The sequence below is a fragment of the Mus musculus genome, chromosome 13 (genome assembly GCF_000001635.26).
Source record: "Mus musculus strain C57BL/6J chromosome 13, GRCm38.p6 C57BL/6J".
NCBI lineage: Eukaryota > Metazoa > Chordata > Mammalia > Rodentia > Muridae > Mus > Mus musculus.
Genome location: NC_000079.6, coordinates 60826375 through 60898257, shown reverse-complemented (window position 1 = coordinate 60898257; position 71883 = coordinate 60826375). Strand labels below are relative to the sequence as shown.

The 71883-nt window shown below is 40.7% G+C and overlaps 2 protein-coding genes across 5 annotated transcripts; both read left to right on the top strand.

Annotated features, from left to right (window-relative positions):
* Positions 1–323: 323 nt before the first annotated feature.
* Positions 324–2907, top strand: Ctla2b (cytotoxic T lymphocyte-associated protein 2 beta). 4 transcript variants are annotated; one of them, XR_382421.3, is made up of 5 exons: positions 324–923; positions 1513–1630; positions 1898–2020; positions 2115–2313; positions 2539–2898. XR_382421.3 is itself a non-coding variant. In NM_007797.1 (5 exons), exons 2-5 carry the CDS (start codon positions 1544–1546, stop codon positions 2545–2547), a joined length of 342 nt encoding a protein of 113 aa, NP_031823.1. In that variant the 5' UTR covers positions 811–923; positions 1513–1543; the 3' UTR covers positions 2548–2907. The 4 variants fall into 4 exon arrangements, 3 of the variants coding, with proteins under 3 accessions (NP_031823.1, NP_001139273.1, XP_011242774.1); NM_007797.1 differs by having other exon boundaries at positions 811–923; positions 2115–2237; positions 2539–2907; XM_011244472.1 differs by having other exon boundaries at positions 860–944; positions 2115–2237.
* Positions 2908–33841: 30934 nt separating this feature from the next.
* Positions 33842–55646, top strand: 4930486L24Rik (RIKEN cDNA 4930486L24 gene). Its single transcript, NM_178098.2, has 8 exons — positions 33842–33936; positions 43309–43445; positions 44380–44502; positions 44596–44742; positions 44934–45158; positions 53016–53178; positions 53832–53949; positions 55282–55646. Exons 2-8 carry the CDS (start codon positions 43320–43322, stop codon positions 55379–55381), a joined length of 1002 nt encoding a protein of 333 aa, NP_835199.1. The 5' UTR covers positions 33842–33936; positions 43309–43319; the 3' UTR covers positions 55382–55646.
* The last annotated feature ends 16237 nt before the right edge of the window (positions 55647–71883 follow it).

The window sequence follows — 71883 nt, the reverse complement described above, 5'->3', positions numbered from 1 at the left end:
TACAACTCTGGAGAACATCAGAGGAAAATGGCCATGCATCTACTGATTTACCTTTTATATGTTATAGCAAAATGGAAACAAACTTCTGATCACATGTAGAAATTTGTATCCTCTGTATTTGCGCAGCCCAAGGCCACTGTAGTCTTTTCTGACTTTTGTTAAGTCTGCTTTTTAATCATAGGCCCAACTATGCTTGTGAGAGTAATAGAGAAATCCACACAGCAATTAACTCATGTTCAGTCAAACCCTGCAGTTGTCCCATCAAACCCTGCAGGCCATAGAGCTTTGTATGCATCAGGCATTTGTTGTTGCGTTCAGACAACTCTAGCATTTTTCACAAACACTGTGAATTCCTGAGTTGAGACACTGACATTCCAGGTAAGTGATGAGTGTTTCAGACTACTCTGTCTATGAGTGGTTGTTTCACCTTCTCTGAAAGTGCTTCTGTCTGTCTTGGGCTGCGTTTCTAACAAGACAGACACAGACAGGTACGCACTGCTTGATGCTCTCTCTACAGATGCAGAATCTGATGTAGGACTGTGAGACACTGTAGCTCTCCCCACTGACTTCATCTTGCCATAATTGTGTTCTCTAACAATTGTTAACTCTAGAGAACCAGACATCCTGTGAGTCTTGGCATTGTCAGAGAAGTCTCATGCTTCCTGTATGACTCAGCCTAGTCCTTGCGTCTGGTCAGTCTCTAGATGTTTTCCTGTCTGTAGTTGTGAAGCTGGCTTGTGACGTCTGCTCTGTGGGCCAGGCCGAGGCTTCAGGAAAGAACTAGCAGTGCTCCAGGAAGGAAAAGGTGGAGCCACAGGCTGCTCTCCTCATGCACCACTAGCCTCCTCTGTCAGTTGCTCTTCAGAGGCCCTGGACAACAAAGTTCTGGTTTCTATCTGTGAACAGAAGCTGCAGCACTTCAGGTGAGAGCAGAGAAAAGCAAGGTACACAGGCCCCCTACCTGCTAACTCATTTTCAACAAACTTCCTCACAGCTCTACTCTGGTTACCTGAGACATCTCCTATTTCGTAGGTTTTATTCACTGTTTTGTTTTTGCTTTGTTTTCTTGTTTGTCTGTCTCTTAATTTTTTTTTTTTTTTTTTTTTGGTTTTTTTCGAGACAGGGTTTCTCTGTGTAGCCCTGGCTGTCCTGGCACTCACTTTGTAGACCAGGCTGGCCTCGAACTCAGAAATCCGCCTGCCTCTGCCTCCCGAGTGCTGGGATTAAAGGCGTGCGCCACCACGCCCGGCTTCTTAATTTTTTATGATGATAATAGGATTACATTTTTTTCTCCTCCTTTTTCTGCCTCACATTCTCAGACATGCCTTTTCTGATACTTTTTAAATTCTGTTCTCTTTTTTTACTCATTGTTATTACATACATACATGCACATACATATATATTGCTAAATAGAGCTTAGACAGTATGTATAACATTACTTGCATTTACCTTTTGGGTCTGACCATAGTATTGGACAACAACTCATTGTCTATGTTTTGGGAACCCAAATAGTGCTGTCTTCCTGCTCATCCTCTGCTTGGGAATGATGTCAGCTGCTCCATCCCCTGATCCAAGTTTGGATAATGAGTGGAAAGAATGGAAGACAACATTTGCAAAAGCCTACAGTCTGGTTGGTAAAATGGGCACAGTCTAGAGGGATCTCAGAAAGAAGGACTCTTGCTGTTGGGAGTCTGTGGGCATAAATATGGCCATAAAGACAAGCCATCACTAAGGACTTGCCTAAAGACATGCATTATGAACCCATACTGGGTAAGGAGAATGGCTGACAACAGTGTCATGAGACCACATGCTTTGGCTCTTCTTTCTCTACATACCATTTCCTCAGCTTGTGTGTGGTGTTAAGATGAGAAATGCTATCTGTTGTACTCATTTTCAGGATGAAGAAAGACACAGAAGACTCATGTGGGAGGAGAATAAGAAGAAAATTGAGGCACACAATGCAGACTATGAGCGGGGCAAGACCAGCTTCTACATGGGCCTGAATCAATTTAGTGACTTGGTGAGTGAGACACTGATTGTTAATTCTGTTTCTTCACTCCGTTTCCTTACAGTTAGTCTCTTGGTTTTAATGTATTGTTTGCTTATATATGAAGACTCCAGAAGAATTCAGGACAAATTGCTGTGGAAGCTCAATGTGTAGAGGAGAAATGGCTCCTGATTTGCCTGAATATGAAGATTTGGGAAAGAACAGCTATCTGACACCTGGAAGGGCTCAGGTATAACAGAGTCACACTCCCACCCTCAGCTGCCCACAGAAAGCTGAGAAGGAACTGAAGTCCTCACTTGCTTCAGGTGTGAAACAACATGCAGTTCACTGTTTGACTAAGTGTTCAGCTCTTTGAAATGTGGGGAGAGTTTTTACTGTGTTGTGGCTGACAACCTTTTCTTCCTGATTGATATACTGTATTTTGGCATTGAACATTGTGAACATGAAGGCAATATATGTCAGAGTAGTATTGTGACAAAGCCACTGTACTGCAGCCATTCTAATTAATGTGATGTGTGCTTTTATTCCAGCCAGAGTAACAGTTGTGGCTTGACTGGTAACAATATCATAGTCTAGGAGTGAAGCAAGCACTCTGCATTGTCTTGGGAGTCTTCTGTCTCCTGGTATGGGAGGAATGATGCTGTAGAGGCTCAACAGCAGGAAGCAGCCCATCACAGTGTCCAGCATGTGCTGTGTGATATGCAAAACTGAACTCATATAAGATCAACACTGTGGTGTGAACTCTGAGGCACAGTCATACTGAGAAATCATTGCCAATTTTTAGCTCTGAAGTTCCTTAAATGATTCTCACAAGGATCTTTAGTTTTCACTTTAATAAGATGAATATATGCCATGATGTCTTCAAATTAAAGCTAGATATTAAATTAGTACTCTGCTTCTTTCTGGTTTGGTTTATGTGTACAGACACACAGTTCTGCTTGAAGGTATAACTGCCTGTTGCATGGTGTTCTAAAAGAGAGAGTGCATGGCTCTCTCATTACGAAGGCAGGTTTGTCTCCTGGGTTGAGCTTGTTTCAAGGGTTTTGGAGCCTACTTTTGATAATCATTTGAAAACCTATATTTAATTTTCTGTGAATCCCAATCATTAATTCCCATGAATTCACAAAGTATCACTGGCAACCGGAAAGTAGCTTAGTACAGTGGTGTCACCTCTGTATTATTTATGAAGACTCCAGAAGAATACAGGACAAATTGCTGTGGAAGCTCAATGTGTGTCCCTCTACTCTGATCCTCAGCCATGAATCTCATTTTATATGGACATACCATACCAGTGCTTTGTACTGTGTACTATGACTACATAGAACCCATCTACAGGGTGAGATTTGTGATCACTGAAGTGTAGTCTATGCTCCAGTGACCCACAACCCAACAGAGCCCTGTCATGCAAAATAGTACACAGCCATCTCTTGCTGCATAGTGTTTCAGTACAAACCTCAAAAGTCATCATATTTCCAGAAGTGTTCAAACCTCCTAAGCTTAATCTTTTTCTTAGACCATTAACTGTGACTACCTGCAAAATTAAACAAATAATACCACATTGTAGACTTCCAACAAACAAATGCATGGAGTATGAATTTCCATTCCAAAGTGGAATTATGGGGACATAGGAAGGAATGGCAAGTCCAAAACAAGACAAGTACACATAGGGAAAAGGATCATATACTAAATATCATTGCTGACTCAGACAGCTACGTGTCTAAGCTATGATCCCTGTTGACCATGCAGACTCTCTCTTTGGCTGACTCTTTCCATATGTTTAGATTTCTTTGGTGGATATCCACAGTTCAGGCCTTAACAGCTCCTGTGAACTCCATTGCAAGTTAGAGTTCATCTTCCAACTTCAATGAGGGGCCCGTCAAAGCTGGCTTAAAGGTGCTGTGACCTGAGAACAAGTGACCAACCTCAGTGTCTCTCTGAATCCATACCTCACCAAATTTGGATTCTTCATTTCTATAGCATCAGTTTATCACAAATGCACTGCTTGATTTTCAGCCACCATAGGGTAAAGCTTAGCACTTTTGGATCTTAAATCCATCACCTTCTGTGTGCTGATATTAAGGACTCAATTCCCTCAAGTGTAGTTTTCACAGATCGATGTAAAAGTGCCACAACCAACCCACCCAAATTCTCAACATGACCTTTGCAAAGACACATGGATAGTTACAAGAAAATAGAATATTTATTAAATGAGAAATAGCCAAGTTCTTGTAGGTGCATTAGAATGTAGACTAGAAGTATCCAGTCACGCCTCTCCACTGCAGCCATATTGGTGATGATTTTCCACACAGAACACCCAAAGCATTTTAATTGCTGTAAACATGCTTTGCTGACCAAAACATTGAACAATAATGCACATAAAAAGGTAAGGATTCAAAGCCTTTGTGATTTAAATCTCAAATGCATGTTATTTAATGGAATCACTAGAAGTTATTAGCAAATTAGAGTTTTTAATTCTTCTTGTAACCAAAACAATCTTAGTGCAATTCTGTACTACGTGTTTTTAGGGAGAAGAGTGAGGCAAGCATCTCAGGTGGAGGTCAGCACAGTAAGTTTTAAAGGTTATTGTAGGACCTTATTCCTGATATCCTGACATTACAAATAGCCAGCTGTGATGGTACCTTCCACACAATGTCCTAATTGACATATCCTAAAGTGGGGATTTAAGGAGCCTGTCCTCCCTCTCTACTTCCATGTCCTCAGTACTTCACAGAACCTCCTAGTGGATCCAGCTTTCTTCCCTCAGCCCATCTCTTTGTGTCAGCCTCCCATATCAGGTAGCTTCCCTGCCCAGGAACTCACTAGCCTCCCTGGCCTGGGAATCAGTAGCCACATCAAACCTGGACCTAAATGTGTAGAAGGCAACACAAATCAAAGAACAGAACACCCACTCAACAGATATAAGACCAGATATCAACACCTAGAGTCGCAGTCATCCCAAACCCAGATGCCTAGACACCAGCACAAAAACATAATCATCAACATTAGAATAGAACCCAGCAACCCTACTACAGTAGGCACTAAAGAAATACAATAAAGCTAAACTACAATATAAAACTTAAAATAGCTATTATAAATATGTTCAAAGACCTTAAAGAGAATGTGAATACGTGTGGTAGTGATGTCTGTAAAACCACACGCATAGACACGCACATGCATGCATGCACACACATACAATCAGTGAAATGAAACAATAAAAACAGTGTAACACAGGAAAGTAAAAGTCAAATCACAAGGGGAAACCTAAACCAATATAAAACTGGAAATGAAAAATTTAGGAAGTGAAACAAAAACCTTGGAGTGAAGAGAGAACAACACATGGAAGGGAAAATCTCAGACAGCGAAGACAAGGTAGAAGAAATGGACACCTCAGTCAAAGAAAATGTTAACTCTAAAAACATCCAGGCAAAACACATTCAGAAAATGTGGGTGTACTGGCTGGTTTTGTGTGTCAACTTGACACAGGCTAGAATTCTCACAGAGAAAGGAGCCTACCATGATGAAATGCCTCCTTGAGATCCAGCTGTAAGGCATGTTCTCAATTAGTGATCAAGGGGGAGGACCCAGCCCATTGTGGGTGATACCATCCCTGGGCTGTTAATCCTGGGTTCTATAAGAAAGCAAGCTGAGCAAACCAAGGTAAAAAAAAAAATCCAGCAATCAACACCACTCCATGACCTCTGCATCAGCTCCTTCCTCCAAGTTTCTGCCTTGTATAAGTTCCTGTCCTGACTTCCTTTAGTGATAAACAGAAATGTGGAAGTGTAAGCTGAATAAACCCTTTCCTCCCCAACTTGCTTAGTGGTCATGATGTGCAGGAATACAAACCCTGACTAAGACAGTCAGTAACTATGAAAAACCAAATACGTGAGTAATAGGAACAGAGCAAAGAGGAGAAACCCAAGCCATAAGCACAGAAATTGATTTCAACAACATCATGGAAGAAAATGTCCCTAACCTAAAGAAGAAGTTGCCTATCAAGGTGCAAGAAGCAGATTAAACACTAAGACAGGACCAAAAAATAAATCCTCCTACAACACATATTAATCAAAACAGTAAACATACCAACAAAGGAAGATGTTAAAAGATGCAAAGGGCCGGGCGTAGTGGCACACGCCTTTAATCCCAGCACTTGGGAGGCAGAGGCAGGCGGATTTCTGAGTTTGAGGCCAACCTGGTCTACAGAGTGAGTTCCAGGACAGCCAGGGCTATACAGAGAAACCCTGTCTTAAAAAGACAAAACAAAACAAAACAAAACAAAACAAAACAAAACAAAGACACAAAGGAAACCGACCAAGCAACATTTGAAGGCTGAGCCCTTGGAGTAAGTCCTCTCTTTAGAGTCTCAGTGGACACAAAAGCCATTTTGCAATTAAGGTCTGTTTGGATTTTGAAAGTAGCGCATTCCTCACCGGAATGTGTCACTCTAACCTCCATATCGCATGACCCTGAAAGCTGCTAGTTATATGTGCAGCCAGGACACAGCAAGCCTTTTCAATAAGTCTAGGCTTCTGTGTAGACTCTTCTATCACTTGATTCATGCAATGCAAAATACTTGATTAGACTTCAGGTTTCAGTGAAAAAGAAAAAAAAAAAAAAAAAAGAATGTGGACTGGAGTCTATGAGTCTATGGCAGGCCCCATAAGTGATTTTCAGGAGAGAACCTTAAGAGTTTGGAGAAAGGTCCTGGGATCATTTGTAGGCAATTTCTCTCCTCTGAAAAACAACTATGTGCTTGCTATTTAGCCTTAATGGAAACAGAGTATTAGGCAACAGAACACCAAGTTACCATGTGATCTGAGCATCACTTTATGAATTGACATTTATTTGATTCACTAAGTAGAGAAATTAGACATTCATAGATCTAATTTTTTTTTCATAGAACTGTGGTATATATGGTTAGGTTTGAGCAGGTCCTGCAGGAACAAACAGCTTATATAAAGAAATGGTCCAAATGCTACGGTTTCTAGATCTGTGAGAATGCTTTTCTATCTCAAATATGCCTCTCTAGCCTCATAAATATGCTTTAGGAATGACTGAGTGAGAAAAAGAAGGTCAGGGTACGGCACGGATGGTTCTTCTCACTAAGCAGGAATCACCCAGAAGGATACATCTAGAGTATTAGAGCCTTTGCTGGGACAATGCTGAAAGTACTGGTGAAGGGACATCTTCACAATGGGCAGAATCTGGACAAGGTACATAGTCATACATTTTGCTTGGAAGAAAATACCATTTGTGCAACTCTATGCTACCTTGTGGACCAGATCCAATGGAATAGCTATACATCAAAAATGTAGGAAGAAAAGTGAATAGAAAATTTGGTGAGAAAGATACTCAGAGAATAGCTATTGTTACTGGAGTAGTCAAAACACACTAAAGGAAAATTATTTCCTTCAGTTCCAACTTAGAGGACCGCTTGTGTGGTTGGACCCTAATATTCAATTTGGACAGGTCAATTACCTATCTAAGGGGCCATCCCTCTGGGAGGCAGGACTACATCTCTGGACAGCAGATCCTTCTTAAGCCATGCTAAGAGACAGGAAGAGTAATTTTCCCTTTAATGAGATGAGGACTCTGCTTTCGAGAATCCCCTCCCCACATCACAGTAGCTCACAGACCTGCAGCTCACAAGTGGCTTTTCATTTCTGATTTACACAAAGAAGTGTGACTTGTTCTTTTCATTTTTGGTTTTTTTTTTTTTTGCCCGTGTTTCAAGCCTATTAAATCTGAAATAAAAGCATTGGCATGATCTGATGCCACCTGAGGTCATAGGTCTTTGCCGCCACCTTGGTGGTGGACATGGAATCCTATTCTCCCTAATGGAGTACCCACTTTTATTCTTCACATCACCCAGAGGTTCAAGGTGTGCAGATCTTGCAGTTCAATTGCAGTCACAAGACTAAATGAAATTGAGACCAGACCATTTTATTTGATCTTATAGCTTTTATGACTTTGAAGAGTGGGAAGGATAAGTGACTTTTACACGTTTGGGAATTACATAGTCTTGCAAATTTTTTATACCCTAAGTAATCCAAAAGTCTCTAGAGAAGTGCCATGAGTCACCCCCCCCCCATGCTAGGGTGGTCTTGGCAGTGATGGATCTGCCTTTGAATTACCCATGCTTCTATAACTAACTCCTCTGCCTTGATTCTCTACAACTCATCAGTAAATCAGCCAGACTTGGGTGCAATCTGGTCTTTAGTCTGTTTATGACCCATCACGTACAACAGACATTCCTTCATCCTCCTCATGACAAGTCACACATCACTCTGCAAATCTCAGACATGGAAGGTAAATTTTAGAAACTCTCCACCTCATCATCTCATCTAATCCTTATTATTTGCTTTACACATACTATCCTTAGGTCACCAAAACCAGGAGATCAAAATTTCTTTTTTTTCCATTTTTATTAGGTATTTAACTCATTTACATTTCCACTGCTATACCAAAAGTCCCCCATATCCACCCACCTCCACTCCCCTGCCCACCCACTCCCCCTTTTTGGCCCTGGTGTTCCCCTGTACTGGGGCATATAAAGTTTGCAAGTCCAATGGGCCTCTCTTTCCAGTGATGGCCGACTAGGCCATCTTTTGATATATATGCAGCTAGAGTCAAGAGCTCCGGGGTACTGGTTAGTTCATAATGTTGTTCCACCTATAGGGTTGCAGATCCCTTTAGCTCCTTGGCTACTTTCTCTAGCTCCTCCATTGGGAGCCCTATGATCCATCCATTAGCTGACTGTGAGCATCCACTTCTGTGTTTGCTAGGCCCCGGCATAGTCTCACAAGAGACAGCTACATCTGGGTCCTTTCAATAAAATCTTGCTAGTGTATGCAATGGTGTCAGCGTTTGGATGCTGATTATGGGGTGGATCCCTGGATATGGCAGTCTCTACATGGTCCATCCTTTCATCTCAGCTCCAAACTTTGTCTCTGTAACTCCTTCCATGGGTGTTTTGTTCCCAAATCTAAGGAGGGGCATAGTGTCCACACTTCAGTCTTCATTCTTCTTGAGTTTCATGTGTTTAACAAATTGTATCTTATATCTTGGGTATCCTAGGTTTGGGGCTAATATCCACTTATCAGTGAGTACATATTGTGTGAGTTTCTTTGTGAATGTGTTACCTCACTCAGGATGATGCCCTCCAGGTCCATCCATTTGGCTAGGAATTTCATAAATTCATTCTTTTTAATAGCTGAGTAGTACTCCATTGTGTAGATGTACCACATGTTCTGTATCCATTCCTCTGTTGAGGGGCATCTGGGTTCTTTCCAGCTTCTGGCTATTATAAATAATCCTGCTATGAACATAGTGGAGCATGTGTCCTTCTTACCAGTTGGGGCATCTTCTGGATATATGCCCAGGAGAGGTATTGCTGGATCCTGCGGTAGTACTATGTCCGATTTTCTGAGGAACCGCCAGACTGATTTCCAGAGTGGTTGTACAAGCCTGCAATCCCACCAACAATGGAGGAGTGTTCCTCTTTCTCCACATCCACGCCAACATCTGCTGTCACCTGAATTTTTGATCTTAGCCATTCTGACTGGTGTGAGGTGGAATCTCAGGGTTGTTTTGATTTGCATTTCCCTGATGATTAAGGATGTTGAACATTTTTTCAGGTGCTTCTCTGCCATTCGGTATTCCTCAGGTGAGAATTCTTTGTTCAGTTCTGAGCCCCATTTTTTAATGGGGTTATTTGATTTTCTGAAGTCCACCTTCTTGAGTTCTTTATATATGTTGGATATTAGTCCCCTATCTGATTTAGGATAGGTAAAGATCCTTTCCCAATCTGTTGGTGGTCTTTTTGTCTTATTGACGGTGTCTTTTGCCTTGCAGAAACTTTGGAGTTTCATTAGGTCCCATTTGTCAATTCTCAATCTTACAGCACATGCCATTGCTGTTCTGTTCAGGAATTTTTCCCCTGTGCCCATATCTTCAAGGCTTTCCCCACTTTCTCGTCTATAAGTTTCAGTGTCTCTGGTTTTATGTGAAGTTCCTTGATCCCCTTAGATTTGACCTTAGTACAAGGAGATAAGTATGGATCGATTCGCATTCTTCTACACGATAACAACCAGTTGTGCCAGCACCAATTGTTGAAAATGCTGTCTTTCTTCCACTGGATGGTTTTAGCTCCCTTGTCAAAGATCAAGTGACCATAGGTGTGTGGGTTCATTTCTGGGTCTTCAATTCTATTCCATTGGTCTACTTGTCTGTCTCTATACCAGTACCATGCAGTTTTTATCACAATTGCTCTGTAGTAAAGCTTTAGGTCAGGCATGGTGATTCCACCAGAGGTTCTTTTATCCTTGAGAAGAGCTTTTGCTATCCTAGGTTTTTTTGTTATTCCAGACAAATTTGCAAATTGCTCCTTCCAATTCGTTGAAGAATTGAGTTGGAATTTTGATGGGGATATTGCATTGAATCTGTAGATTGCTTTTGGCAAGATAGCCATTTTTACAATGTTGATCCTGCCAATCCATGAGCATGGGAGATCTTTCCATCTTCTGAGATCTTCTTTAATTTCTTTCTTCAGAGATTTGAAGTTTTTATCATACAGATCTTTCACCTCCTTAGTTAGCGTTACGCCAAGATATTTTATACTATTTGTGACTATTGAGAAGGGTGTTGTTTCCCTAATTTCTTTCTCAGCCTGTTTATTCTTTGTATAGAGAAAGGCCATTGACTTGTTTGAGTTTATTTTATATCCAGCTACTTCACCGAAGCTGCTTATCAGGTTTAGGAGTTCTCTGGTAGAATTTTTAGGGTCACTTATATATACTATCATATCATCTGCAAAAAGTGATATTTTGACTTCCTCTTTTCCAATTTGTATCCCCTTGATCTCCTTTTGTTGTCGAATTGCTCTGGCTAATACTTCAAGTACTATGTTGAAAAGGTAGGGAGAAAGTGGGCAGCCTTGTCTAGTCCCTGATTTTAGTGGGATTGCTTCCAGCTTCTCTCCATTTACTTTGATGTTGGCTACTGGTTTGCTGTAGATTGCTTTTATCATGTTTAGGTATGAGCCTTGAATTCCTGATCTTTCCAAAACTTTTATCATGAATGGGTGTTAGATCTTGTCAAATGCTTTTTCTGCATCTAACGAGATGATCATGTGGTTTTTGTCTTTGAGTTTGTTTATATAATGGATTACATTGATGGATTTTCGTATATTAAACCATCCCTGCATCCCTGGAATAAAACCTACTTGGTCAGGATGGATGATTGCTTTAATGTGTTCTTGGATTCGGTTAGCAAGGATTTTATTGAGGATTTTTGCATCGATATTCATAAGAGAAATTGGTCTGAAGTTCTCTATCTTTGTTGGGTCTTTCTGTGGTTTAGGTATCAGAGTAATAGTGGCTTCATAAAATGAGTTGGGTAGAGTACCTTCTACTTCTATTTTGTGAAATAGTTTGTGCAGAACTGGAATTAGATCTTCCTTGAAGGTCTGATAGAACTCTGCACTAAACCCATCTGGTCCTGGGCTTTTTTTGGTTGGGAGACTATTAATAACTGCTTCTATTTCTTTAGGTGATATGGGACTGTTTAGATGGTCAACTTGATCCTGATTCAACTTTGGTACCTGGTATCTGTCCAGAAATTTGTCCATTTTGTCCAGGTTTTCCAGTTTTGTTGAGTATAGCCTTTTGTAGAAGGATCTGATGGTGTTTTGGATTTCTTCAGGATCTGTTGTTATGTCTCCCTTTTCATTTCTGATTTTGTTAATTAGGATTTTGTCCCTGTGCCCTTTAGTGAGTCTGGCTAAGGGTTTATCTATCTTGTTGATTTTCTCAAAGAACCAACTCCTCGTTTGGTTAATTCTTTGAATAGTTCTTCTTGTTTCCACTTGGTTGATTTCACCCCTGAGTTTGATTATTTCCTGCCATCTACTCCTCTTGGGTGAATTTGCTTCCTTTTTTTCTAGGGCTTTTAGATGTGTTGTCAAGCTGCTAGTATGTGCTTTCTCCCGTTTCTTCTTGGAGGCACTCAGAGCTATGAGTTTCCGTCTTAGAAATGCTTTCATTGTGTCCCATAGGTTTGGGTACATTGTGGCTTCATTTTCATTAAACTCTGAAAAGTCTTTTTTTTTCCATTTTTTATTAGGTATTTATCTCATTTACATTTCCAATGCTATACCAAAAGTCCCCCATACCCACCCACCCCCACTCCCCTACACACCAACTCCCCCTTTTATGGCCCTGGCGTTCCCCTGTACTGGGGCATACAAAGTTTACGTGTCCAATTGGCCTCTCTTTCCAGTGATGGCCGATTAGGCCATCTTTTGATATATATGCAGCTAGAGTCAAGAGCTCCGGGGTACTGGTTAGTTCATAATGTTGTTCCACCTATAGGGTTGCAGATCCCTTTAGCTCCTTGGCTACTTTCTCTAGCTCCTCCATTGGGAGCCCTATGATCCATCCATTAGCTGACTGTGAGCATCCACTTCTGTGTTTGCTAGGCCCCGGCATAGTCTCACAAGAGACAGCTACATCTGGGTCCTTTCAATAAAATCTTGCTAGTGTATGCAATGGTGTCAGCGTTTGGATGCTGATTATGGGGTGGATCCCTGGATATGGCAGTCTCTACATGGTCCATCCTTTCATCTCAGCTCCAAACTTTGTCTCTGTAACTCCTTCCATGGGTGTTTTGTTCCCAAATCTAAGGAGGGGCATAGTGTCCACACTTCAGTCTTCATTCTTCTTGAGTTTCATGTGTTTAACAAATTGTATCTTATATCTTGGGTATCCTAAGTTTGGGGCTAATATCCACTTATCAGTGAGTACATATTGTGTGAGTTTCTTTGTGAATGTGTTACCTCACTCAGGATGATGCCCTCCAGGTCCATCCATTTGGCTAGGAATTTCATAAATTCATTCTTTTTAATAGCTGAGTAGTACTCCATTGTGTAGATGTACCACATGTTCTGTATCCATTCCTCTATTGAGGGGCATCTGGGTTCTTTCCAGCTTCTGGCTATTATAAATAATCCTGCTATGAACATAGTGGAGCATGTGTCCTTCTTACCAGTTGGGGCATCTTCTGGATAAATGCCGAGGAGAGGTATTGCTGGATCCTCCGGTAGTACTATGTCCGATTTTAGAGGAACCGCCAGATTGATTTCCAGAGTGGTTGTACAAGCCTGCAATCCCACCAACAATGGAGGAGTGTTCCTCTTTCTCCACATCCACGCCAGCATCTGCTGTCACGTGAATTTTTTATCTTAGCCATTCTGACTGGTGTGAGGTGGAATCTCAGGGTTGTTTTGATTTGCATTTCCCTGATGATTAAGGATGTTGAACATTTTTTCAGGTGCTTCTCTGCCATTCGGTATTCCTCAGGTGAGAATTCTTTGTTCAGTTCTGAGCCCCATTTTTTAATGGGGTTGTTCGATTTTCTGAAGTCCACCTTCTTGAGTTCTTTATATATGTTGGATATTAGCCCCTTTTCTGATTTAGGTTAGGTAAAGATCCTTTCCCAATCTGTTGGCGGTCTTTTTGTCTTATTGACGGTGTCTTTTGCCTTGCAGAAACTTTGGAGTTTCATTAGGTCCCATTTGTCAATTCTCAATCTTACAGCACATGCCATTGCTGTTCTGTTCAGGAATTTTTCCCCTGTGCCCATATCTTCAAGGCTTTTCCCCACTTTCTCGTCTATAAGTTTCAGTGTCTCTTGTTTTATGTGAAGTTCTTTGATCCACTTAGATTTGACCTTAGTACAAGGAAATAAGTATGGATCGATTCGCATTCTTCTACATGATAACAACCAGTTGTGCCAGCGCCAATTGTTGAAAATGCTGTCTTTCTTCCACTGGATGGTTTTAGCTCCCTTATCGAAGATCAAGTGACCATAGGTGTGTGGGTTCATTTCTGGGTCTTCAATTCTATTCCATTGGTCTACTTGTCTGTCTCTATACCAGTACCATGCAGTTTTTATCACAATTGCTCTGTAGTAAAGCTTTAGGTCAGGCATGGTGATTCCACCAGAGGTTCTTTTATCCTTGAGAAGAGCTTTTGCTATCCTAGGTTTTTTGTTATTCCAGACAAATTTGCAAATTGCTCCTTCCAATTCGTTGAAGAATTGAGTTGGAATTTTGATGGGGATTGCATTGAATCTGTAGATTGCTTTTGGCAAGATAGCCATTTTTACAATGTTGATCCTGCCAATCCATGAGCATGGGAGATCTTTCCATCTTCTGAGATCTTCTTTAATTTCTTTCTTCAGAGATTTGAAGTTTTATCATACAGATCTTTCACCTCCTTAGTTAGCATTACGCCAAGATATTTTATACTATTTGTGACTATTGAGAAGGGTGTTGTTTCCCTAATTTCTTTCTCAGCCTGTTTATTCTTTGTATAGAGAAAGGCCATTGACTTGTTTGAGTTTATTTTATATCCAGCTACTTCACCGAAGCTGCTTATCAGGTTTAGGAGTTCTCTGGTAGAATTTTTAGGGTCACTTATATATACTATCATATCATCTACAAAAAGTGATATTTTGACTTCCTCTTTTCCAATTTGTATCCCCTTGATCTCCTTTTGTTGTCGAATTGCTCTGGCTAATACTTCAAGTACTATGTTGAAAAGGTAGGGAGAAAGTGGGCAGCCTTGTCTAGTCCCTGATCTTAGTGGGATTGCTTCCAGCTTCTCTCCATTTACTTTGATGTTGGCTACTGGTTTGCTGTAGATTGCTTTTATCATGTTTAGGTATGAGCCTTGAATTCCTGATCTTTCCAAAACTTTTATCATGAATGGGTGTTGGATCTTGTCAAATGCTTTTTCTGCATCTAACGAGATGATCATGTGGTTTTTGTCTTTGAGTTTGTTTATATAATGGATTACATTGATGGATTTTCGTATATTAAACCATCCCTGCATTCCTGGAATAAAACCTACTTGGTCAGGATGGATGATTGCTTTAATGTGTTCTTGGATTCGGTTAGCAAGAATTTTATTGAGGATTTTTGCATCGATATTCATAAGAGAATTGGTCTGAAGTTCTCTATCTTTGTTGGGTCTTTCTGTGGTTTAGGTATCAGAGTAATAGTGGCTTCATAAAATGAGTTGGGTAGAGTACCTTCTACTTCTATTTTGTGAAATAGTTTGTGCAGAATTGGAATTAGATCTTCTTTGAAGGTCTGATAGAACTCTGCTCTAAACCAGTCTGGTCCTGGGCTTTTTTTGGCTGGGAGACTATTAATAACTGCTTCTATTTCTTTAGGTGATATGGGACTGTTTAGATGGTCAACTTGATCCTGATTCAACTTTGGTACCTGGTATCTGTCCAGAAATTTGTCCATTTCGTCCAGGTTTTCCAGTTTTGTTGAGTATAACCTTTTGTAGAAGGATCTGATGGTGTTTTGGATTTCTTCAGGATCTGTTGTTATGTCTCCCTTTTCATTTCTGATTTTGTTAATTAGGATTTTGTCCCTGTGCCCTTTAGTAAGTCTAGCTAAGGGTTTATCTATCTTGTTGATTTTCTCAAAGAACCAACTCCTCGTTTGGTTAATTCTTTGAATAGTTCTTCTTGTTTCCACTTGGTTGATTTCACCCCTGAGTTTGATTATTTCCTGCCATCTACTCCTCTTGGGTGAATTTGCTTCCTTTTTTTCTAGAGCTTTTAGATATGTTGTCAAGCTGCTAGTATGTGCTCTCTCCCGTTTCTTCTTGGAGGCACTCAGAGCTATGAGTTTCCCTCTTAGAAATGCTTTCATTGTGTCCCAAAGGTTTGGGTACGTTGTGGCTTCATTTTCATTATACTCTAAAAATTCTTTAATTTCTTTCTTTATTCCTTCCTTGACCAAGGTATCATTGAGAAGAGTGTTGTTCAGTTTCCACGTGAATGTTGGCTTTCCATTATTTATGTTGTTATTGAAGATCAGTCTTAGGCCATGGTGGTCTGATAGGATACATGGGACAATTTCAATATTTTTGTATCTGTTGAGGCCTGTTTTGTGACCAATTATATGGTCAATTTTGGAGAAGGTCCCGTGAGGTGCTGAGAAGAAGGTATATCCTTTTGTTTTAGGATAAAATGTTCTGTAGATATCTGTTAGGTCCATTTGTTTCATAACTTCTGTTAGTTTCACTGTGTCCCTGTTTAGTTCCTGTTTCCACGATCTGTCCCTTGATGAAAGTGGTGTGTTGAAGTCTCCCACTATTATTGTGTGAGGTGCAATGTGTGCTTTGAACTTTACTAAAATGTCTTTAATGAATGTGGCTGCCCTTGCATTTGGAGCGTAGATATTCAGAATTGAGAGTTCCTCTTGGAGGATTTTACCTTTGATGAGTATGAAGTGTCCCTCCTTGTCCTTTTTGATAACTTTGGGTTGGACGTCGATTTTATCCGATATTAGAATGGCTACTCCAGCTTGTTTCTTCAGACCATTTGCTTGGAAAATTGTTTTCCAGCCTTTCACTCTGAGGTAGTGTCTGTCTTTTTCCCTGAGATGGGTTTCCTGTAAGCAGCAGAATGTTGGGTCCTGTTTGTGTAGCCAGTCTGTTAGTCTATGTCTTTTTATTGGGGAATTGAGTCCATTAATATTAAGAGATATTAAGGAAAAGTAATTGTTGCTTCCTTTTATTTTTGTTGTTAGAGTTGGCATTCTGTTCTTGTGGCTGTCTTCTTTTTGGTTTGTTGAGGGATTACTTTCTTGTTTTTTCTAGGGCGTGATTTCCGTCCTTGTATTGCTTCTTTTCTGTTATTATCCTTTGAAGGGCTGGATTCGTGGAAAGATATTGTGTGAATTTGGTTTTGTCGTGGAATACTTTGGTTTCTCCATCTATGGTAATTGAGAGTTTGGCCGGGTATAGTAGCCTGAGCTGGCATTTGTGTTCTCTTAGTGTCTGTATAACATCTGTCCAGGCTCTTCTGGCTTTCATAGTCTCTGGTGAAAAGTCTGGTGTAATTCTGATAGGCCTTCCTTTATATGTTACTTGACCTTTCTCCCTTACTGCTTTTAATATTCTATCTTTATTTAGTGCATTTGTTGTTCTGATTATTATGTGTCGGGAGGAATTTCTTTTCTGGTCCAGTCTATTTGGAGTTCTGTAGGCTTCTTGTATGATCATGGGCATCTCTTTCTTTATGTTTGGGAAGTTTTCTTCAATTATTTTGTTGAAGATATTAGCTGGCCCTTTAAGTTGAAAATCTTCATTCTCATCAATTCCTATTATCCATAGGTTTGGTCTTCTCATTGTGTCCTGGATTTCCTGGATGTTTTGAGTTAGGATCCTTTTGCATTTTGTATTTTCTTTGACTGTTGTGTCGATGTTCTCTATGGAATCTTCTGCACCTGAGATTCTCTCTTCCATTTCTTGTATTCTGTTGCTGATGCTCGCATCTATGGTTCCAGATCTCTTTCCTAGGGTTTCTATCTCCAGCGTTGCCTCGCTTTGGGTTTTCTTTATTGTGTCTACTTCCCCTTTTAGTTCTAGTATGGTTTTGTTCATTTCCATCACCTGTTTGGATGTGTTTTCCTGTTTTTCTTTAATGATTTCTACCTGTTTGGCTGTGTTTTCCTGCTTTTCTTTAAGGGCCTGTAACTCTTTAGCAGTGCTCTCCTTTAATTCTTTAAGTGACTTATGAAAGTCCTTCTTGATGTCCTCTATCATCATCATGAGAAATGTTTTTAAATCTGTGTCTAGATTTTCGGTTGTGTTGGGGTGCCCAGGACTAGGTGGGGTGGGAGTGCTGTGTTCTGATGATGGTGAGTGGTCTTGATTTCTGTTAGTAGGATTCTTACGTTTGCCTTTCGCCATCTGGTAATCTCTGAAGCTAGCTGTTTTAGTTGTCTCTGTTAAGAGCTTGTTCTTCAGGTGACTCTGTTAGCCTCTATAAGCAGACCTGGAGGGTAGCACTCTCCTTAGTTTCAGTGGGCAGAGTATTCTCTGCCGGCAAGCTCTCTTCTTGCAGGGCAGGTACCCAGATATCTGGTGTTCGAACCAGACTCCTGGCAGAAGTTGTGTTCCACTCACTAGAGGTCTTAGGATCCCGTGTGGAATCCTGTGTGGGCCCTTGCGGGTGTTGGGCGAGACTCTGCTGGCAAGGAAGCCTGGGGCTTGAGTGGAGCGGAAGGGGCTTGTGCCCCAGATCAGGCCCGGGTAGCCTGCTTCCCTATGTACCGCAGTCTCAGGTTCTGTGCGATTGGATTGGGGCAGGCGCTGTGTTCCACTCACCAGAGGTCTTAGGATCCCGTGGGGAGTCCTGTGTGGGCCCTTGCGGGTGTTGGGCAAGACTCTGCTGGCAAGGTAGCCCGGGGCTCGAGTCGAGATCATAATTTCTAATGCATTGGAATCTCGTGCTTCAAGGCCTGCCAGTAACAATGTCTGCATTTAGCAAAATTATCTGTTCACCAAAGGAAAATAATAAAGAAAAGATGGGTGAGCTGCTATTAAACAGAAAATTATTAGTTTATGATTCTCATTAAAATACAGCAGGAGAACTTTGTCAAGGACCATGGTGATAGATATGGGAGTCATTGCCAAAAGTGAGGGAGAGAGAGACTAATCAGCCACACTCAGCTAGTGAGAGGCTTTATAGCCAAGGAGTAGAGTGGAGCTTGGTATTATTAGGGCAAATCATAGCTTAGTCCCTGTGCACTGCAATGAGTGGCTGCAGACCTAAGAATATACAGGTGGCAGTAATAGGACTTGGTGGGGTTTTAAATGAGGACATACTGATTGAGTGTGTAATGGAGTGGACCTAAGAGAAATGTGGGGATGGGTGATCTGAACAAAATACAATGTGTGGAATTCAAAAAGAACTCATAAAATATTTTAAATATAAAATGGGGAAGCATCAGGAGAGAGGGGCATTCTGGACAGCATGGATGGATAGGATGTTGCTGCACACAGGTCAGGATGAACAGGGCTTACCTGAAATATGGAGAGTGACCAGATAGCCAGAGGGAGTTTGTGCTGAGCTGAAATGTCAGGACTGTGGGCTGAAGTGAAATGATACATACTGTTACATGGATAATTTTTATAAAAATCCAGATTTTCTTAAACTTTTTAAATTTTATTTTACTTTTAATTTATTTTTACACTCCATATTCAATTCCCCGTCCCCAATCCACCCTCCGACTGCTCCACATTCCCCACCTCCTCCCTACCCCGCCTCCACGTGGATGCCACCACACCACACCCCTCCTGACCTCTAAACTCCCTGGGGCCTCCAATCTCTTGAGGGTTAGGTGCATCATCTCTAAATGAACACAGACCCAAGAGTCCTCTACTGTATGTGTGTTGGGGGCCTCATATCAGCTGGTGTATGCTGTCTGTTTGGTGGTCCAGTGTTTGAAAGATCTTGGGGGTCCAGATTGCTGGTCTTCCTACAGGATCGCCCTTCTCCTAAGCTTCTTTCTGCCTTCCCTAATTCACCAACAGGGGTCAGCTGCTTCTGTCCATTGATTGGGTGCAAATATCTGCATCTGACTCTTTCAGCTTCTTGTTGGGTCTTTCGGAGGGCAGTCATGATAGGTCCTTTTTTGTGAGCTCTCCATAGCCTCAGTAATAGTGTCAGGCCTTGGGATCTCCCCTTGAGCTGGATCCCACTTTGGGCCTGTCTCTGGACCTTCTTTTCCTCAGGCTCCTCTCCATTTTCATCCCTGTAATTCTTTCAGACAGGAGCAATTATGGGTCAGAGATGTGACTGTGGGATGGCAACCCCACCCTTCACTTGATGTCTTGTCTTCCTGCTGGAGGTGAGCTTTATAAGTTCCCTCTGCCTACTGTCAGGCATTTCATCTAAGGTCCCTCCCTTTGAGTCCTGGGAGTCTCTCACCTCCCAGGTCTCTGGTGCATTGTGGGAAGGGTTGTTAGCACACAGAACAGTTCATTGGGGACTGGGGGAAGAAACATGTGTCACTAAGAAAATGTCTCCCAAGCTGGATTGATGATGGAAAACATCTTTCTCCGGTAATTTTGAACAGCTCCTGCTTGTCGTCTCCCAGGGAAAACGTCTTGGTGTTGACATATGTGACCACCATGACACAAAGTGCCTCGTGGTGTGAGAAAACTCTAAATTCATTTTATATCTTTCTCCCCTTGTACCACCAATATAGTCTTAAATCCCTTGAAACCAGAGGCCTGTTGGAACCTGATCCCCACAACTGGTTTTGCCCAGTCTATTGAGTGGTCTGGACTTTGAAGTGACATCATTGAGTGTCCTCAAAGGGAGGAGGGGACCTTTATAAAAGACTACAGATCTTCACATTGATAGTTCTGTTGTTTTCATTTCATTTCATTTCATGAAAGTCAGGATTGGTGTGTGAAAATTTGTTAAACAACCTAAATGTGAAGCAATAACCCTCACTTTAAGCTATTCCCCCCTTTTCAAGGCATCAAATGAAGATTTCATTGGGCTTTATGGTGGTTTTCTGATCTTGGCAGTCTATACAAGAGGGGATTTTGGAAGTCCTATATATTAATGATTATCTGTCTGTGTCCTATCTGAAATAACATGATTATTTATGAAAATATCTTTAATAACAATGGATACAGTCCAGCTTGAAAAAAAAAGACTAGATCATCCACATGCCAGAGAGTGTCACAAGTCTGCTCTAGTTCCAGAGAGCTTACCAAGTCTCCTCCAGTTCCCTCCTTGATTGACCAAGACCTCCTGATTAAAGATAGTAGAGACAGTCTTCCTGTAAGACTAGCGGTTCTCAACTTGTGAGTTGTGACCCCTTTGGGGGTTAAACAACCCTTCCACAGGGGTAGCCTAAGGCCATCAAAAAACAGAGATATTTACATTAAGATTCAGAACAGTAGCAATATTACTATTATGAAGTAATAATGGAATATTTTTATGGCTGAAGGGAAGGTCACCACAACATGAGAAACCATATTAAAGGGTTGCACACAGCCTTAGAAAGATTGAGAACAATTGCTCAAGACTCTTGTGAAATACAGTCACAGCACACTGGACTTGAATATAATTAATCATAATTCCAGAATATTTTAAGCAAAAACATTTTTTTCTAAAGTAAAATCAAAATTAGGCTGAAGTTCAGCAGACTGATTTGGGAGCCACTACTCCTTGCCCCAGCACTAAGGGATAGTTAGGTCCTTCAAGCTACCAACTTTGTGTCAGGTCCAGTGACTACAAGCCTGGGTCTAGCACAGGGATATTCAGGGATTCCCTAAAACCTACTCCCAGTCCCTAGGCTAAAAGGCTCTTCCTCTCGGATAGTACCACAAGATGGTATGCTCTGCTCTCAACTGGTTTATGCAAAGGAGAATTGCCTGTTTTGCCCCAACCAAAGAAGAAATCAAAGATAAATTAAAACTTTAGAAAAAAATGAATTTGAAAGAAGGTGAAAAAGCCCTAGGTCACTACAAGGGTTTGGGAGGTGTCCAGGAGTCCTTGCTCTGCACATGAGTCTCTGCCACTGATGCTGTGCTCTGCCTTATACTCCATCACTGTCTGCCAAAGAAGTAACCTCCGGTCAGTCATCTCCTCTAAAGGTTCCCAAATGTGGTTCCTAAACTCGAGTTTCAAGAACATTGCATGACTGAATACAGAAGTTATGAGAAATTTGCTAACTTTAAAACTTTTCTGGATGTGAAATGACCAAAACCAATTTCAAATTCATACACATATTGAAACCAGGTTGTTTCTATCACCCTTACCCACGGCTAACAATGCAACTTTGCTGTCTTCCTGGGCACCCTAGCCTATGGCAAACCATGCAACTTCACTGTTCTCAGTATTAAAGCCAGCATGGTCAATGTTCAGGGCATCTACAATGAAAATAAGTGCTGCCAAAATACCTCCTCTCAGATTGGTGATGTTTTCTGTCATGGTTCATAATATTTTCATCTATACAAAGTAGATCCACTGAGGCATGATAGATCAAGTATTGTTTTAGTGACTCTCTCTTCCTGTGATGAAATATGTACCAAAGTCAACTAGAAGAAGGAAAGGATTCATTTGGCTTATAAGTTACCATCCCTCATCATGGAGGCCAAGAGGGAACCTGGGGCAAAGATAGAAGCAGAGTCCACAGAGTAGAGCTGCCTACTGGCTTGCTCTCCACAGTTTTCTCAGCTTGCTTTCTTATTCACACTATGAACAGATATGGCACTGCCAGTTGTGGGCTTAACACTCCCACAAAAAAAAATTAATCAATAAAATGCCTCACAAACATCCTCACAGGCCCACCTGATTTAACCAACTCCTTGGCTGTTGTTCCTTCTTCTCATGCAACTCTAGATTGTGTCAAATTGAAAAGACTAACCAGGAAAACTGATCCCATGTCATCAGGACCACAAATACACCATTATTAAACTACTGGGTCCACTTCCTTGTGAATCCCATAGTCTAATGATAATAATAATAATAATAATAATAATAATAATAATAATAATAATATCACAACAGAAATCATTGTCCAAATCTAGGAAATTTCACCATCTTTAAGAATTTCAACACTTTAAAAGTTTGATGTTTTTTTAAATATCTAACATCTCTTCCTGGACTCCTATAAAATACAGAACTAGTTGTATAATTTCTTACTCCAAAAATAATGAATAAGGGCACAGTTACAATCAAATCAAAGCAATCCATCATTATCCCTAAGATACTCAGGGTCCAACCCCTCTCATGATCTTCTGGGATCCAGAAAGCTGAAGTGACTCCACTTTTTTTTCTCTGCCATCTACAACAAATGCAGCTTGTCCCATACACTCAAAGCAGCTTCACTTCACCTCTGCTGCTGTCTTTAGCGGTCACCCCAATGGGACCAGCATCTACAAATGGTTTATTTGGATTTGGGGGCCTTTTGTGAGCATCATTCTCATGGCCATCCCCAGGTAGCAACAAGCATGAGAGATTGCAGTGTAGTGGGTATTTGACAACAGAGAAAGAAGTCCATACTACATTAAAGGCAAGATGTTGAGAAGCTGCACATTATCAACAACAACTAGTAGAATCAATACAAATCAATGCAATGAAGCCTAATGGGTCATATGTGGTAAAAAGAACTCAAGTACTCAAGTTGCGTGAAAGACTTCAGTTTAGAGATTCCACTTGTGTTGAGGTAAGCTTTTCCATAACACAACTGCTTTTCAGTAATTCTGTTCCTATAAGAAATCACTCAACCATAACACTGTGGGTAAACCCAATAAAAACACATCGGTTCACCAAACTGGATGTTGGTACAATCCTCACTTCTTTTGTCTGCCATGGGTTTCCTTCCTGGTGAGTGTGTGTGTGTGTGTGTGTGTGTGTGTGTGTGTGTGTGTGTGTGTGTGTGTGTGTGAGACAGAGAGAGAAAAAGAGAGAGAAACTGGCAGTGGTGGCACACATCTTTAATCCCAGCACTAGGGAGGCAGAGGCAGGTGGATTTCTGAGTTCAAGGCTAGCCTGCTCTACAGAGTGAGTTCCAGGACAGTCAGGGCTACACAGAAAAAACCCTGTCTTGAAAAACCAAGAGAGAGAGAGAGAGAGAGAGAGAGAGAGAGAGACCTACCAAGACACACATACACACAAAAATTATCCTTCTGTCTTTTCACTGTTTATACTTCTTGAGGTAACTTACATATTACCTCCAGTTCCTGTGCGGAATTCCTTGGTCTATTTGTTTTTTTAGCGTGCACCAGTTTTTGCACAGTCGGGGTCTTATTGTATCATTGCTTGGAAATTTCACAGGTTTTTCTCCTGCAATGACCATAGTTGTTCTTGCATAATTTTGTCTTGAGTGGGGAACAAATACTGTTATCCCTGAACAATGTTCTGATCAAGGAGATGTGTATTTTAATAGTTATGGGTAGCATTTAGAGGCATGTCATCATTCCCCGAGTCCTTATTGAGATGAGGAACAAAGGGTAATATATTGGCTGTCTCTTGGCTCTTCCATCCTCAGGCTCTGGCCTCCCTGTTATCCGTGAGCAGAAAAAACACAGCAGTTAGTTTTACTAGTTGAAGTAGGAGTTTGAGTATTATCTTCTCTCGTTTGTAACTTTAGATAACACTTAGCCACTCAGAATATTTTATACTCTACATAAGTCATATTTCAGCTATGTACTTATGATATTAAAAGAGTATGATTAATTCTTGCATACACAATCTCAATTCAGAAAAAAAGTCTGATGTTAGATAATGATCTTTGGGGTCTAGTTGCCATAGTAGAGACAGAATAAGAGTAGACACAAACCAACAACAGATGTACTTTGTGGCCAAAGCCTCTAGGTTTTGGTCAGAAATGCAAGCATGTACTCATAAACACAGAAACTCACCACAATAAATTCATCTTACTCTTGCACAAGGTGTGCCCCAACCTTTTGGGGAAAAAAATCATCCCCATATTGCTTGACTCTGTTTTCTACCTTATCATGTTATAAGCACATCTTAGGGGTTGAAACAATACTCAGTGATAGCGAAGTGTTTAGGTCGAGTGCTTAGGTTTAATGGAGGGTTTTGTTTATTTTTTTAACACTTTCGTGTGAAGCCTGTGTACCTTTACATGTGTCAGGGAGCCCCAACCCCAACAAGCCCAACAAACTAGCCTAGGGGCAGCATGAGCACCTCTTTTGTGTACTTTGCAAAAAAAAAATGCATGAGTTTATCTTAACCCAGAAACAGGTTACGTTCCTGTGATTGATGCTCTGTGAGTCTATGGACTTTTTGGGTTTTACATCTCCATCAATAGTTCTCTGAAGACTCGAGTTTACAAAATTGATGATGCTGGTACACAGTGAAACACTTCTTTCTTCTCTCTGATTCCAAGGACCTTAAAGGTTTTGTTTTCTTCCTCATTCAAAGGACTGCTGGAATGTGGTTTAGCAATAATGTAACAGATGCCAAATGAGTAAAGGTAATAGAAATGTCTCTCAAAGAGCTGAAGTAATTGTGTCTGGTTTTTCTCTTTAGTCAGTTTTATTGCCCATGATGTTTCTAATGTTTTCACTTGGTAGCTTTTGATTTTAAGAAAATAATATCTTCATCAGTGCTTTAAAATGAAATAAACAGAGGAAAAATATCACTGAGCTATTCTCATGCAGAAATTGTTGAACCAGTGTGAGATGTTAAGACTTAAGTGGCAGAATTTGCTTTATTATTTTTACAAATATGTATATTTTTATGAATGTGTCTGCATCTCAAGAATGAGCCAAAAACTAATTTTGTAGTTTAGACTAAGCTATAAACGTGTCTGAAGGTCTGTATTACTACTAACTTATAGAATTGTGCAACTCTGTCTTATGACACCAATAGAAAACCTTTGTTTTAAAAAAAATAAAGTAATCAAAAGAACTTTAAAAAGAAATATTTTTTTCTGTCTATTGAAATGTATTATACAGCTCAAGATGGGATTCACACGTCAGAAGCGTACCTACATACCTTTATTCTGTGTGTCTGGGCTCAGTGCAGCCTGATACTGAAACCTTTCCCCATAGCTTGTCTGCTGCTGTGGAGTTTTGGTCAGTTTTGGTGAATCTTGAGTAACAGGAGGTAGCTGTATACATTCTATAAACGATCACTCTACAGGATCACTCTTTTTCAGAGTCTTCTTCAGAGAAACTTCTTTTTTAACATAATTGCTATAAATTTATTACAACATAGAAATGTCAGCAGCAATCCTTAACAGTTCTCCACTCCTGAAAAGAAAATTCAGATATGCTGCCAGAGGACAGAGAGGAAACCGGAGGAAGCAAAAACCAGGCAGAGAATTATAGGGTGAAGATGTCCTGCTTCCATGTAGATGGGGACTGTTTCATTTTCTTTGCCCCGTAGCCGATGTGTAGTTTCTAGCACCTTCTAATGCCTTGGATACGTCATCTTCTCTATTGTATATAGAGTCTTTTTCCTTGAGGGCAGGTTTCATGTTGTCTTCCATCTATCTCTGCTGTTCTGAAAACTCACTGTTCATCTTTCTTCTTTTACTATATGCACCATTTGATCCAGAGATAGCCACCAGTCTGTCAGTTCTATAAAACTTTTTTTTTCCTCGTTTTTTTGGATACTGTATACCTGTATTGCCCACCTCTGGAATTTTTGGAACTCTAGTTATACACTGAATTTCTTCAGTTAATTAATTGTATTTGTATTTGGGGGGAGGGGGCATCTCCACCTTATCTTAGGATTCTATTTTCTAGAAGCTTCCTTCTATCCTATTATTGCCTTTTTTAAAAAAAATCAATTTATTCTCTCCTATATTGCATCTGGATCACAGTGTCCCCTCTCTCCTCTCCCTCCAGTGCCTACCCCGATCCACTCCTCCAAGGGCAGGCCTCCCAGGGATTTCAACCACACACAGCATTTCAAGTTGCCATAAGACTAGGTACCCCCCTCATTCATATCAAGGCTGGATGAGGCAATCCATTAGGAGGGAAAAAAGTACCGAAAGCAGGCAAACTCCCCAGAAATAACCCATTGTCCTTCTGTTAGGAGTCCTACAATGAGACAAACTACAGAGATGCAGAGGGCCTAGGTCAATCCATGTAGGCACCCCGATTGTCAGTCCGGTTTAGTAAGCCTCTGTGGGTTCAGGTTTGTTGATTCTGTGGGTTTTCTTGTGTCCTTGACCCTTCTGGCTCCTACAATCCTTCCTTCCATTCTTCAGGATTCATTGAGTTCTGCCTAATTTTGGCTGTGGGTCTCTATATCTGTTTCCATCAATTGCTGGATGGAGCCTCTCTAATGGTAATTTTGCCAGGCTCTTATCTGTATTTGTTGCCATTCTGAATTCCTGATAATGACCATTCTGATTGGAGTTATACTGAATGAGTTAACTCTGGTCCAGACAGAGAAATGTTCCATGGTCTCTCTTCTACCTAGAGTCTAGCTCCCAGTCTGTCACTATACGTGTCCAACTTGGAGTACACATAGAAGCCAGGAACCTTTCTCTCTTGAACCCAGACACACTGCCATGTGAAGGTAAACTCAACACAGACTTAGTTCAGAAACAATGGTAACTCATTCACTGGGTGCAACAACTAAAACCTAATCTTGTAAGCCCTATTAAAATCTGATTCCTCTGGTGGAGAATCCTTGCAGATCCACCATGATACCGGGAAACTCTAACAGCTACATCTTACCACTCTGCTTTCCTGTTTCAAAGAGCTCAGAGAAACTTTTTGTGCTATGAGTAGAAATTGCAACTACCACTAATGAACAGAATGTCCCCTAATGAAGCAGGAATGACTGTCTCAGGGGAAATGACATTGCATCACTGCTGCAGCTGGGTCCAGTCAATCAAATGACTGATCTGTGATCTAGAGACTTTTCTAACAACATTCTCGTATTCTCCACCAGCTAGCCCAGCATTAAGCAAGGGAATCACATTGTTAGTTGCTTGACAGAAAATAAGAGAGTCAAACAATACTACAGCTAAAGAAAGCTGTTGAGGGTCTACATATAAACAAGAAACAGAAAGTGAAGACCTTTAAATGTAAGCCTAAGTGGATCACACCTGGAAGAATAAACTAATGGACGTTCACCAGGGAGTTTCCAATGGATTATTGTTGTGAGACACAGAAGAAGATATGTGCTGTATATTCATATACAAATATAAAATATGAAAAAAAAGAGATTCCCAGTCTCTTTGGGGTCCCACAGTAAAGACTTCAGGGGTCCTTTATTGATGACAAACCAAACTCCTTAAGTACTTTTATGATATTCTTGTCCAATGAGAAACTTGCAGGCCTTTGGGGAATTGATACAGGTGTAAGAAAGGACTTTCTGAATATGACTCCATTCACTCAGGAATTAAGGTCAACAGTTGACAAATAACACCTCAGAAAACTAACTTGGTTCTGTATAGCAAAGGCACTGATCAATCAAGAGAAAGGAAGCCCACAGCACCAGAGAGAGGCTTTGCCAGCCAAACATCTGAAAGTGGATTAATATTTAGAATACACAAAGAACTCAAAAACAAAGTGTAAGGAAGACAAATGAACTCACTGCAAACTGGGTACAGTTTGTCCAAAGTTCTCAAAATATGAAATCTAAACTGGCTAAGAAATACCTTTTAAAATGCCATCCAATATCTTTCTTTAGCAATAAAAGAGATGCAAACGAAAGCTATTTTGAGATTTCATCTTTCCCCAATCTGAATGAATAAGGCAGGGAAAAGAACTGATACTGAATGCTTGTGAGGGTCCAGGGGAACCCTCACTGGTTCCTGGTGCAAGCTGGTACAGCCACTATGAAACTCAGTGTAGAGAAGTCTCAAAAAGTTGACAGTACATAGATCTACCGTATCACCCAGACATACCAATTCTTGCCTTATGCCCAAAGGAGTCAACATACTACTCTTCATTTGCTCTCTTTGCCAGGTTCACTACCATTCTATTCACAATATCTAGGAAACAGAAACAAACAAATGCCCTTCAACTGATAAACGGATACATGAAAATGTATTACATATTACATACATTGAAATTCTATTTTATATTCATATATATGTATATATGTATATATTCAATATATACCCAATAGTAAAAGAAAAAAATAAGTCATGAAATTTACAGGAATGTGAAGAAAATTAGAAAACGGTATACAGAGTAAGGTGATGCCACCTGTTCCTCTCTTCTTTGTACCTATAACTCTTTGGATGTAAGTATATAATGGAGAATACCAGGAAATAAAAATGAGTCATCAGGACAGTGAGAGAAGGAGCCCCAGAGATATTGACGGAGACAGCTACTATAAAGGGAAAATGGGGGGTGAGGAGAAAGGAAAGGGGACTTTGAGTGAGGAAAGAAGTCAGGGAAGCCAAAGAAAGCAGGAGGGATTACAGTACACACACACACACACAGAGAGAGAGAGAGAGAAAGAGAGAGAGAGAGAGAGAAAGAGAGAGAGAGAGAGAGAGGGAGGGAGAGAGGGAGAGAGACAGAGACAGAGTCAGAGACAGAGACACAGAGAGACAGACACAGAGACAGAGTCAATGGGATTAAATGAGGTTAATCCTTTTGATGATAATTCTCCCCCAAGATTTATAGACTACCAAGAACCTTAATATCAGACATGGGAAACCTCCCTTCAAGTTGTTGGGCAGGGGAATCCAAGAGACAACCCAGGGGACATCTCTGGGACTAGCTGGAGGCCTGGTATGAGAGAGGCTACAGGGAGTCTGTGGGGATGCCCCTGGTTGGGATTCCTACCAGTGAGGGATGTGGAGACTGAGGTGGCCACCTCCTGTAGTCAGGCATGATTTCCAGTGGGAGGAAGGGAACATCAACCCACTCATAAAACTTTTAAATCAAAGTTTGTCCTGCCTACATGATGTTCAGGGATGGGGATGGAATGGAGACTGAGAGAATGGCCACTGATGACTGCCCCAGCTTGAGACCCATCCCATGTGAAACTATGCCAACCCCTGACACTATTAATGATACTCTGGTATGCTTGAAGACATAAGCCTAGCATGAATGTCTCCTGAAAGGCTTCATCCAGCAAAGGATGGAGACCGATACAGAGACTGAGAGCCCAACATTGGGCAGAGCTTGGGCAGTCTTATACAGGAGCGAGCGATAGAACTGAGCAAGCCGGAGGAGTACAGGGCACCACAAGACGACCTACACAGTCAACTAACCTTAGCCTATTGGGGCTCACAGACTGAACCACCAACAAAAGAGCATGCAGGGGTTGGACCAAGGGCTCCTACATATTTGTAGCCGATGTGTAGCTTGGTCTTCATGTGGGTCCTGTAACAGTTGGAGTAGAGGCTGTTTCTGACTCTGCTGTCTGCCATTGGATCCCCTTCCTCTACCTGGACTGCCTGGTTGGAACTCAGTGAGAGAAGATATGTTTAGTCCTTCTGGGACTGGATATCCCAGGATGAGGTGATACTTTCTCTTCTCTGAGAAGAGGGGGAGAATAATGGAGGAAGAGATTTACGGAGACAGGACTAGGGGGAAGAGAAGGGAGCCTACAATTGGGATGTAAAACGAATTTAAAAAATAAATTATTGAAAAAATAGGAGAAGTAGATGTGACAGTTTTAAGACAAAAAAAATACCAAAGTTTCTATCATATTCTCCTAAGTATTTGAAATACACCTACATTGGCATATATTAAAGAAAGCCTTAAGGACAAATTTCTTTCCCATTGCCTGCTACAAAGAGCCAGTACAGGTCTTCTGAGACACTCATGTTTATGGTTCTTTCCATTGTCCACCCTGCCCTTTAAGCTGATGCCCTCTGCATTTCAGTGTGTCTAGTGCCCAACACTAAGACAAAGCATGCTGAACAAAACAGGGTGATAAGCAGCACAACAACACACAAAAGCACATACATGAAAGCACGTAGCTGTTTTCTTTGGAGTGGTTGGAAGTAACCAACATGAGTTTTTTCCTTAAAAAAATAAATGCATGTTAAAAATTCTAAAATGGTAATCTGCATAATAACAGAAAGTTATTACCAAAGGATGCATTCCTAAAGAGAATATGTTGTAAGAATCACACTCTATAAGCCACCCAGAACAGGCAAATCAGTTGACAGACATATTAGCACTTATGGAGGGCTAGGAGCCATGGGGACATCAAGTGAATGCTAGTAAGGTTTACTTTGTTTTGTTTCTGGTTTTTGCTGGTATGATGAAAATGTTCTAAAATTAGATAATAGTGATGGCTTCCCAACTGTGCAAATATACTGTAAAGCACTGAACTCTGAGGTTTAAATGGGGACATTTATGAAACATAAATTATGTCTTCACTAAGTTGTTTAAAAAAAAAAAGACAACCCAAACGATATAAGCTATTTCTATTTTCCTTGGTTGACTCCCAAAGCATGAAGTTAAGACATATTTTGGACACATGACAATCACTAAATAAGAAGCAGCCATGAATTTCAGAGTAAGGACACAGGAGGATCAAGGTGGGGAGAGGAATGGGTAATAAATGAAAGTGTCAAAAACATGAGTTTAAAAATGATTAGGGAAATTGGCAGACAACAGAAAATATGTGGGGTTAACACATGGGAAATTGTGAGTGTTCCATAAAGAATGTGCTTATTCTAGATACATAATTATGCAGCTGTTTTGAGAAATAGAGACTTTAAGTGAACATGGGTCAGAGCAAGTCCATACTCCTCCCTTGTCATCCTGATTCCAAAATGTTTCTACTCCTTTGTAGCCTTTGTATCCCAGGGAGGAAGAATAGAAAGACCACATGACTGACAAGATCCCATGAATAGTTCTTGGAGGACATCACAGGAATCAGAACCACAGTCAAACTTTCTGCAAGATTAAAAACGCTTATACCCCAGTTAATATGCAGTTCCTGTGTTGTTAGTATGTGGCCCTTCACTATTTGCAAAGCAGCATGGGCTTTCTGCTGAAACCTATATCCAGATCAAGGTTGTACTTTCAGTTGTTGCCCCATTCTCCTTCTCCTCTTCCTCCTTCTCTTCATCTCCCCCCTCCTCCTCCTCATCATCATCATCATCATCCTCCCCCTCCCTCTCCTCTTCCTCCTCCTCCTTTTCCCCCTACTACTTCTCATCTTCCTCCTCCTCCTCTTCCTCCTCCTCCTTCTCATCTTCCTCCTCCTCTTCCTCATCCTGTTCCTCATCCTCCTCCTACTTCTCCTTTTCCTCCTCCTTCTTCTATATTCTCCAATACATTTCTAATATACAGGCTCCATGGCATCATACAACACTCTGTGTTGTAATTCTGTAGTGAATTGTTGCTGCTGAATAAACATACTTGTAAAAATTAAAATAAGTCTTGTTGAGAAGGATTTAGTTGTGTCCTTCAGGATCTTACTGAAGACAAGCCAGGTGATCAGAGCTTACCCCAGGGGCATGTTGAAGGAAGGAAGACCTTCATCAAGTATGGAAGGTGATCAGATAGCCAGCTGGAATTCTTGCTGAACTGGTTTGTCAGGCTACAAGGAAGTGGATGGTCAGAAGTCACACCTGACTCTGGGGTCTGAATTGAGATGCCCTGAGCACTGTTTATCAATTTTGTAAAGTAGTTTTAGTAACTTAAAAACAGGCAATGTGTTACTCCCTGACTTAAGATTCTTTTACTGGTTTTTGTGGCATGTATGAGTTCCTTAGTATAACTTTTGATTTTGTGTACCTTGGTTAGTGTAGGGGAGACAGGTACCAAATCTATCTTCACAAAACACAGAAGAAGAAAACAAATGTCGCAAAGCAATAAACAGATGAGGAAACATGCTGCTTCAGTGGACTAGAATACTAAGAACCTTAGGCATCAGGTAAATAGTGGCACATGCTTTAGGGTCCACTTGATCACTTAATGCTTCTATTTTTTCATGATATTATAAAGGCAATTAGATTACAACATGGCTGTGGTAGGAGGCAAACACTTAGCCCCTAGAAAGAGGTAAATCTTCAAACAAACCAAACACGAGATGGTGGATGGCAGGTTTGAGAGAATAAAGTGGAGGATTACTGTTCTATGAGGACAGTAATTAAAATCCTTGAGATACACAATGGTGTTTACACATCAATGTGCCTGTCCCTCCTGCCACTGAACTGAACACATACCATGGCTGAGATGAGAACTCTTATCTTAAAAATAGTGTGCCACATAAAGAGAGTGATAGTGCAGATTGTTGCTTCTAGATGGGGATTAGTTTAACCTCAAGCAGAGATTAGCATATAATGCAAGTGCACAATGATTTCACTGTTTTCAAGCAAGGCAAAATGTGCTTAAAAACCACATGAAATCACATGATGAACTAATCGAACAATACCTATCATGAGTAGGTATTTAATATAATTATATATCTGTAATATTGAGAAAATTACAAACTATTTGATTTGGGGCTGTCTTCCTGATTTCCTGACTTGTAGGAGCTAAAATTTACATGCATATTTTTATCTACTACTATTTTTATCTGTCTAAAATCTCTTCAGTTCTCTTTGTCTTAAATTCTGATATTAAGACTCATGAAGGCAAGTTTTCTAGAATTAAACTTCTGAATGATTTTTTTAAGTTTATTTGTTTTATGTAAGTGCACACTATGACTGTCTTCAGACATACTAGAAGAGAGCATCAGATTCCATTACAGATGGTTGTGAGCCACCATGAGGTTGCTGGGAATTGAACTCTGGAAGAGCAGTTAACTGTTAACTGCTGAGCCATCTCTCCAGCCTCAGAGTGAATACTGAAAAAGGAAAAAAAAAAATCAAAACACAGAGAAAAAAAAAATGAAAGCCATTTGTCAAATGTCTGTCACTTTTCTCCATTTACCCTTGACTGTTTGCAGATGACTCATATTTCATGACTTATTTGATAAAGCAAGGGAGGAGGAATTATTCCCAAGTGAGGGGACAGGAAGAAGACATTCCAAGTACCAAACAGCATCGGGAGACCTGGTACCCCATCTGTTCCTTTTCCATCTGGGATGACCTTCTTGTCACTCCTGATTGGAGATGATCTTCTGTTAAGACTCTTAGACATCTATCTGTGTCCTACCTAACACTGAAGTCAATGCTCTGCAGCATCTGTACACACACAGGGTCCAACCTTAGCTTAAACGAGAGACACTGCACTAGACTGTAGAGACACAGCCACGCCAGGATATCTTAACTGAAACCACTTTCTCTAAAGGAAAAGTGGTGCTGGGCTAAAATTAAACAGAGAATTATCTGTAAACATTTTTTTTTCTTGATAAACCCTCCAAACACAATGTCAGGACTCAAGGTCTCAAGGATGAATTGTCACATTGCCTGTCAGTAACAGCCTATGAATTGCCCCACTCTATGACAAGATGGGATCAGTTGTGGCTACATTCCTGGAATGTCAAGGTCTACAGGACCAGTTTACTCTCTGACACATCCAGTCACAATAGGAGGGGACTCAGGGGTGGAGCTTCCTAGGCAAAGACTCAGATGTCAAGGTCTAAGGGAGATGCAGCTGAAACAGATCTGGAGAACCCAAGATCCTCTGAAACTCAAGCCTGAGGAAATCGTCTGAGGAGCAGCAGACACCCAGGTGAGCCTACTAGGACAGTGAAGGTAGATGGGGAACTTACAGTTGAGGACAACCCTGGACAGATTCTCTTCAGAAAGCAGGCAGATCCCTCAGTGGTAACAACATCCCTTCAACCTCTATACTCTCAGTGTAGAGGAACTGGGGAGGTTAGGAAGAAAAAGCTAAAGGATAATCGGAGGCTCCACCCACCCACCCCAAGGTCTCAACTCTGCACTGGTTCCCAATGAGAAATCTGGGCCTAGCCAAAGAGACATTCAGGGCATCCCCTGCTCACAAGAGCTGTGTCCTTCAGTCCTGTGTCAATTGCCTATGCCATGCCCCTGCGCTAGCCGTCCCTGGAGTGTTGAGAGTGTGGTCTTGAAAGTGTCTTGCTCTGTGCCTCACTTACACTGATGTTTCTGGATTCTGGATTCTTGGCCATGTGAACTCTTTCCACAGTTTAAAAGTGAGTGTGAAGTTTCCAGTACCATCCCAAGTATAGGACAGAGGAGCTAGTGAATGCTGTCCTTCTGTTCTTCTTTATGAAGGATATACCAGGAAGATTTTATTCCAGAGAAGTTAAAGGACACAGTGTAACGCCTACTCTATGTTAGTCTGGAAGGATGTATTATGTGTGCCCAAACTCCTGGACTCCCCTCTGTGTGTACTTCCGGTCAAATGTCATGCTAGAAAAGCTTTGTTTAGGTGACCTCAGTACTATTGATCCAGATATTAAGCTAAATACAACCTTAAGTATTTACTTCAAGCTTTAAACTTCTGAATCACAAGTGACATCAATCTATTCTGGTTATAAACGTTCACAACACTCACACAATGAACAAAGACCAAGGAGACAAAAAAATTAAATTAGTAAGATCCAATGAAGAGTAAGATGTTGCACTGGCAACTTGTTGGTTAGTGGAAGAGGCAACCCCGAATACCTGTTTAAGGGAGCAGGTAGTGTGCTTAAGGAAGGTTTTGCCTGGTGAATACAGGTGCTTATCTGAACTTAAGCATGGAGTCCCTTGTGAAAAGAGAATGTGAATCCTCAGCTGACTAATTGTTTCAGTAGATGTTTACTGTTTCTCATTATGAATGTCTCCTGAAAAAGAGTATTAATACTAGATAAGGAGTATTAATTTTTTGGTGTTTGAATTGGCCAAAGCTGGTAGAATTATTTTATATTCCTGGTTATACTTTGCATTTGGGTGTTTAGAAAATATAAGTGGTCACAAATTAATGTAATATACACACACACACATATATATATACTACTGTAATATATTACTGTGATAAATATAACATAAAATAACATTATACAGAACATGTAATGAGAAAAAAACTCAGTGATTTTAAGTAAATTTTGATTTTGCTAAGAATATTCACTCAAATAGTTAAAACCTAACAAAACTGGCAAAATCACAAGTAGTAATGTTGTTTACACATACGGTTTTATTTTTAAGTCAAATTTTGTAAAGGTTAACATGAGCAAAGTGATATCTTAAGAGAATTCCGTTTATTTAAATATAAGCTTGGTATCAGCACCCTGAACTTTGACCTGAGAAAATTTAACAACCTTTAATCATCCACTCTCTATCATCCTTAAGTCTCACCTGCCACATGGACTCAGTGCCACCTGGTACAACTACTCAGACTTTTTCCAACCTGCCTTTAAGCTTTCTTGGTATTCCTCTCATAATAGAGCTTTCTTAGCAAAAATTCTTTCATAGCACAAAATCCATTCTTTTCTAAAACATGATCTTTTTCCTTTTTGCTCTGCTCTTTTAAGGAAATACAACCTCATTTCTATGCCCTTATCAGCACAACTCTTTTTTTTTTTTTTTTTTTCATTTTTTTTTATTAGGTATTTAGCTCATTTACATTTCCAATGCTATACCAAAAGTCCCCCTTACCCACCCACCCCCACTCCCCTACCCACCCACTCCCCCCCTTTGGCCCTGGCGTTCCCCTGTACCGGGGCACACAAAGTCTGCGTGTCCAATGGGCCTCTCTTTCCAGTGATGGCCGACTAGGCCATCTTTTGATACATATGCAGCTAGAGTCAAGAGCTCAGGGGTACTGGTTAGTTCATAATGTTGTTCCACCTATAGGGTTGAAGATCCCTTTAGCTCCTTGGGTACTTTCTCTAGCTCCTCCATTGGGAGCCCTGTGATCCATCCATTAGCTGACTGTGAGCATCCACTTCTGTGTTTGCTAGGCCCCGGCATAGTCTCACAAGAGACAGCTACATCTGGGTCCTTTCAGTAAAATCTTGCTAGTGTATGCAATGGTGTCAGCATTTGGAAGCTGATTATGGGGTGGATCCCTGGATATGGCAGTCTCTACATGGTCCATCCTTTCATCTCAGCTCCATACTTTGTTTCTGTAACTCCTTCCATGGGTGTTTTGTTCCCACTTCTAAGGAGGGGCATAGTGTCCACACTTCAGTCTTCATTTTTCTTGAGTTTCATGTGTTTAGGAAATTGTATCTTATATCGTGGGTATCCTAGGTTTTGGGCTAGTATCCACTTATCAGTGAGTACATATTGTGTGAGTTCCTTTGTGATTGTGTTACCTCACTCAGGATGATGCTCTCCAGGTCCATCCATTTGGCTAGGAATTTCATAAATTCATTCTTTTTAATAGCTGAGTAGTACTCCATTGTGTAGATGTACCACATTTTCTGTATCCATTCCTCTGTTGAGGGGCATCTGGGTTCTTTCCAGTTTCTGGCTATTATAAATAAGGCTGCTATGAACATAGTGGAGCATGTGTCCTTCTTACCAGTTGGGGCTTCTTCTGGATATATGCCCAGGAGAGGTATTGCTGGATCCTCCGGTAGTACTATGTCCAATTTTCTGAGGAACCGCCAGACTGATTTCCAGAGTGGTTGTACAAGCCTGCAATCCCACCAACAATGGAGGAGTGTTCCTCTTTCTCCACATCCTCGCCAGCATCTGCTGTCACCTGAATTTTTGATCTTAGCCATTCTCACTGGTGTGAGGTGGAATCTCAGGGTTGTTTTGATTTGCATTTCCCTGATGATTAAGGATGTTGAACATTTTTTCAGGTGCTTCTCTGCCATTCGGTATTCCTCAGGTGAGAATTCTTTGTTCAGTTCTGAGCCCCATTTTTTAAGGGGGTTATTTGATTTTCTGAGGTCCACCTTCTTGAGTTCTTTATATATGTTGGATATTAGTCCCCTATCTGATTTAGGATAGGTAAAGATCCTTTCCCAGTCTGTTGGTGGTCTTTTTGTCTTATAGACAGTGTCTTTTGCCTTGCAGAAACTTTGGAGTTTCATTAGGTCCCATTTGTCAATTCTCGATCTTACAGCACAAGCCATTGCTGTTCTGTTCAGGAATTTTTCCCCTGTGCCCATATCTTCAAGGCTTTTCCCCACTTTCTCCTCTATAAGTTTCAGTGTCTCTGGTTTTATGTGAAGTTCCTTGATCCACTTAGATTTGACCTTAGTACAAGGAGATAAGTATGGATCGATTCGCATTCTTCTACATGATAACAACCAGTTGTGCCAGCACCAATTGTTGAAAATGCTGTCTTTCTTCCACTGGATGGTTTTGGCTCCCTTGTCGAAGATCAAGTGACCATAGGTGTGTGGGTTCATTTCTGGGTCTTCAATTCTATTCCATTGGTCCACTTGTCTGTCTCTATACCAGTACCATGCAGTTTTTATCACAATTGCTCTGTAGTAAAGCTTTAGGTCAGGCATGGTGATTCCACCAGAGGTTCTTTTATCCTTGAGAAGAGTTTTTGCTATCCTCGGTTTTTTGTTATTCCAGATGAATTTGCAAATTGCTCCTTCTAATTCGTTGAAGAATTGAGTTGGAATTTTAATGGGGATTGCATTGAATCTGTAGATTGCTTTTGGCAAGATAGCCATTTTTACAATGTTGGTCCTGCCAATCCATGAGCATGGGAGATCTTTCCATCTTCTGAGATCTTCTTTAATTTCTTTCTTCAGGGACTTGAAGTTTTTATCATACAGATCTTTCACTTCCTTCGTTAGAGTCACGCCGAGATATTTTATATTATTTGTGGCTATTGAGAAGGGTGTTGTTTCCCTAATATCTTTCTCAGCCTGTTTATTCTTTGTGTAGAGAAAGGCCATTGACTTGTTTGAGTTAATTTTATATCCAGCTACTTCACCGAAGCTGTTTATCATGTTTAGGAGTTCTCTGTTGGAATTTTTAGGGTCACTTATATATACTATCATATCATCTGCAAAAAGTGATATTTTGACTTCCTCTTTTCCAATTTGTATCCCCTTGATCTCCTTTTGTTGTCGAATTGCTCTGGCTAATACTTCAAGTACTATGTTGAAAAGGTAGGGAGAAAGTGGGCAGCCTTGTCTAGTCCCTGATTTTAGTGGGATTGCTTCCAGCTTCTCTCCATTTACTTTGATGTTGGCTACTGGTTTGCTGTAGATTGCTTTTATCATGTTTAGGTATTGGCCTTGAATTCCTGATCTTTCCAGAACTTTTATCATGAATGGGTGTTGGATCTTGTCAAATGCTTTTTCTGCATCTAACGAGATGATCATGTGGTTTTTGTCTTTGAGTTTGTTTATATAATGGATTACATTGATGGATTTTCGTATATTAAACCATCCCTGCATCCCTGGAATAAAACCTACTTGGTCAGGATGGATGATTGTTTTAATGTGTTCTTGGATTCGGTTAGCGAGAATTTTATTAAGAATTTTTGCATCGATGTTCATAAGAGAAATTGGTCTGAAGTTCTCTATCTTTGTTGGATCTTTCTGTGGTTTAGGTATCAGAGTAATAGTGGCTTCATAAAATGAGTTGGGTAGAATACCTTCTACTTCTATCTTGTGAAAAAGTTTGTGCAGAACTGGAGTTAGATCTTCTTTGAAGGTCTGATAGAACTCTGCACTAAACCCGTCTGGTCCTGGGCTTTTTTTGGCTGGGAGACTATTAATAACTGCTTCTATTTCTTTAGGGGATATGGGACTGTTTAGAAGGTCAACTTGATCCTGATTCAACTTTGGTACCTGGTATCTGTCCAGAAATTTGTCCATTTCGTCCAGGTTTTCCAGTTTTGTTGAGTATAGCCTTTTGTAAAAGGATCTGATTGTGTTTTGGATTTCTTCAGGATCTGTTGTTATGTCTCCCTTTTCATTTCTGATTTTGTTAATTAGGATTTTGTCCCTGTGCCCTTTAGTGAGTCTAGCTAAGGGTTTATCTATCTTGTTGATTTTCTCAAAGAACCAACTCCTCGTTTGGTTAATTCTTTGAATAGTTCTTCTTGTTTCCACTTGGTTGATTTCACCCCTGAGTTTGATTATTTCCTGCCGTCTACTCCTCTTGGGTGAATTTGCTTCCTTTTTTTCTAGAGCTTTTAGATGTGTTGTCAAGCTGCTAGTATGTGCTCTCTCCCGTTTTTTCTTGAAGGCACTCATAGCTATGAGTTTCCCTCTTAGAAATGCTTTCATTGTGTCCCAAAGGTTTGGGTACGTTGTGGCTTCATTTTCATTAAACTCTAAAAAGTCTTTAATTTCTTTCTTTATTCCTTCCTTGACCAAGGTATCATTGAGAAGAGTGTTGTTCAGTTTCCATGTGAATGTTGGCTTTCTGTTATTTATTTTGTTATTGAAGATCAGCCTTAGTGCATGGTGATCTGATAGGATACATGGGACAATTTCAATATTTTTGAATCTGTTGAGGCCTGATTTGTGACCTATTATGTGGTCAATTTTGGAGAAGGTACCATGAGGTGCTGAGAAGAAGGTATATCCTTTTGTTTTAGGATAAAATGTTCTGTAGATATCTGTCAGATCCATTTGTTTCATCACTTCTGTTAGTTTCAGTGTGTCCCTGTTTAGTTTCTGTTTCCATGATCTGTCCATTGGTGAAAGTGGTGTGTTGAAGTCTCCCACTATTATTGTGTGAGGCGCAATGTGTGCTTTGAGCTTTACTAAAGTTTCTTTAGTGAATGTGGCTGCTCTTGTATTTGGAGCATAGATATTCAGAATTGAGAGTTCCTCTTGGAGGATTTTACCTTTGATGAGAATGAAGTGTCCCTCCTTGTCTTTTTTGATGACTTTGGGTTGGAAGTCAATCTTATCAGATATTAGGATGGCTACTCCTGCTTGTTTCTTCATACCATTTGCTTGGAAAATTGTTTTCCAGCCTTTCATTCTGAGGTAGTGTCTATCTTTTTCTCTGAGATGAGTTTCCTTTAAGCAGCAAAATGTTGGGTCTTGTTTGTGTAGCCAGTTTGTTAGTCTATGTCTTTTTATTGGCGAGTTGAGACCATTGATGTTAAGAGATATTAAGGAAAAGTAATTGTTGCTTCCTGTTATTTTAGTTGTTAAAGGTGGCATTCTGTTCTTGTGGCTGTCTTCTTTTAGGTTTGTTGAGGGATTACCTTCTTGTTTTTTCTAGGGCGTTGTTCCCGTTCTTGTATTGGTTTTTTTCTGTTATTATCCTTTGAAGGGCTGGATTCGTGGAGAGATAATGCGTGAATTTGGTTTTGTCGTGGAATACTTTGGTTTCTCCCTCTATGATAATTGAGAGTTTGGCTGGGTATAGTAGCCTGGGCTGCAGTTTGTGTTCTCTTAGTGTCTGTATAACATCTGTCCAGGCTCTTCTGGCTTTCATAGTCTCTGGTGAAAAATCTGGTGTAATTCTGATAGGCTTGCCTTTATATGTTACTTGACCTTTTTCCCTTACTGCTTTTAGTATTCTATCTTTATTTAGTGCATTTGATGTTCTGATTATTATGTGTCGGGAGGAATTTCTTTTCTGGTCCAGTCTATTTGGAGTTCTGTAGGCTTCTTGTATGTTCATATGCATCTCATTCTTTAGATTTGGGAAGTTTTCTTCAATAATTTTGTTGAAGATGTTTGCTGGACCTTTGAGTTGAAAATCTTCATTCTCATCCACTCCTATTATCCGTACGTTTGGTCTTCTTATTGTGTCCTGGATTTCCTGGATATTTTGAGTTAGGATCTTTTTGCATTTTCCACTTTCTTTGATTGTTGTGCCGATGTTCTCTATGGAATCTTCTGCACCTGAGATTCTCTCTTCCATCTCTTGTATTCTGTTGCTGATGCTCAAATCTATGGTTCCAGATTTCTTTCCTAGGGTTTCTATCTCTAGTGTTGCCTCGCTTTGAGTTTTCTTTATTGTGTCTACTTCCCTTTTTAGGTCTAGTATGGTTTTGTTCATTTCCATCACCTGTTTGTATGTTTTTTCCTCTTTTTCTGTAAGGACTTCTACCTGTTTGACTGTGTTTTCCTGTTTTTCTTTAAGGACTTGTAACTCTTTAGCAGTGTTCTCCTGTATTTCTTTAAGTGATTTATTAAAGTCCTTCTTGATGTCCTCTACCATCATCATGAGATATGCTTTTAAATCTAGGTCTAGGTTCTCAGGTGTGTTGGGGTTCCCTGGACTGGGCGAAGTGGGTGTGCTGGGTTCTGGTGATGGTGAGTGGTCTTGGTTCCTGTTAGTAAGATTCCTCCGTTTACCTTTCGCCATCTGGTAATCTCTGGAGTTAGTAGTTATAGTTGACTCTGTTTAGAGATTGTTCTTCTGGTGATTCTGTTACCGTCTATCAGCAGACCTGGGAGACAGATTCTCTCCTCTGAGTTTCAGTGCTCAGAGCACTCTCTGCTGGCAAGCTCTCTTACAGGGAAGGTGCGCAGATATCTTGTATTTGGACCTCCTCCTGGCCGAAGAAGAAGGCCCAAAACAGGACCTTTCTCAGACAGTGTGTTGCTTTGGCAGTTCCCAGGTGGTACAGACTCTCACCTAAGCAGACTAAATTCCTAAGTTCCTTGGAGTCCCGGGACCAAGATGGCGACCGCTGCTGCTGTGGCTTAGGCCGCCTCCCCAGCCGGGTGGGCACCTGTCCTCCGGTCCGGAAGGTGGCCGGCTGTCCCCGGCCCACACAGGGTGCTGCCTCAGCGCCTCTGTGCTTCTGCCTGTTCCAGAAGCTGTCAGGTTCTCTGGCGCACCCTCTCACCTGTTCAGACTAATTTCCTAAGTTCGGCGGGTCTCGGACCAAGATGGCGACCACTGCTGCTGTGGCTTAGGCCGCCTCCCCAGCCGGGCGGGCACCTGTCCTCCGGTCCGGACGGTGGCTGGCTGTCCCCGGCCCACAAAGGGTGCTGCCTCAGCGCCTCTGTGCTTCCGCCTGTTCCAGAAGCTGTCAGGTTCTCTGGCGCACCCTCTCACCTGTTCAGACTAATTTCCTAAGTTCGGCGGGTCCCGGACCAAGATGGCGACCGCTGCTGCTGTGGCTTAGGTCGCCTCCCCAGCCGGGCGGGCACCTGTCCTCCGGTCCGGAAGGTGGCCGGCTGTCCCCGGCCCACACAGGGTGCTGCCTCAGCCCCTCTGTGCTTCTGCCTGTTCCAGAGGCTGTCAGGTTCTCTGGCGCACCCTCTCACCTGTTCAGACTAATTTCCTAAGTTCGGCGGGTCCCGGACCAAGATGGCGACCGCTGCTGCTGTGTCTCAGCACAACTCTTTCACTCACTTTCTGTTACTTTTTTCTCTCTCTTTAAAGATTGGATTTTTATACTTCTTATTCCCTCATTTTTTTAAAATTAATATAATTCTTCTCTTCTCTTTTTCTCTTCTATGTCTTTTCCCTCCAAATGCTCCCCTGCCCCCCCCCCCTTACTTTCTCTCGAATTCACAGACACTTCCTGTGTATGTATAAATATAACCTGCTCGGCCCATTACATGTTGCTTGTATCTATGTGGTTTCAAAACTGCACCTAGAACTCTGAGATTGACCAGCTCTTATGACCTCCCCTGCACTGGTGGCTCTGGCACTCAGGATCTCAGCCATGGCAACTCAATGAGGCAGCAAACTGGATTTTTCAGCCACATTCCAAAGTAAAGGAAATGGGAACTAATGAATGTTGTCTTTCTCTGATTGTCTACAGATAATGTTCCAGCAAGATTTCTAAAGAGAGTAAGCAGAGACATCTCCAGGCCAAGAAAATGATGTCTTGTGATCCCCCCCCCCCCACTCTTGGCACTGCGTTTCTCTCTATTTGGGATCATATTTAGTACTAGTGATATTTTGCTCATGTGACCTCAGTGCCAATGGCACAAAGTCTGAGCCAACTATGTCTGAAGTCTTTGCTTTAAAGTTCTGAACCACAAAGTGAATCCACACCCTGTGATGAGCTAAGCCGGTTACTATTCGGTTTAGTGAATAAACAAAATTCCTCTGTGTGTCTGCTTTAAGACAAACAGATCTTTAACTTTTCTCATACTACATTCTTTAGAAGAACAGTTTTAATAATTTTGCTACACCATTATGATAGTAATTTCTAAGTATGGATAAGAAGGTTTTCTGAATCACTAATGTAATCAGAATCTCATGTCTTTTTCTCTAGGTGGATGAGACATGATCGCTGTTCTCTTCCTAGCCATCCTCTGCTTGGAAATCGACTCAACTGCTCCAACACTAGATCCCAGTTTGGATGTTCAATGGAATGAATGGAGGACAAAACATGGAAAAGCATACAATGTGGTTAGTAACATGAAAATTCCCACAGACAATTGTAGGCATAACTTTTTGCAACATGCTCTTAATAAGCGTTCAACCTCTCCTGTAGCCCACTACTCAGCAGAAGCAGTGGAAGAGAAAAGTTATTAGGATATGGGGAGCAATAGTTCTTTGGTGGTGAGCTCAACCTTCTGAGGCAGCAGTTCAGTCCCGTAGCAAACACCAAATATGACTCAGCAACTGCAGACCAGTCCTCTAAGCAGGCAGACAGCAAGCACGAACCAGGGGCTGTAGTTCAATACTGAGGAAACCACCCACAGGGCTTACCAACCAGCCTCAGGGGGCGGGAAGATGTGGGAGAGGCAAGCTGCCACAGGAATTTCACGAGCAGTTCTTGGGTGAGTTTCTCTCAATTGTGGCATTACATACCTCAACAACGCTATGTAAGGTGAACCAATACATGAGTTTTATTAGTGAATAGCGAGGCAGAGCAAACCAAACCAATGCTCAGTGCCCCCACTGTCTGTGGGGTCATACTTGTACTCGTTCATCAAGTATCTTTTCAAGTGTCTGCTACATCAAAATACCCTTTCACCTGTGTCTGCTTCAGGAAAACATTCCTTTGTCTGATTTAGCAAGACATCCTTTCACCTGTGTGCCCCATCAAAAAAATCATTTGACATAACTGAGTTTCCAAGCTTTGTGTATTTATGTATCTTTGTATTATGGCCATACCATGAAATGAATGAATTCCAGAATCCAGTTCAAGACTTAATCTGAAGACATGTATTGTGTATATTATGTGACAAAAATCTCTATTGTTACTGGATGTGGATAATGGCTTCCAGAAGAGTACAACCATCCTTTGCCATGGTTCCTCTTCATCAGTGGGTGCACTGAGTGAACTTGGGTTGGACTTGAAATAGAAGGAAAGATCACAACTTGTATTTTTTCCCAGAATGAAGAAAGATTGAGGAGAGCTGTGTGGGAAAAGAATTTTAAAATGATTGAGCTGCATAATTGGGAATACCTTGAGGGGAAGCATGACTTCACCATGACAATGAATGCCTTTGGTGATTTGGTGAGTGTGACATGACATAAATTGCATAGCATAGTCATTCTACTCTTCAGTTCTTTATAAATACCCTCAATGATTTGTTGACTTTTCTTGAAGACCAATACAGAATTCGTGAAAATGATGACAGGCTTTCGAAGGCAGAAGATCAAGAGGATGCATGTATTCCAGGATCATCAGTTTCTTTATGTCCCCAAATATGTAGATTGGAGAATGCTTGGCTATGTGACTCCTGTCAAGAATCAGGTATGGCAGTATGACAGTCACAACTTATACCACTTACAGAAAGGTATGAAAAAATATGTCATCTTTGCTTTTTCTGAGTTTGGAGTAGCATGCAGTTCACTGTTTTATAAAATGTATGAAGTGTGAATTGTCCACAAATATCTGATATTAGCCTTGTAATGACTCATAGCTTTTTTTTTCTCATCCCTTAGGGTTATTGTGCCTCTAGTTGGGCTTTTAGTGCAACTGGATCCCTAGAAGGACAAATGTTCAAGAAAACAGGGAGATTGGTCCCTCTGAGTGAGCAGAACCTGCTGGACTGCATGGGATCTAATGTTACCCATGACTGCAGTGGTGGCTTCATGCAGAATGCCTTCCAATATGTGAAAGACAATGGCGGCCTCGCAACTGAGGAATCCTATCCATACATAGGACCAGTAAGGAGAACTCCTGTGCTTTTTGCCATTCCAGCTCAAGCTGTAGAAAGCATAACTGCAAAGACAATCTGAAATACTGTCTGAAAACTCACGTTCTTTTTTTTTCTTTTTTTAATTAGATATTTTCTTTATTTACATTTCAAATGCTATCCCAAAAGTTCCCTATACCCTCCCCCGTACCCACCCACTCCCACTTCTTGGTCCTGGCATTCCCCTGTACTGGGGCATATAAAGTTTGCAAGACCAAGGGGCCTCTCTTCCCAATGATGGCCAACTAGGCCATCTTCTGCTACATATGCAGCTAGAGACACGAGCACTGGGGGTACTGGTTAGTTCATATTGTTGTTCCACGTATAACGTTGCAGACCCTTTCAGTTCCTTGGGTACTTTCTCTAGCTCCTCCATTGGGGGCCCTGTGTTCCATCCTATAGATGACTGTGAGCATCCACTTCTGTATTTGCCAGGCACTGGCATAGCCTCACTTGAGACAGCTATATCAGGGTCCTTTCAGCAAAATCTTGCTGGCATATGCAATAGTGTCTGGGTGTGGTGGCTGATTATGGGATGGATCCCCAGGTGGGGTAGTCTCTGGATGGTCCATCCTTTCGTCTTAGCTCCAAACTTTGTCTCTGTAAATCCTTCCAAGGGTATTTTGTTCCCTATTCTAAGGAGGAATGAAGTATCCACATGTTAGTCTTTCTTCTTAATTTCAGGTGTTTTGCAAATTGTATCTTGGGTATTCTAAGTTTCTGAGCTAATATCCACTTATCACTGAGTACATATCAAGTGACTTCTTTTGTGATTGGGTTACCTCACTCAGGATGATATCCTCCAGATACATCCATTTGCCCAAGAATTTCATAATTTCATTGTTTTTAATAGCTGAGTAGTACTCCATTGTGTAAATGTACCACATTTTTTGTATCCATTCCTCTGTTGAAGGACATCTGGGTTCTTTCCAGCTTCTGACTATTATAAATAAGGCTGCTATGAACATAGTGGAGCATGTGTCCTTCTTACCAGTTGGAACATCTTCTGGATATATGCCCAGAAGAGGTATTGCGGGATCCTCTGGTAGTACTATGTCCAATTTTCTGAGGAACCGCCAGACTGATTTCCAGAGTGGTTGTACAAGCTTGCAATCCCACCAACAATGAAGGAGTGTTCCTCTTTCTCCACATCCACGCCAGCATCTGCTGTCACCTGAATTTTTGATCTTAGCCATTCTGACTGGACTGAGGTGGAATCTCAATGTTGTTTTGATTTGCATTTCCCTGATGATTAAGGATGTTAAACATTTTTTCAGGTGCTTTTCAGCCCATTGGTATTTGTCAATTGAGAATTCTTTGTTTAGCTCTGTACCCCATTTTTAATGCGGTTATTTGAATTACTGGAGTCCAGCTTCTTGAGCTCTTTGTATATATTGGACATTAGTCCTCTATCAGATTTAGGATTGGTAAAAATCCTTTCCCAACCTGTTGGTCACCTTTTTGTCTTATTGACAGTGTCTTTTGCCTTACAGAAGCTTTGCAATTTCATGAGGTCCCATTTGTCAATTCTTGATCTTACAGCACAAACTATTGCTGTTCTGTTTAGGAATTTTTCCCCTGTGCCCGTATCTTCAAGGCTTTTCCCCACTTTCTCCTCTATAAGTTTCAGTGTCTCTGGTTTTATTTGGAGTTCTTTGATCCACTTAGACTTGAGCTTTGTACAAGGAGATAAGAATTGATCAATTCCCATTCTTCTACATGATAACTGCCAGTTGTACCAGCACCATTTGTTGAAAATGCTGTCTGTTTTTCACTGGATGGTTTTAGCTCTCTTATCAAAGATCAAGTGACCATAGGTGTGTGGATTCATTTCTGGGTCTTCAATTCTATTTCATTGATCTACCTGTCTGTTGCAATACCAGTACCATGCAGTTTTTTGTTTGTTTGTTTGTTTGTTTATCACAATTGCTCTGTAGTACAGCTTGAGTTCAGGCATGATGATTCCACCAGAGGTTCTTTTATTGTTGAGAATAGTATTTGCTATACTAGGTTTTTATTATTCCAGATGAATTTGCAAATTGCCCTTTCTAACTCAGTGAAGAATTGAGTTGGAATTTTGATGGGGAGTACATTGAATCTGTAGATTGCTTTTGGCAAGATAGCCATTTTTACAATGTTGATCCTGCCAATCCATGAGCATGGGATATCTTTCCATCTTCTGAGATCTTCTTCAATTTCTTTCTTCAGAGACTTGAGAAAACTCACATTCTTATTGAATTATTTATTTAACCCTTAGAAAATCACATAAATGTATATAATATGTTATGGTCAAATTTACACCATTCCTTGTCTCCAATTCCTCCTCTGTCTCCCCAAAACACTTTTCCTTCCCAACTTCCTGCATTATTATTATTATTATTATTATTATTATACCTGTTAGCCCACATAATATTTCATGTGTATACATGAGTATAAGACCATTGACCAAAACATAAGTAAGCTCTCGGGGGCCATATCCATAAAGAAACCTTGCTCTTCTTCTAAAGAAGCTATCAACTGTCCATAGCTTTACAGCCAGGGGTGGGACTTCATGATCCTCCCACTGTCCATGTTGATATTTTGCCAGGACGGACCTTGTGAAGGTCATGTGTGTAAAGCCATAACTCTGATTCCATGAGTGCAATATCTCTCACATGTCTCAATACATAATTCTTATTACACATGCTCACTACCTCTTTTACAATCATTTATATACCACTACCACCACCCCCTTATGAAATGATACCTAAGCCTGAGCTAGCAACCATATGTTAGGGGGAGCCTGATATAGTTGTCTCTCATATAGCTACCTCACTCAGAATTATTTCCAATTCCACCCACTAACCTGAACTTCATAATTTCATTTTTCTTTATAACTGAATATATTCCATTGGGTATATGTACAAAGTCTTAATTATCCATTTAGCAGTTGAAAGACATCCAGGCTGTTTCTATTTTCTGGCTATTATGGATAAAGTAGCAATGAACATGGATGAGCAAGTCCCTCAGTGTTAGGACCTAGACCCATGGCTATATGCCCACAAGTGTTGTAGCTAAATCATAGGGTAGATCTATCTCTGACTTTTGAGGAAACTTTACTCTGATTTCCAAAATTCTACCAACAGTGATAAGTAACCCCCTTTATCCACAGTTATACCAGTCGATTTTCAACATCTGTTTATGATCTTAGCTATTCTGGTCAGAGCAAGATGGAATTTCAAAGCAATTTTAAAGTTGTTGTTGCTTGATGATTTAGGATGTTAAACATTTTTAAAAGTATTTCTTGGCTCTCTTATTCCTTCTTTTGAGAACTCTGATTACTTCTAACCCCTCCAAATTTAGTTGCCTATTTGTTTTCTTAGTGTTGGGTTTGGTTTTGTATTGGTTTTGGTTTTTTGTTGTTGTTGTTGTTGTTGTTTTTTTTTTTTTTTTGCATGTTCTGGATATTAATCATTTGTCAGACATAGAGCTGGTAAAAAAAAAAATTCATTCTGGAAGATGCCTCTTTGTTTGGATGATGGTTTCTGTTTCTATACTAAAGGGTTTTAGTTTCCTGAGGTCCTTTGTGTATATTAATGTAAGATCACATTTATTCATTGAACTTCCATGTAAAATTTTTAGAAAAAATGTTTTATTTAAGATAAAAATCCACTTAAACAGAGTTTTAAAACCTTTAAAAATATAAATGTGGTGTTATTTTTAAAATACAGATTACAAGCATAAGAGGAAAACATGACTTTACTATGACAGGGAAACCTGGAGGTCATTATTATTATTTCCAAAGGACAGGGCAGTAGGATGAGTTTAGTGAAGCACACTGGAAACACAATTAGACATTTTCCCACATTAGTTTTGACTCTCCTCTAGTATCTGTTCTTTTTCTTCATGTAAAATTAATTTATTGAAAAAAACCCTCCCTTGTACTTCATAAAGTGATTAATTAATAACTCCATGCATTTGGTGAGATTCTTCACCAGTTTCTAAAATGCATTTTGTTTGCTTTGGGTCTGAGATGACATCTTACTATGCAGCTATGATTGGCCTTGAATTTACTCAACAGACCAGGCAGGCTGGCTGTGAACTAACACAACTCTCTGCCTGAGTTCGTTGCCAACAGCATAGTATGAAAAAGAACCACATCCTGTGTCTAGGGGCTCTCTGAACCTTGCCACACTAAAAACAAAGGGAAATGATCTGTATAACAGCCATTTCCACCTCAAGGCCTTGAGACTGTGCTATTTCTTAAGAGGTATGTGCTTTTCCCATTGTTGTTCTCTTATGTTTTTCTACCCACATTTCCTTGATTTTGTTCCCCTAATGATCTGTGAACAAAACTTTTTATTCCCTGTAAACACAGTTTAATGGTTGCGTAGTATCTTTTTTTTTTTTTTTTTTTTGAGACAGGGTTTCTCTGTATAGCCCTGGCTATAGGACCACGCCCGGCTTGCAGAGTATCCTTTTTAATTAATTTATTTAGTTATTCACTGTACTTCTTAATATCAGCCCCCCTCTCCTCCAAGCCCCCCTTCATCTCCTCCCACTCCTCCCACTTTCCTCTGAGAAAGGAGAGACACCACACACCATCCTCCCAATCTCCACCACTCTGAATCCCTCCCTCCCACACCCTCATACTCATACCCACACCACACCCAGCACATCAGTCACTGCAGAACTAAGCACATCCTCACTGAGGCTAGACCAGGTGGCCCAGTTAGAGGAACAGGATCCACAGGCAGGCAACAAATTCAGGGACAGCCCTGTCCAGTTGTTGGGGAAGCTGCATGAAGACAAAACTGCACATCAGCAACATATGTGCAGGGGGACCTAGGTCCACTCTTTGGTTGGTGATTCAGTCTTTGGGAGCAAAAAGGGTCCAGATTAGTTGACTCTTTTGGTCTTCCTATGGAGTCCCTATCCACTTCAGGTCTCTCAACCCTTTTGCCTGACACTTCTTCAAGACTCCCCAAGCTCCATCTAATGTTTGGTTTTCGGTCTCTGCATCTGTTTCTGTCAGCTGTTGAATAGAGCCTCTTAGAGAACAGTTATGCTAGGATCATGTCTGCAAGCATAATAGATTATCACTGATAGTGTCAGGAAGTGGTTCTTGTCCATGGGGTGAATCTCAATTTGGGCCAGTCATTGCTTGTCCATTCTCTCCATCTTTGTCCCTGCAAAGAGCATGTTTTAGGTCAGAGGTTGTGTGGGTGAGTTGCTGTCCTTATCCCTCCCCTGGGAGTCCTGTCTGACTAGAGAAAGTGGCCACTTCAGGCTCCATATTCCCCACTTCTAAGAGTTTCAGCTAGAGTAACCCCCATAGCCACTCTGGGGCCTACCCCCACCCCAGGTCTCTGGCATGTGCTAGAGATGCTTCTCCCTCCACCACATCCAGTTGAGTTCTCTCTTCTGTTTGTCCTACACTTGAACCTCCCTTCCCACTCCCATCCCCATTCCCTCTCCCATCCAATTCCCTCTCTCCATCCACCTCTGATATCTATTTTATTTCCCCTTCTGAGAAAGAATCAACCAGCCTCCCTCCCCCCCCTTATCATTTGGATTCTTTGGGTCTGTGGAATATAGTGTATATCCTGTACTTTATGGCTAATATCCACTTATAAGTGAGTATTTGCATGCATGTCCTTTTGGGTCTGGGTTACCTCACATGGGATATTTTCTAGTTCCACTCATTTGCCTGAAAAATTCCTGATGTTCTTGTTTTTAATAGCTGAGTAACACCCCATTGTTTAAAAGAATATTTTCTTTAGTCATTCTTCAGTTGAGGGATATCTTTGTTGTTTCCAGTTTCTATTAAGGATAAAGCTGCTATGAACATAGTTGAGCAAGTGTCCTTTTGGGAAAATAGAGCATCTTTTGGGCCTATGCCCAGGAGTGGTATAGCTGGGTCTGGTGGTAAAACTATTATCAGTTTTCTGAGAAACTGAAAAATTCATTTTCATAATGATTGTAAAAGTTTTCACTCCCACCAGCAATGGAGGAGTGCTCCCTTGCCCCACATCCTTGACAGTATGAATGCGGTTATTGTCTTGTCCTGTTGAGGTGTCCTTTGACTTACAGGAGTTGTTCAGTCTCATGAGATCCCACTTATTAAGTTTTGATCTTAGTGCCTGAGCCATTGGTGTTCTATTCAGGATGTTGTCTCCTGTACCAACAAGTTTCTCTTGTGTTAGATTTAGTGTATTCAGTTTTATGTTGAGGTCTTTGATCCACTCTGACTTGATTTTGTGCAGGGTAATAAATATGCATTTATTTCTTAACCATCAACCATATGCATCCCTTAAAGTCCATAAGAAAGCTCTTTATCCAAATTAACAACAATAAAATGAAAGAAGACCAAAATTATTAAAATTAGGGATAGAAAGGGAAAAATTACAGCAGACACTGGAAAAATTTATCAGTTCAGGAGTTATTCATTAAAATTTTATATTCCCCTATCCTGGAAAATATTTTTTTAAAAAAATAGGTAGGTATCTAGATGCATGTGGCCTATCAAAGTTAAGTCAAGCTGAAGTAAATAATCTATATGAACTCAACAACTGACATTGATTCTGTAATTACAATCTCTTAGCAATGCCGGGGCCTAGCAAACACAGAAGTGAATGCTCACAGTCAGCTATTGGATGGATCACAGGGCCCCCAATGGAGGAGCTAGAGAAAGTAACCAAGGAGCTAAAGAGATCTGCAACCCTCTAGGTGCAACATTATGAACTAACCAGTACCCCGGAGCTCTTGACTCTAGCTGCATATGTAGCAGAAGATGGCCTACTCGGCCATCAGTGGAAAGAGAGGCCCATTGGTCATGCAAACTTTGTATGCCCCAGTACAGGGGAACGCCAGGGCCAAAAAGTGGGAGAGGGTGGGTAGGGGAGTGGCGGGGGCGGGTATGGGGGACTTTTGGGATAGCATTGGAAATGTAAATGAGGAAAATACCTAATAAAAAATATTTTAAAAGGAAAAAAAAAAAAGAAGCCCAGGGCCAGATGGATTCAGCATAGTGTTCCTTCCACAGAGAGCTAACAGTAATTCTCCTCAAATTACTCCATCAAGTACAAAGGAAGGAGCACTTCTAAATTATTAAGTGAAGCTAGTGGTACCCCAATACCAAAACCAGACAAAGGATAAAGCAAAAAGGGGGATTATAGGCTAATCTCTCTAATCAACTTGGAAGCAAACATTCTCAGCACAATCCTAGCTAACTAAATTCCAGAATACATCCAGATGATCATACATCACAATTAAGTCAGCTTCACCCCAGACATGCAGGATTCATACATATATTTAATTAATAAGTATAACTCACCACATAGACTCAAGGAGAGAACCTACATGATCATCTCACTAAATACGTTTAACGAAATCCAATGTTGCTTCATAATAAAATTTCCAGAGAATCTATGGATACAGGGGCCATAGCTCAACATAATAAAAAAAAAAAATTACTGTGCTGGAATGACTTGTAAACCACCATTACTGTCACTGACAGCATTAACCTTTGTATGGTTATTTGAGGGGAGCTTTCCAAGGACCCCTTCCTACTGCTGTGAACACAGAGAATAGGAAAGCCACTCCACTCAAGACACATCTCTCCACTGTGAATATTTGTTATGGACAGAAGACCTATGAGTATCACTGAACACAAATAAGCTAATCTTCGGCTCCAAATCTCCCAGTAGAACCTCTCTTCCTAGAAAGTTTTATAAGAACAGTGAGTTGAGGATCCTCTTCTGCAATGTGCTGGGTTCTGTGGTTCTAGCTCATGTTCTCCAGGAGGTAGATGGCAACGAATGAATCTCTTTCCCCTTAACTTTAAAAGGGTAGAAAGTGCAGGTACCATGCTGAGAATTCTGCGGCTAATGTCAGAGATTTTGTGCAAATCCCAGGACGCGAGGAAGCCCTTATGAAGGCAGTGGCTAAAGTGGGGCCCATCTCTGTTGCAGTTGATGCCAGCCATGATTCCTTCCAATTCTATGACAGTGGTAAGTATCTTCCTTCTAGTAATCTATGCATAAACATTATACCACTACCATGACAAATTGATCTAGTGATTTCTTTGTTACATAGTATTTGATGTAAAAGTTTCCATTTGCGGATTTTATGTTCTATATGAGGAATGTTTTGTATATATATATATATATATATATATATATATATATATATATATATATATATACTTTACATTACTTAAATATAATTCCATGAGTCCACATCCTTAATATTTTTAATTAGCTTTATGTTTCACGTGGTATAATTTACTTAAATTTTCTCCAGTTGTCTGATCTTTAGGACTTTAATCAGATATTTCATTTATGTAGATAATTCTTATAAAGGACTTTTCCATTGCATTCCTTTTTGTTTTCTGTGGGGTTTGCTTGGGCTAACCTACAAGTAAGTCAAGATTTTTTGTGTGCAACCAAGCAACTGTCTTTACCAAACAATTTATGCTAAATTTTACATTTATAAATGCATTTATCTGAGAGCTTATAGTCTTAGCCCTGATAACAATGAAGACTCTTGTTCCATCTTACCTTGTGTATGTAATCTCAGTTAACTGAAGAAATACCTCTCTTACATGTTGATGAGGTGAGGTCCCCGGAGCCTCTCACCTCAGCTTTGATTTTATTTTTTTTAGGCATCTATTATGAGCCACAGTGCAAAAGGGTCCACCTAAACCATGCTGTTCTGGTGGTCGGCTATGGTTTTGAGGGAGAAGAATCAGATGGCAACAGTTATTGGCTGGTCAAGAACAGGTATGAATTTCAGAATATATTGTATTTAAAATTCAAAAGAAAGTTACTGTACACAGTATTTATATATATATATATATATATATATATATATAGAGAGAGAGAGAGAGAGAGAGAGAGAGAGAGAGAGAGAGAGAGCACTCTACATCCCCTAGAGGTTGAATGCAGAAGTTCTAGTGTATGAAAATAACAGAATGATTCTGTGGGGCATTGGGCTATGTACAGTCTGGTCTCCAGTCGAGCTGAGGTCTGAACCCCAGAGTGGTGGTAATTCACCTACATGTCACAGTATGCATTCCCTCATGTCTCCTGGACTCAAGGCTTCTGTCAAAGTTACTGCCCCCACAGGAAAAGCGTGACTAGTAGTCACGTAGACAATGTCCCAAGCTTCTGACCTTCAGGCTAAAATCCTCCCAGTTACCTAGCAACAGTAAAGATAACAACCCACCATAAGAGGGGCTGCTTACTCACTCTCTTACTCCCCTCTCTCCTCGTTCCCTCTTACTCTAGCCTTTCTTCTCTCTCTCCCTTTTCCCCTTCTCTCCTCTTCGCCATGGCCAGTCTATCTCTCTCTCTCTTTCCACCTTCTCTCCTCTCTCCCTGCCCTTCTATAATAAAGCTCTAAAACCATAGACTGTCTCTGTTCATCAAGGCCCGCTGCCCTTGGATGATGGGATAGGCTTTCCTTTAATGAGCCATTTCTGATCTCCCGATGGAAGGCCTTCCTGTGCTCCAGTCAAGGCCCAGACTAAGGACTCTCCCCTATGTGGGAACCTTTCCCTCAGCTCTCTCTCTCATAACCCCAGAGCCGAGGGTGTTGCCCTGGGGCCCCTGGTATCGGGGGCTGCCCCTTGTCCACCCACCCCCCACCACCCCCAGTGCCGTCAAGTAGAGTTAGTGGCTTAGATGCCCACCCGGGGCCAAGTAGAAAGTGTCTGGCAGCCCTCCCGCATCCGCCTGCCCAGAGCATAGGAGGAACTCTGACTGGACATGAGCTATCTCCCCCCCCACCCCCCCCCCTCCCGCCTTCTTATACACCCCCTTAGTTCCCAACATGATTCTGACATGGTTTGGGGCAGAGGTTAATAATGGATTTTGAACAAGTTTATTTGTCAATCCTGGCACATTCTAGTTTTATACCTACGTAGATAAAAAGACATCCTGTCCTATCTCTGTGGTGTTTTTTCAGTGGTATGATTCAACTTTTGGTATCCAGGAGACGAACCTCTATCTTTTCTGAATCTTTCTATTGAGTGTGTTTTCTGGCTCGGTGCTTAAGTGAATTTATTGTAGTGAAGCTGCTGCACTGTGTTCTTTCTATTTAATTTCTTTCAGCTGGGGTGAGGAATGGGGCATGAAGGGATACATAAAGATTGCCAAAGACTGGAACAACCACTGCGGGATTGCTACACTTGCCACATACCCCATCGTCTGAGCTGCTGCACAAGAAGGAAGGAGAGGACTGGGAACGGAATGTACTGAGCAGGGTTTCTCCTCTTACAGACCAGCCTCTGCTCTGGGGGCAGAGGAGAGAGGCAGCTGAGTCGCAGAGGAGCCACACTTGATGTGAATTAAACTCATAAACATTATGCCACTAACAGCTTTTATTAGTGACTCTCTTATTTAAAAAACCTGAATTTTCATTTTAAAATGCTGTACAATTTTACATATTCAAAATAAAGCTTGATTTCAAAAAGATAGTAGGACTTCTTTTTTTAGTTCACTACTTAATTGAACATGAGGACATAAATTTGTGTGTGTATGTGTGTGTGTATATGTGTGTATGTGTGTGTGTGAGAGAGACAGAGAGAAAGAGAGATGGAGAGAGAGAGAGATTTAAAATAATGCAGAAGTATCTTTAAGGGGGTTAGATTTTTGACATTCTCTATGTAGTCCTAGCATTCACTCTATAGACAAGGCTGGCCTCGAACTCAAATAACCCACCTGCCTCTGCCTCCCAAGTCCTGGGATTAAGGCCCACCCCGGCGTATACCCCATCTATGAACCACGATCCAAAGCTGCAGAATCTCCATGACACAAGACAAAAAACAGGATATCCAAGAGGAGTCCTGGTGAGGATCCAGTATTGATAGTGTAGCAAAAGCCAGAGGCCTCAGATCAGACCAATGACTCATTACAATGAACATTTGCAAGTAAAGATGTTTGTACAAAAAGGTATACTGTTGCTTCTACAGCAAGATTTTTTATTTGTTTTGTTTATTTTTTTGTTTGTTTGTTTTCTTTTGGGAGGTTTCAAGTATAGAAGGCATGTGAATGGGCAGGGAGATGAGTGGGATTTGCGTACATGATATGAAATTCACAAAGAATCGATAAAAAAGTTATTTTAAAAATAAATACAAGAATACTTGTGTCCTCTAATTTTAGATAAGGACACTCACTCAACCTGTGTCCAGTGTAATGTTAAAGAGTTGTGGATGTGATTATGACAGGCTAAATTGAACATCTATCTGAAGATAAAAGTAAAATTAAATTAAAATTAAAAAGAAGTAAAAATGATACAGAGAGGAGAAAAGAAATCAATGTGTCTATAATACAGAAACTCTTATGATGTTGTTCATTGGATCGAGTGGCCTAGTTCTCTAAGAACAGGTCGTGTCAGCACCTGAGCATCCTTCATGATAAGGGATATCACCTATAACCTGCTAGGGTGAAATGCCTATTGTCTGGTCAGGACGTTGGAGCAGCAGTGATGCACCCCTTTTGCCTTTTCCATAGTTATATGAAATGATGGTATTCCTTGTGATTTACAGGTGAACACATAGAATACTTTGTGTAACAAACAAGGTGATGAAATTACTCAATGCTTTGTAGTTGGTAGGCTAAGCCCACTTGAGCAAGAGTCAGTATAGAAGTGAAAGTACACAAAGAGAGGGTAGACCTGAGTGACCTACATTTCAGGTCCATCTATCTCCATCTCTGGTCAGCTGGATGGCAATGACAGCCAAGGGTAAGCTTCCTTTCCAGAAAGACTTCTTTTTCTCTTGCCTGGGTGTTTTACTGTTAATCGCACCTTTCCGTTTGGGCTCAGGGAATTGCTCTCTTCTGATCTATCTGGATCCAGAATCATGAGATACAGTCTCAGACAGGTCGGATTTCTTTTATAGACCCAACCAAGCCATTGTTAATTGTGAGTGACTAAGCCAATGTCACTAAGATATAGCTTTGTATACTCTGACCACCGTGTCCTCACTGTTTGTATATTGACAAGGGCTAAAATTCTCTCAAGGGTTGGGGTGGGCATGAGTTCTTGAGATCAAAACATAAATTCTTAGGTTAGAAAAAAATAGCAAGATGAAAAGTTAGATCCCTTGAGACAACAAAAAATTCAAAACTATACAATGAAATTTTTTCTAGATATAAAGACACAAAGATAAGATATAGGTAGATTTAACATGTGCCTATATAAGTGTGTGGACATCTTGTTACATGACCAGAGTGACAGGTCTGTGTTTGACCCTATCACAGTTAGTGAACAAACTTCTCAATGCATGGAAGGCATTCAGAGGTAAGTATCCTACAGCACGTAAGTGGGTCACCTTTGCTTACAATATTGTGGGAAAATGATGTCAACCCCAGGAAAGAACGATGCACAGTTACAAGTTGCCCAGCAATTCCCTTTTTAGTTACTGGCTTTGACTTTTAAAGTAAAGGCAAGGAGGTCTCAAGATGAGATAGACAAATAGACACCTCCACCTGCCCAATGTATCCAAGGTCTTGATACAAGCTCAGAAAGAATTAATGGAAGAGTTTAAAGTACTGGAACTGAGAGGAAATTATATTATAAAGGTATGGTGTGTGATGGTGAGCATTATATTTAGAGGATTATTTGCTGTGGCTGGAATGAGTTGTAAAAACAAAATTGATTTTAGCTTATAAGCCATAGGGAAGTTGCTCCTATCTTGAAAAAAATGTACCCTCTCGCTAACTTACCCCAAATGGATGACTTCCCTAAGCAATTGGGCTATTCTTATAAACTGCTGATTGTTGTAAAACTCTTTCTCTGCCTCAGCTATTCTGACAGGATAATTGGCCACAGGGCTACCAGGCTAACTGCTAAGTTCCACTTGTATATGGAATGCTTGCTTGCTTAGGATAACTCACACATCTGTTACAAAAAAAAAAAAAAATAAGCTTTGCTTGCATTGAGACAGGGTATGAGTCAACTTGACCCACAAATTGTAATTTTATGGGATTTGCCTATAAAGGTCTTAGAATAACAATTGCTGAGGCCTTACCCAGAGAACTTTGAGTTTCTGGTTGGGTCTTGGCCAGTAATTTTAACTTTAAAAAAAAAGCCTCTTCCTATTAAAATCATATTCTTTGCTAGATTGGTGACTCTCTGAACCATATCAGACACATAGCAAGCAAAGTACCTAAGCAAGGACTTGAGGAGTGATTCTCAAGAGAGAATCAACCTCACAGGATATTTTAAATGTGCTTTTCACTAAATGCTGGGTAAGAATGGTATATGAGTTGTTTTTAACAAATGAAGAGAAGTGTTTAATTCATTACCATGGCAGCATGCTTGGTTGAAGGTCGGAGGCTGGGTGCTGGTGGTTGTGGTTGTTGGCTTGGTTTGGTTGATTTGTTTTGTTTTGTTTTGTTTTGACAGAAGGTTAATTTCATGATTGCTGGTGCCACACTGAGATAGTACATGGAACTCAGGCTATAAGTGACTACTTTCACTCGTCTTCTTGATTTGTTGTTTTAGATTCTACTCTCTTACTCCTTCCTGTTTCCTGGTTAGTTTCTATTTCAAGACCAGTACACTGAGGTGTTAGCCTTCTATATTGAAGTGTGTTTATTCTTGTTTGGTGAGTGTGGCTTTTGCTTTGCCTTTTATTTCCTTTGTTACCAGCTTCTGGGGGATTGTGGCCAAGCCACTGGTTTGTAGAGGCCTTCCTTAGAGTGGCTTCTATGGTTAGGAATGGAAATAATTACTAGAGATGATTAAAAAAAAAAAACTATGCCCACTGCTTATGTGGAATAATTATCCCTTTGCCGAAGCCACATTGTATATTTGATGCATCTGGACCCAGAAATCACATTTATCTATGCTGTGGGGCTATTTGTCAGCATCATTCTCATGGTCACCACCAATTAGCATTTGCAGAGCATCAAGCATGGGAATCACAGTGCACCTGGTTTTGGGTGGAAACAACAACAACAGTAAAAACATGTCAAACACATCACAGTTAAAGTAAGATGTGGAAGAAATACAAACACAAATCATAGAACTTACAACAGTAAAAGCAAGCCTACATATGTCACAAATAGCATAATAAATTCATTAGCATTCACCTTGGATCTTCCAATGGCTATTATAAAATGGTCATCCAATATAGAATCTAAGGAGAAGGGTTCCCAGTGTCATTGGGGTCTCACACTAAATGATTAGAAGCACTTTTATTGGTTGAAAAACCAAACTTTCCAGTATTTTTCTCATGTCATTGTTCTTTGAGTATCTAAGGATTTGGGGATTTAGCACACTCCATGGAAGATCACATGAATCACCAAAAAATGAAACAGCCCAATCCAAAAATGGTGTATAGAACTAACTGAGAATTCACAACTGAGGAATTTTGAGTGGCTGAGAAACACCTAAGGAAATGTTCAAAGTCCTTAGTAATCAGAGAAATTCAAATCAAAATGAACCTGAGATTCCACAATACACCAATCAGAATGGCTAAGATCAAAACCTCAGGTGACAACAAATGTTGGAGAGGATGTGGAGAAAGAGGAACACATTGCTAGTGGGATTGCAAACTGGTACAACCACTCTGGAAATCAATCTGGAGGTTCCTCAGAAAATTGGAAATAGATCTAGCTTAAGACCCAGCTATATCACCCTTGGGAATATACCCAAAAGATGCCTCACCGTGCCACAGGGGCACCTGTTCTACTATGTTCATGGTAACCTTATTTGTGATAGCCAGAAGCTGGAAAAACCCAAATGTTCCATGACAGAAGAATGGATACAGAAAATGTGGCTCATTTATACAATGGAATACTACTCAGCTATTAAGAACAAGGACATCCTGCCTTTTGCAGGCAAATGGATGGAACTAGAAAATATCATCCTGAGTGAGGTAACTCAGACCCAAAAGGGCACGCATGGTATGTACTCACTAATAAGTGGATATTAGCCAAGAAAGAAAGAAAGAGAGAGAGAGAGAGAGAGAGAGAGAGAGAGAAAGAAAGAAAGAAAGAAAGAAAGAAAGAAAGAAAGAAAGAAAGAAAGAGGGAGGGAGGGAGAAGAGGGAGGGAGGGAGGGAGAAGAGGGAGGGAGGGAGGGAGGGAGGGAGGGAGGGAGGGAAGAAAAGAAGAGAAAAGAAAAGAAAAGAAAAGAAAAGAAAAGAAAAGAAAAGAAAAGAAAAGAAAAGAAAAAAGAAAAACCAATACAAAATACCCAAGATACAGTCCACAGAATTCAAAAGGCTCAACAAGCTGAAGTGCCCAAGTAAGGATGCCTCAGTCCCACTTGGGAGAGAGAAGAAAGCAATCACAAGTGGAGCGGGAGGGAGGGAGGAAAGGAGGGAGGGAGGGAATTGGGAGGGAATGTGGACGGGGTGGGGGGTGGGGGCATTGAGGGGTAGAGGGGTAGAGGGGAACCTGATCTGGTATTGGGTGAGGGAAAAGGACTGAAGCCCTGAGGGCCAACAGAAAGAATGTAAACAGGCAATCTCAGGAAATAGGAGGTTGGAACCCCCAGAATGCACCAGAGACCTGGGAGGTGAGAAACTCCCAAGACTCATAGGGAGGGACCTTTGATGAAATGCCTGACAGTAGGGAGAGGGAACTTATAGAGCCCACCTCCAGCAGGAAGAAAGGGATCAAGTGAGGGATGGGGTTGCCATCCCACAGTCACACCTCTGATCCATAACTGTTCCTGTCTGAAAGAATTACAGGGATGGAAATGGAGAGAAGCCTGAGGAGAAGAAGGTCTAGTAACAGGCCCAAGGTAGGATCCAGCTCAAAGGGCGGTCCCAAAGCCTGACACTATTACTGAGGCTTTGTAAAGCTCACAAAAAGAGATAATGACTGACCCCAAAAGACCCAACAAGCATCTGAAAGAGTCAGATGCAGTTATTTACACCCAAGCAATGGAGAGAAGCTGCTGACCCCTGTTGTTGAATTAGGGAAGGCTGAAAGAACCTGAGGAGAAGGGCGATCCTGTAGGAGGACCAGCAGTCTCAATTAATCTGGACCCCTGTGATCTCTCAAACACTGGACCCTCAAACAGAGAGCATACACCAGTTGATATGTGGCCCCCAACACACAAACAGTAGAGGACTTCCAGGTCTGTGTTCATTCAGAGATGATGCACCTAACCCTTAAGAAACTGGAAGTCTCAGGGAGTTTAGAGGTCAGGTACAGTGGAGGTGGGGGCATCCACGTGGAGACAGGGTGGGGTGGGGAGGAGGTGTGGGATGTGGAGCAATCAGATGGTGGATAGGGAGGGGCAGGAAATAGAATAAGGAGTGTAAAAATGAATTACAAATAAAATTAAATTTTAAAAAAGATCCCATGAAGTTAACACATATGTTATAAAGCAACAACACATTCATCTTACACAAATCATTATATAATTGCATAGATTATATGATCATTATATAATTGTGTGTCCATAGTGGAGATATAAGGGGAGCATTTGAATCAGAGCAAGACCATGTTCCTCCATTATCATCATCCTGATTCCCAGTTGTTCTCTCCTGCTTTAGATCCTTTATATTTACTTCTTTCCTGAGATAGAAGCAGAGTAGAAAGAAGTCAGAACGGACATAATCTTGTCTGTGGCTGCTTGAAGCACAGGAAAGTGGCAAGCAATTCAAGTTCTCCACAAAATCCCAACACTGACATCCTTGTTAGTATGCAGCTTCTGTGGGTCCATTTATTGTTTGGAAAGCAAGATGGGGTTCCCTAGGGACTCTACAGACAAATAACCCTAACATTCCACTCTACCTCTGCTTCTTTTTCCCTCTTCTCCTGCACATTTTGAATATGGGTGCAACAAGCTAACATACAGGATAGACAGGCCAAGAAACACATGAAATGACAATTTTTAACACTCTGTATGCATGGATATGATAATGCCTCTGGATTTTTGTGTTGGAAACCAGAAGCAAAGAATGTTGAAGCAGCTTTGTCTAAGAACTCAGAAATATCTCGTCTGTTTTTCAATCACAGGATGAAATTGTGACTTTCCCTTCCTATAACTACTATGAAAAATAAATGAAACTCAATCTAAGCTATATAGTAAGTGCCCAGACCATGAGTTCTCAGCACAGAAAATTAACTTTTAATATCATATTTTAAAAACAAACAGCATTCTGATCAATGCAATATTGAATAATACCTTGAATTTATAGTGATAATATTTTTTTAGATTAAGACAAATATTGAAATTGAAGTAAAAAAAATTACACCAGAGTTTGCTTACAAAATAAGTTATTTTATAAGGTTGAAGAGATGGACATCTACCCATTACATGTTGGAGTATGCTTGAGACCACTCTTCCACAATAGCCATTTCCATATCAAGAAATTAAATTATGATAACATTTGCCCTTTAAAATTAAGTTACACTACAATGTTATTTGTTGTGGCATCATTTGAAAATAAGAGAAAGGATAATGTGTCCATTGTAGGAAAAGGAGAGTTTATTAAATTGATAAGAATTCTTTCTATGTTGAAATGGTATAAATTCGCTGAAGGGGAAAAAAGACATCCATAGGACAATATGGAAGCTGAAGTAGAAGCATTTACATGATCTGATATCACCTGAGGCCGTGATCCTATTCTCCATGAAGCACCTATCGTTAGTCTCAACATCACTTCGAAAGGACACTGTATAGGATCTTTTTTAACTTTTTGATAGAGAACTTTTATTCTATAATGGCTTTACTAATGCCTTGAGAATTTTATACATCATATTTTTCATTTCATTTCCACATCTGCTCTATCCATTACATTTCATCATACCCACTCTGTTTTCATTTTTTTAATACTATCAGTTTCAATCCATGATATGTGTGTGTGTGTGTGTGTGTGTGTGTGTGTGTGTGTGGTCTTAAGTATGTGACCATTCACTCAAGTATGTTAGCCTGACCAAGGGACAGAACCTTTCCCTTCAGGAAAACTAAGTACTGGAAGTCTTCTCTTGGGAAGCTATCAATTACCAATAGCTCTCCTCCTAGGGGTAGGTCTTCATTCCCATTTTCCTTCTCTATGCTGTGATTTTTGTCTGTCCTGTGTTCATGTGTGTCATCGCTATGCTGTCCTAGTGTAAATATAAAGCACTGTTTATTTGTAGTAATCAACCACCTCTGGGTCTTACACTATTTCCACCAGCTCTTCCTCAATGATCCCTGAGCCTTGGTGTCTTAGTCAGGGTTTCTACTCCTGCACAAACATCATGACCAAGAAGCAAGTTGGGGAGGAAAGGGTTTATTCAGCTTACACTTCCATACTGCTGTTCATCACCAAGGAAGTTCAAGACTGGAACTCAAGCAGGTCAGAAAGCAGGAGCTGATGCAGAAGCTATGGAGGGATGTTCCATACTGGCTTGCTTCCTCTGGCTTGCTCAGCCTGCTCTCTTATAGAACCCAAGACTACCAGCCCCGAGGTGGTCCCACCCACAAGGGGCCTTTCCCCCTTGATCACTAATTGAGAAAATGCCTTACAGCTGGATCTCATGAAGGCATTTCCCCAACTGAAGCTCCTTTCTCTGTGATAACTCCAGCTTGTGTCAAGTTGACACAAAATTAGTCAGTACACTTGGGAAAAGAGGGGTGTGATATAAATGCCCCATTTAAAGATTAAAATTCTCTATCCTTTCTCTTAATAGAGCCTCCAAACACAATGACAAGATTCAAGGCTTCAAGGCTGGTTCAATATCTTCCCCAATAGAGACACTTGCCACTTGCCTCTCTCACTGACCCCATAGAACAGAGTGGTGGGATGAGATCTCAATATAGAGTCCTAGTACCTGGAGGTTCAGTCTACTGACACAGCCAATTACAATGAGGACAGGATTGAAGTATGGAACATTATTGCCAGAGATTTGAGATCTAAATTCTGAAAGAGTTGAAGCTGAGACTGATTCCTGGGTGCTACCAACCTCTGGATATCCATGTCTGTAAAGCCCACATGCCAAGCTGCAGACCTTGAAAAGGGGCCATTGGTCCTGTTAGAGCAGATTGGCAATTCACACAGGAAAAATGTCCTAGAAAGACTCCCTGGATAAAACATTCAGATCTTTCAGAAATGGCAACATTTCAACCTCAGAATCTCTGGTGTAGTATACCAGTGAAGGGTGGAAAGAGAAGGCTAAGTAATCAGTAGCATCCTAAGTGTTCAAACTCTGACCCAGATCCAGTAAGAACAAGTTTAGGCTTGCCCACACCAAGTTCCAGTGGTTTACTCTACACAGGAGCTCTGTACATCATTCTTCAATTTCATCTTCATTGAACAAATGTGCTTGGTTGTATTCACTCCGAGTTATTCTCTGACGCTATTGCGAATGGTACTGTGTCTCTCATTTCCTTCTCAATGTGTGCGTTTCAAATGTAAGAAGGTTACTGATTTGTATGTGCTGATTGTGTATCCTCGTTCTTTGTTCAATGGATTTATCCAGTGTAAGAGTTTTTGGTAGAGTTTTTAGAATCTTTCATGTATAAAACATATCATTGGAAAAATGGGATATTCTGAATTACTCTTTACTTATTTGTATCCTCCTTAATGCCTTTTCTTGTGTTTCTTCTGGCTAAGACTTTTAAGTGTAAGCTTTTATTAAGGAAATGAAAATTTTGGTTCTTTAAAAAGATTAACAAAATTGTAAATATTTTACCTAAAATAAATAAAAGAAAGTGAGCAGAAAGCCAAATTAATAAACTAGAAATAGAAAGTGAGTCATTACAACAGACACTGAGGAAATTTGAATGCTCATAGGACGTGCAAATCAACTTTTTATCTCACTAAATTGAAAATATAAAAAAGGATGAATTTCTAACTTCATATGCGTGCCCAAAAAAAGTCAAAATGAAGCAACTGATTTAAATAAATCTATAACAGCCAACATAGAAGCAACAAAATAAGATATGCTGATTGTAAAAGCTCAGGGCCAAATAGATTCAGTGCACAATCTACTATCCCTCCAAAGGACTAGCAACAATTCTTCTAAAATTAGTCCACAAAATAGAAAAGAATGGGATATTTCCAGATGATTTTCATGAAGCCAGTAGTAACCCAAAACCAAGATCAGACTAAGACCAAAGAAATGATAGATTTATGTACTAAAGTTTCTTATCTATATAAATGTATAAATACTCAATAAAACCCTGACCAACTGAATCCTTTAAAAGATCATCCACCCTGATGAAATCAGCTTCATCTCAGAGATCCAGGGCTGATGAATATACATACATCACTAAATGTAACCAACCACATAGACTCAAAGACAGAAAACATATAATCATTGCATTCAAGGCGGGGAAGGCCTTTAACAAAATCCCACACTGCCTCACAATAAAAGTTATGAAGAACCTAGAGATACAAGAGACATAGATCAACGTAATAAAGTCAATGTGCAGCAAGCCCATAGCCAAAACCATTATAAATTAAAGAAAGCTTGAAACACACCCATAAAACTCATAACCCCGTGTTTAGATCTTAGAAGTTCTCTGTAAACCTTGTCAGCCTTTATTTGTTTATATGAGTGCAGTTTCCATGACCTCTTCTTGCTTCTCTGACCACAGAAAAATATGAAAGCTGGTCTATAAATGATGCAGGTTTTTTCTATCATTAACATTTGTTCTGAACAGAAGACTTATGGAGTATCCTTGAAGATGTGTGAAGTGTTTCCGTCTCAGATTTTCCAGTATCATTGTCCTTTCAGTGATGTTCAATAAGAGAACTTAGATATCCTCATCTGCAATATGCTGAGTGCTGTGGTTCTAACTTATATCCTGTATGAGATGGACGGCAATAACTGAATTTCTTCTCCTTTAACTTTAGTAATCATTTTATTTGTTTACATTTCAAATGATATCCCCTTCCCAGTTTCCCCTCCATAGACACCCCACCCCATTCCTCTTCCCCTTTGTCTCAATGAGGGTGCTCCCCCACCCACTCACCCACTCCCACCTCACCTCTCCAGCATCCCCCTACGTTGGGGCATAGCACCTCCACCGGACCAAGGGCCTCCCCTCCCACTCATGTCAGATAAGGCCATCCTCTGATATATATGTAGCTGAAGCCATGGATCCCTCTTTGGTTGATGGTTTAGTCACTGGGAGCTCTGGGTGGTCCAGTTAGTTGATATTCTTCCTATGGGGTTGCAATCCCCTTCAGCTCCTTCAGTCCTTCCCCTCGCTCTTCCATTCGGTCCATTCAGTCCGACGGTTGGCTGTGAGCATCTGCACCTGTAGGTATGATGCCAGGAACAGATGTTGAACAAATCCCAGGGACTGGAGATTCCCCTTTGATCACTGTGGTATAGATGAGTCCCATCTCTGTTGCAACTGACACCAGTCATATGCCCTTTCAGTTCTATTATCATGGTAAATGAAGTTCCTTCTTGTTGTCCCATCAAATTTAATGTAACTGTTTTATTTGTGGTCTTTACACACTACAGCTGAAGTACTTGAAGGTGTTGTTTCTATTTGACATTTATTAAGTAGAATTCTACAATTGGAAGTTCATTGCAGTATTTAAATCAGCTATTTTTCTTTTTTTTTTTTCCATTTTTTATTAGGTATTTAACTCATTTACATTTCCAATGCTATACCAAAAGTCCCCCATATCCACCCACCCCCACTCCCCTGCCCACCCACTCCCCCTTTTTGGCCCTGGAATTCCCCTGTACTGGGGCATATAAAGTTTGCAAGTCCAATGGGCCTCTCTTTCCAGTGATGGCCGACTAGGCCATCTTTTGATATATATGCAGCTAGAGTCAAGAGCTCCGGGGTACTGGTTAGCTCATAATGTTGTTCCACCTATAGGGTTGCAGATCCCTTTAGCTCCTTGGCTACTTTCTCTAGCTCCTCCATTGGGAGCCCTATGATCCATCCATTAGCTGACTGTGAGCATCCACTTCTGTGTTTGCTGGGCCCCGGCATAGTCTCACAAGAGACAGCTACATCTGCGTCCTTTCAATAAAATCTTGCTAGTGTATGCAATGGTGTCAGCGTTTGGATGCTGATTATGGGGTGGATCCCTGGCTATGGCAGTCTCTACATGGTCCATCCTTTCATCTCAGCTCCAAACTCCGTCTCTGTAACTCCTTCCATGGGTGTTTTGTTCCCAAATCTAAGGAGGGGCATAGTGTCCACACTTCAGTCTTCATTCTCCTTGAGTTTCATGTGTTTAGCAAATTATATCTTATATCTTGGGTATCCTAGGTTTGGGGCTAATATCCACTTATCAGTGAATACATATTGTGTGAGTTTCTTTGTGAATGTGTTACCTCACTCAGGATGATGCCCTCCAGGTTCATCCATTTGGCTAGGAATTTCATAAATTCATTCTTTTTAATAGCTGAGTAGTACTCCATTGTGTAGATGTACCACATTTTCTGTATCCATTCCTCTGTTGAGGGGCATCTAGGTTCTTTCCAGCTTCTGGCTATTATAAATAAGCCTGCTATGAACATAGTGGAGCATGTGTCCTTCTTACCTGTTGGGGCATCTTCTGGATATATGCCCAGGAGAGGTATTGCTGGATCCTCCGGTAGTACTATGTCCAGTTTTCTGAGGAACCGCCAGACTGATTTCCAGAGTGGTTGTACAAGCCTGCACTCCCACCAACAATGGAGGAGTGTTCCTCTTTCTCCACATCCACGCCAGCATCTGCTGTCACCTGAATTTTTGATCTTAGCCATTCTGACTGGTGTGAGGTGGAATCTCAGGGTTGTTTTGATTTGCATTTCCCTGATGATTAAGGATGTTGAACATTTTTTCAAGTGCTTCTCTGCCATTCGGTATTCCTCAGGTGAGAATTCTTTGTTCAGTTCTGAGCCCCATTTTTTAATGGGGTTATTTGATTTTCTGAAGTCCACCTTCTTGAGTTCTTTATATATGTTGGATATTAGTCCCCTATCTGATTTAGGATAGGTAAAGATCCTTTCCCAATCTGTTGGTGGTCTTTTTGTCTTATTGACGGTGTCTTTTGCCTTGCAGAAACTTTGGAGTTTCATTAGGTCCCATTTGTCGATTCTCGATCTTACAGCACAAGCCATTGCTGTTCTGTTCAGGAATTTTTCCCCTGTGCCCATATCTTCAAGGCTTTTCCCCACTTTCTCCTCTATAAGTTTCAGTGTCTCTGGTTTTATGTGAAGTTCCTTGATCCACTTAGATTTGACCTTAGTACAAGGAGATAAGTATGGATCGATTCCCATTCTTCTACACGATAACAACCACTTGTGCCAGCACCAATTGTTGAAAATGCTGTCTTTCTTCCACTGGATGGTTTTAGCTCCCTTGTCGAAGATCAAGTGACCATAGGTGTGTGGGTTCATTTCTGGATCTTCAATTCTATTCCATTGGTCTACTTGTCTGTCTCTATACCAGTACCATGCAGTTTTTATCACAATTGCTCTGTAGTAAAGCTTTAGGTCTGGCATGGTGATTCCGCCAGAAGTTCTTTTATCCTTGAGAAGACTTTTTGCTATCCTAGGTTTTTTGTTATTCCAGACAAATTTGCAAATTGCTCCTTCCAATTCGTTGAAGAATTGAGTTGGAATTTTGATGGGGATTGCATTGAATCTGTAGATTGCTTTTGGCAAGATAGCCATTTTTACAATGTTGATCCTGCCAATCCATGAGCATGGGAGATCTTTCCATCTTCTGAGATCTTCTTTAATTTCTTTCTTCAGAGATTTGAAGTTTTTATCATACAGATCTTTCACCTCCTTAGTTAGAGTCACGCCAAGATATTTTATATTATTTGTGACTATTGAGAAGGGTGTTGTTTCCCTAATTTCTTTCTCAGCCTGTTTATTCTTTGTATAGAGAAAGGCCATTGACTTGTTTGAGTTTATTTTATATCCAGCTACTTCACCGAAGCTGTTTATCAGGTTTAGGAGTTCTCTGGTAGAATTTTTAGGGTCACTTATATATACTATCATATCATCTGCAAAAAGTGATATTTTGACTTCCTCTTTTCCAATTTGTATCCCCTTGATCTCCTTTTGTTGTCGAATTGCTCTGGCTAATACTTCAAGTACTATGTTGAAAAGGTAGGGAGAAAGTGGGCAGCCTTGTCTAGTCCCTGATTTTAGTGGGATTGCTTCCAGCTTCTCTCCATTTACTTTGATGTTGGCTACTGGTTTGCTGTAGATTGCTTTTATCATGTTTAGGTATGGGCCTTGAATTCCTGATCTTTCCAAAACTTTTATCATGAATGGGTGTTGGATCTTGTCAAATGCTTTTTCTGCATCTAACGAGATGATCATGTGGTTTTTGTCTTTGAGTTTGTTTATATAATGGATTACATTGATGGATTTTCGTATATTAAACCATCCCTGCATCCCTGGAATAAAACCTACTTGGTCAGGATGGATGATTGCTTTAATGTGTTCTTGGATTCGGTTAGCGAGAATTTTATTGAGGATTTTTGCATCGATATTCATAAGAGAAATTGGTCTGAAGTTCTCTATCTTTGTTGGATCTTTCTGTGGTTTAGGTATCAGAGTAATAGTGGCTTCATAAAATGAGTTGGGTAGAGTACCTTTTACTTCTATTTTGTGAAATAGTTTGTGCAGAACAGCTATTTTTCATGTGCACTAATTTACCTGATTTTCTCCATTTGTTGAGATCTTTAATATTTTAAATAAAAATATTACTTCTGTAGTTAGGTCTAGGAGGAACATAAATATGAACTAACCAGTACCCCCAGAGCTCCTTGGAACTATTCCACCAATCAAAGAAATCACATGATGGGACTTGTGGCTCTAGCTATATATGTAGCAGAGTATGGCCTAGTCGGTCATTATGGGAAGAGAGGCCCTTGGTCCTGTGAAGTTTCTATGCCACAGTATAGGGGAATGCCAGGACCAGGAATGGGAGTTGGTGGGTTAGGGAGCAGCGGGAGGGAGAGGGGATTGGGGTTTTTGGAGGGAAAACTAGGAAAGGGGATAATATTTGAAATGTAAATAAAGAAAATATCTAATAAAAAAAGTAAAATATAGAATCACAAAAAAAAGAGAGATTCTGGATTCCACTAATTGTGAATTCCATTGTATTTGTTTGAACTGATGTTGTAAAAACCAATAGAGGGATATGATTTCTTACATCTTAGATAAGGCATCTAAGCAGGTATCCGTCCTATCAGTGGATTTATGCTACATTTTATTTCTGAAATACTTTCTTGAGAGCTTACACCCCTAACCCTGATAACAATGAAACATCTCAGTAAGTCTTATTTGGTGTTTGGATTATGCTAATAAGCTTAGAAATGTTTCTACTATTAGTGGCAGTAGTCACCATCAGATCACTGGAGCCTGCAACCACTGCTTTGATTTTATTTTTCAGGTGTTTATCATGAGATAAAATGCAGAAGCCATTTCCCAGCTCATGTTGTTCTAGTTGTTGTCTATGACTTTAGTGGAGAATATTGGCATAACAATCCATACTGGCTGGACAAGAACTCGTACTTAATACTCAAAATTAAATTGCTGTTTGCAGTCAGTACTTAGATATAGAGGCCAGCAATCTTAATCCTACAGAGGGTAAACACAAAAGTTTCAAGGTGTGATTATAATCTCAAAAAAAAAAAAAACAACTATATAGAGATGTTAAAGTTAGGGAAAATGTGAAAAAAAAAGGAGGAAAAAGACACCTGAGGCCATTGAGAAATATGCTGTCATGGTTAGGAGATATTTATATGGAATTTATATGTGCACACATGTACACACATACATACACACATACACATTAGTGCTATCAATAGTTCACTCATGAGTCTTACAACGTATCACTAAGGATAAGAAGGAGCCATCATAGACAGACTTTATGCAGCAGCCCAGTGACTATACTTTCTTTATATTTTCCTTGAAACAAAATTTTGCATATAAGGTCCATACAGGGCTGAGTCGAATAGGACCAAACATCTGGCTCTTTGCAGAAAGGATTTCTAGCCCCTAGTGAGCATGGTGTGCACTACAGTAAATTAGCATGATACGAGATTCAGTTTTGGGTGTGGGCCCATTATCATCCCACCAACAAGGAGGCACCTCTGGTGAGATGAAGGACCTGATACCTGAAGGTCAGGAAGCAGCCACTCAGAGGGAGGACTCCGGAAGGCAGAGGAAGAATTGCAAAAGGAAGGCAGATGAGCATGTGCACTGGGCCTGAGGAAGTGACAGTTACCCTTGTCCATGAAAGGGAAAAGCAGAATAGTAACTGTGCCAGGACCAGAGCTTGGGCATGGAGGTGCAGGTGCTGAGTGCTGTGGGTCGTAGTCAGGGAGGCAAGCACAACTCACAGGCTAGTGAAAGAGTCTGTTTGGTCAAGGCAGTCAAATATGAGGCTTGCCTTAGGTCTAGATCTCTCTCAGACCCCCTCCAGCTTCAGTGTTAGGGTCCAGAAGAGAAGAAGAGAGCCCTACTATCAGGAGTTACCGACAGCCAGACAGAATGTGCTGGGCTTTGCTAGGGCTGTGAAGGATTTATCTTCTACTCTGAGAACCTTCTGCAGAAAACAAATGGGAGCTGACAGTCCAGGTTCTATTGGTTCTAAAGCAAGTGATTAAAGCTCTCCAACAAGTAAGCACATCACCCTTCATAGCAGCCTTGGAGCTCTAGCTTACAATTCTTCTGCATCCCTTGGTGTTGGGAGCTGTGTTCTCTTTTTCTCTATATCTATGTCCAATCTTGTGAACCCTCCAGCCTTATATGTATACCGATCTCACCCAAAAACCT

What these genes read in the sequence shown, in the direction of transcription:
- Ctla2b (NM_007797.1), top strand. Translation starts at nt 1,544, where the DNA reads ATGATGTCAGCTGCTCCATCCCCTGATCCAAGTTTGGATAATGAGTGG. An exon ending in TTGCAAAAGCCTACAGTCTG is followed by an intron (nt 1,631 to 1,897) that starts GTTGGTAAAATG and finishes ACTCATTTTCAG; the next exon opens with GATGAAGAAAGACACAGAAG. An exon ending in TGAATCAATTTAGTGACTTG is followed by an intron (nt 2,021 to 2,114) that starts GTGAGTGAGACA and finishes TTATATATGAAG; the next exon opens with ACTCCAGAAGAATTCAGGAC.
- 4930486L24Rik (NM_178098.2), top strand. Translation starts at nt 43,320, where the DNA reads ATGATCGCTGTTCTCTTCCTAGCCATCCTCTGCTTGGAAATCGACTCA. An exon ending in TGAATGCCTTTGGTGATTTG is followed by an intron (nt 44,503 to 44,595) that starts GTGAGTGTGACA and finishes CTTTTCTTGAAG; the next exon opens with ACCAATACAGAATTCGTGAA. An exon ending in CTTCCAATTCTATGACAGTG is followed by an intron (nt 53,179 to 53,831) that starts GTAAGTATCTTC and finishes TATTTTTTTTAG; the next exon opens with GCATCTATTATGAGCCACAG.